This window comes from Anolis carolinensis, unplaced genomic scaffold (genome assembly GCF_035594765.1).
Source record: "Anolis carolinensis isolate JA03-04 unplaced genomic scaffold, rAnoCar3.1.pri scaffold_12, whole genome shotgun sequence".
In the NCBI taxonomy this organism is placed as follows: Eukaryota; Metazoa; Chordata; class Lepidosauria; order Squamata; family Dactyloidae; genus Anolis; species Anolis carolinensis.
Window position 1 is genome coordinate 9,053,485 of NW_026943823.1, and position 72,089 is coordinate 9,125,573.

Consider the following 72,089-nt stretch of genomic DNA (forward strand, 5'->3'; position numbering starts at 1 on the left):
TAAAAAATTATATGCAAACTTCAGAAACAGGACCACATTGGGTTAAAAGCTATATAAAGGTAAATGTTTTCCCTGACATTAAATCCAGTTGAGTCTGATTCTGGGTGTTGGTGCTCATCTCCATTTCTAAGCACAGGAGCTGGTGTTTTCCATAGACACCTTCAAGGTCATGTGGTCGGCATGACTGCATGGAGCACTGTTATCTTCTCGCCAGAGGGGTACCTGTTGATCTACTCACATTTGCATGTTTTCGAACTGCTAGGTTGGCAGAAGCTGGGGCTAACAGCAGGAGCTCACTCTGTGACTTCTTGGCTTTGCAATTTCAGCAGCTCAGCACTTTTACATGCTGTGCCACCGGGGGTTCCAACTTCTAAAACTTTTTTAATGTAATGATAACAAGGACGGGGCCCTCTCTAGGGAGGGAGTTGCAACGTCTGGGAGCAACCACTGAGTAAGTCCTCTCCGTTGTTCCCATCAAACAAGTCTGAGAATGTGGTCCTTCAAACAACCAGGACCCAAGTCATATAAGCTTTATAAGGACGGGGTCATGCTGGCCTCTCTAGGGAGGGAGTGCAAAGTCTGGAAACAACCACTGAGTAAGTCCTCTCCGTTGTTCCCATCAAACAGGTCTGAGAATGTGGTTGGATATTGAGAAGGCCCTCTCTAGATGATCTTAGAGCTCTAATGGGTCCTTCAAACAATCAGGACCCAAGTCATATAAGCGTTATAAGTTAAAACTAGCACTTTGGACTGTGCTGGAAAGACGGCACCAGCCAACAAGAACTGTTGCAACAACGGAATCATGTCCCTGTAACCAGTCCTGGTCAACAATCAAGCTTTAGTTCTTTGGACCAGTTTGAGCAGTTTTCAAAAGGAATCTGGAAGAAAAACCTTTACCCACATCACCATAATATTCTTTGTAGAGCAGAAAAAGAGAAAAGGTTAGGCACAGGACAGTTAAAAAAAAGAATTATGTTATTTTTTCTCGCAAGGTGAGGAGTCCAGTGCCGGATGCCCTCTCCACCCAACCCAGAGGTTGCTTTCCCCTCGCATGCCCATCTGTGTCATTTGGAGCAGGCTGCAGGGTGCACTTAACTAGAGCAGCCTCCAGAAGAACAGCCAGGCAGAAAGAGCTCTCAGAGCCGGGCAACAGCCGGGCAGCCGGTCCGCCCAGAACTTCCCCGGACAGAGAAGAGCCCAAGAGGGAAATGCAGAGCCCGATGCCTGGAGGGGTGGCACTGCCAGGGTCGTGGCTCCTGGGACCCTCGGCATGCATCCTCCTCTCCGTCCAGGCAGCTGCAGGTCTCCAGAAATCTGCAATGTTGGAATCTCTTGAAGACCTGGACTTGGAGCTAAAGGGAAATGAGTCCCAAGCTCACCCAATGTTCTTCTCTTTGGACTACCAGCATGTCCAAGTTCCCTTTGAAATCACCTTGTGGATCATGTTGGCTTCTTTGGCTAAAATAGGTAAGTTGAGTGCTCCCCACCCGCAACCGATAGTGGTTTGCAAGTTGTCCAAGGTCAGAATAGGGCTTCCTAAAAGGACATTGAGAGTACAGTAGAGTCTCACTTATCCAACATAAACGGGCCAGCAGAATGTTGGATAAGCGAATATGTTGGATAATAAGGAGAGATTAAGGAGAAGCCTATTAAACATCAAATTAGGCTATGATTTTAGAAATTAAGCACTAAAACATCATGTTGTACAACAAATTTGACAGAAAAAGTAGTTCAATACACAGTAATGCTATGTAGTAATTACTGTATTTATGAATTTAGCACCAAAATATCACTATGTATTGAAAACATTGACTACAAAAATGTGTTGGATAATCCAGAACGTTGGATAAGCAAGTGTTGGATAAGTGAGACTCTACTGTAATATAAATTTAAAAGACAGGGAAGGAAGGGTAAAGGTTTTTCCCTGATGTTAAGTCCAGTTGTAACCTACTCTGGGGGTTGGTGCTCATCTCAATTTCTAAGCCAAAGAGCCAACGTTGTCCGTAGACATCTCCAAAGTCATGTGGCCAGCATCACTGTGTGGAGCGCCGTTACCTTCCCGTTGGAGTGGTACCTATTGATCTACTCACATTTGCATGTTTTTGAACTGCTAGGTTGGCAGAAGCTGGGGCTAACAGCAGGCGCTCATTCCGCTCCCTGGATTCGAACCTGCGACCTTTTGGTCCACAAGTTCAGCAGCTCAGTGCTTTAACACACTGTACCACCGGGGGCCTCTAATATATATTTATTGGTGATGTATATGACCTATCAGAACTGCTTATCATTGTTGCTCTTGATGATGCTAACTTAACAAAATTAACTTACACTAAACATGTAAGGTAAAGGTAAAGGTAAAGGTTTCCCCTGACGTTAAGTCCAGTCATGTCTGACTCTGGGGTTGGTGCTCATCTCCATTTCTAAGCCGAAGAGCCGGCGATGTCCATAGACATCTCCAGGTCATGTGGCCGGCATGACTGCATGGAATGCCGTTACCTTCCCGCCGGAGCAGTACCTATTGATCTACTCGCATTTGCATGTTTTCGAACTGCTAGGTTGGCAGGAGCTGGAGCTAACAGCAGGCGCTCATTCTGCTCCCAGGATTTGCACCTGGCACCTTTCGGTCCACAAGTTCAGCAGCTCAGCGCTTTAATGCACTGTGCCACCAGGGACTTCAATATTCAGATAGTATAGCTCATTGCCTCTATATGGGTAATGAGGTTGCAAAGTGGTAAGAAGTTGTGTTGTCGAAGGCTTTCATGGTCGGAATCACAGGGCTGTTGTGTGTTTTCTGGGCTGTATGGCCATGTTCCAGAAGCATTATCTCCTGACGTTTCACCCACATCTATGGCAGGTATCCTCAGAGGTGGTGAGGTCTGTTGGAAACTAGGCAAGTGAGGTTGATATATCTGTGGAATAATGTCCTGGGTGGGTGAAAGACTGTTGTCTTTTTGAGGCAAGTGTGAATGTTGCAATTGTCCAGCTTGATTAACATTGAATAGCCTTGCAGCTTCAAAACCTGGCTGCTTCCTACCCGGGGAATTCTCTGTTGGGAGGATTCCCCCAGGCATTCCACCTTACTTGCCTAGTTTCCAACATGCCTCACAACCTCTGAGGATGCCTGCCATAGATGTGGGCAAAACGTCAGGAGAGAATGCTTCTGGAACATGGCCATACATCCCGAAAAACACACAACAACCGTGGCAAGAAGTTAGTGCATAAGACAAACTAAACGGACCGAAGACACACAATCATTGTTTTCTTTAACTGTCTTGAATTCCCTGTTCATGTTGCCTCTTCTCTTGGCAGCCTTCCATCTGTTTGAAAAGCTACCTTCTGTCTTGCCTGAGAGCTGCTTATTGATCTTTGTGGGACTGATCATGGGTGGGATCATTTACGGCCTCAATGACAAATCCCCTCCGGTCATGGACAGCGACATCTTCTTCCTCTACCTCCTTCCACCCATTGTCTTGGACGCCGGATACTTCATGCCCAGCCGCCCCTTCTTCGAGAACATTGGGACCATCCTCTTGTACGCTGTGGTGGGGACGATATGGAACGTCTTTGGGATTGGGTTCTCGCTCTACGGGATTTGCCAAGTGGAGACTTTCCAGCTGAGCGACATCTCTTTGCTCCACAACCTTTTGTTCAGCAGTTTGATTGCGGCCGTGGACCCTGTCGCTGTCTTGTCCGTCTTCGAAGAGATACATGTGAACGAAAAGCTTCACATTTTGGTCTTTGGAGAATCCCTCCTCAACGATGCTGTAACAGTTGTAAGTAGACAGAAAGCAAGGATGGCCATGTTGGCTTATGAGAAAACAATTCACAATATACAGTCACACCATACCTTTATGATACTGTTGAAAGCTCACTTACATACCTTATAGTGGTCATAATAAAAGCAGGGGTCAATCGTGGATTTTGGAGCTATTAGCTCCAAAATTTCACACCACCTTTTTGGTTTAGTCTCCTGTCTGGACCACCTCCAGCTCTACAACTGCAGTCACTCCAGAAGATGAAGGTCAGCTGTTAAATGGGCTTCTCTTTGCCCATCCCTGAGCATATTATTATTATTATTTTATTATGACACAGCAAAAAAGATATGCTGGATTTCATATCACAAAATCACAAGTCGAACACTTCCCACTGTGTCTAGGACTGTGTGATGTATTTTCGGATGATGCGTGCAGATCCCATTAGGGTGGCCTTTTGCAGTTGGCAGATTGTATTATTATTATTATTATTATTATTATTATTATTATTATTATTATTATTTTATGAAACAGCAAACAAGATAGATATGCTGGATTTCATATCACAAAATCACAAGTCGAACACTTCCCAAGTGTCTAGGACTGTGTGATGTATTTTTGGATGATGCGCGCAGATCCCAGTAGGGTGGCCTTTTGCAGTTGGCAGATTGTATTATTATTATTATTATTATTAGTATTATTATTTTATGAAACAGCAAACAAGATAGATATGCTGGATTTCATATCACAAAATCACAAGTCGAACACTTCCCAAGTGTCTAGGACTGTGTGATGTATTTTCGGATTATTATTATTATTATTATTATTTTGCTGTGTCATACAATAAAATAATAATTTCAAAGACTCTGGCAGAAACCAGTACAGGTGGTCCCGGTGGTAATCGGCACATTGGGTGCTATGCCAAAAGATCTCAGCTGGCATTTGGAAACAATAGACATTGACATTACGATCTGTCAACTGCAAAAGGCCACCCTATTGGGATCTGCGCGCATCACACAGTCCTAAACGCTTGGGAAGGGTTCAATTTGTGATTTTGTGATATCTATCTTGTGTGCTGTGTCAGACAATTGTTGTTGTGTCAATAATAATAATAATAATAATAATAATAATAATAATAATAATAATCAGTGCAGGTGGTCCCGGTGGTGATGGGCACACTGGGTGCCGTGCCAAAAGATCTCAGCCGGCATTTGGAAACAATAGACATTGACAAAATTACGGTCTGCCAACCTCAAAAGGCCACCCTACTGGATGACAATCCATGGTGACAGTGCAATATTATATTAGCTTTTATATAAACTCTATTGGATTCATCCCGAATGTCCCTCCAATGGGAAGTGGAGGAGGCTGGGCAGATGAGCCAGGCATATTCTCCAAGACCGACCCACATGTGCATTTGGGTTGGATATCTGGCCACCTCACTTTTAGAAACAGTCTGACCTGATGCGATAAAAGATCAACCAGAAGTCGATTCACTTTATTTTGTTTTAATCCAGCCTTTCAACAAATTAAAACATCCAAGCATATAAATACTTATTAAAGAATATAAATACTGTAAATAAATAAATATTAAAGCAAAAGATTAGATAAAGGTTAAAAAACCCCAAAATGTTAAAAAAAGATTAAAACTCTCCAAAAACTTTACAAAAGGAAGGTAAAAGTCACCGCACTCCATTAAAAGGCTACTCTGTCCCATGAGTTGACTACCTGAAAAAGAGGGTTGAAGAGAACAGAGAAGGAACCTTGTAGTGGGGAGTTCCACAGCTCAAGAGCAGTCACTGAGAAGTCTCCTTCAGATGGTTTCACCAAATGTATCTGGGATGCTGGTGGATCCGCTGCTTCTTAAACTATGGATTCCGAACCCAAATGTATTGTCAGTAAATGTTAGCATTTTATAAGGTACTAGCTGTGCCCGGCCACGCGTTGCTGTGGTGAAGTATTGAGGAACTGGTGGTAAGGTAAAGGGTAAAAGTTTTACCTTACATTAAGTCCATTATAAATGGGTTATATAGCTGTGTGGAAGGGCCTTGAATCTACACTGCCATATAATCCAGTTCAAATCAGATAATCTGTATTTTATAGGCAGTGTGGAAGAGGCCTAACTCTGCCTGTCCCCTGGGCTGAATGGGTTGCTAGGAGACCAAGTGGGCAGAGCTTAGCCTTCTAACTGGCAGCAATTGGATAAAAACAATTATTCCTCTCCCTCTAATTAGGACTTTATTTTTCATTTCTTTTTGTTGTATGAACATAGAGGCATGGATGAGGGGTTGTGCTGCCAAGTTTAGTGTTTCTGGGATGTGTAGTTTTGTTGTTTTGTCCTAGGCTGAAATTTCATTACCCTTTTATATATATAGAAAGGTAAAGGTTTCCCCTGACATTAAGTCCAGTCATGTCTGACTCTGGGAGTTGGTGCTCATCTCCATTTCTAAGCCGAAGAGCCGGTGTTGTCCATAGACACCTCCAAGGTCATGTGGCTGGCATGACTGCATGGAGCGCTGTTACCTTCCCGCCGGAGCGGTGCCTATTTATCTACTCACATTGCCATGTTTTCATACTGCAAGATTGGCAGGAGCTGGAGCTAACAGCGAGAGCTCACTCCGCTCCCAGGATTTGAACCTGGGACCTTTCGGTCTGCAAGTTCAGCAGCTCAGCGCTTTAACGCACTTCACCACCGGGGCTCCTTTGCATTTTATACCTGCATCCATATAAACATTTCTTGGGTGGAGGGGGCAGCGAGTGGAAAAATGTAAGAAGATGTAGAGAACTTAGGTGGAAGCAGTAGTGTTTTATTAAATGTGTCTTGCACCCTAACCGATGTGTGGGGCCTGCTGTATTCCATTCTCTTTCATGGTTTCCTTCTTTCTCAGGTCTTATACAAGCTGTTCAGGTCCTTCTGCGAAATGCCATCGATCAAAACGGCGGATGTGTTTGCAGGAATTGGGAAATTCTTTGTGGTCGGGATCGGCGGGGTCTTGGTTGGCCTCCTGTTTGGCATGATCGCCGCCTTCACCACACGCTTCACCAACAACATCCGCGTCATCGAGCCCCTCTTCGTCTTCCTCTACAGCTACCTGTCTTACCTGACGGCAGAAATGTTCCACCTCTCTGGCATCGTGGCGTAAGTAAATGGAAGCGGAAAGTTTGCGAGAGGATAAATATTGATCCAAACCAAGCCTATGCTGCAAAATGGAGCTGAATGTTTCACGGGACTGTGAGAAGGACGGGCGCATAAAAGCCTCTGGAAAATTGGCATAAGGACAAAGCCACTGTTCTATTTCTATAAAGAGGCAGAAATGAGGATTGTTCAAATGAAGTCAGACTATAATATCAGCATTTGGTGTTTGGAAAGCTTTTTACAAAAGATTTAGAACTATGAGCATCTCCTGAGCTTGCCAGTGTTTTAGTTGCATGCAGCCATAATGGAGAATGTGTTCTGGGGTGCATCTGCCCTGCAAAATTAATGCAGTTTGACACCACTTTCTCTGGCATGGTTAAATGCTATTGAATCCTGGGAATTGTAATAATAATAATAATAATAATAATAATGATAATAATAATAACAACTTTATTTTTATATCCTGCCCCATCTCCCCGAAGGGACTCGGAGCGGCTTACATGGGGCCACGCCAGACAACAATACAATAACAGCAATAAAACGATAAAGCAAGGTCAGCAATAAAACAATGTCATATCAATAAAAACATAATTTTTATTGTAATTTGGTAAGGCACTAGAACTCTTTGGCAGAAAATGCTAATGACATTAGCATAATGCAAAACAACAACTCCCAGCACTCCATAGCATTGCACCGTGGCAATATGGGGCCGTGGTAGTGCAATGAGTTAAAAACCCTTGTGCCAACTGAACTGCTGACCTGAAGGTTGGAGGTTCAAATCCACAAGGCGGGGTGAGCTCTCATCTGTCAGCCCTAGCTTCCCATGTGGGGACATGAGAGAAGCCTCCCAGCAGGATCTGGGCATCCCCTGGGCAACGTCTTTATAGATGGCCAATTCTCTCACACAAGAAGCGAGTCAATTTGCTTTTGACACAATAAAAAAAGCCGTGGCAATTCAAATAGTATCAAACTGCATTCATTCCACAACGGAGACACACCCTTGGTTCCAGGAACTCCTGGAGATTCCTAAATCCATGGATGCTCAAGTCCCATTGTATACAATAGTGTAGTGAAATGGCATGATGAATAACTTGAGACAACCCAGGGACCTGTGGAATAGTGAGAGGCTCGATGCATGGCAAAATCAAGATGTGCTTTTGTGGGTTTATATACATATATACCGCATATACCCGAGTATAAGCCGACCTGAATATAAGCCGAGGCACCTAATTTTACCACAAAAAACCTGGGAAAACATTGACTCCAGTATAAGCCAAGGGTGGTAAATTTCAGAAATAAAAATAGATACCCATAAAATGACATTTATTGAGGCATCTGTAGGTTAAATGTTTTTGAATATTTACATCAAGCTCAAATTTAAGATAAGACTGTCCAGCTCTGATCAAATCATTATTCTCATCTTCTTCAATGTAAATGTTCTTATGTATCCTTTTAATAATAATAGAGTAAAATAATACATGTAATAATAATAATAATAAATACAGGAAAATAATAGAGCAAAATAATAAATGCAATAATACTAATAATATCAGAGTGAAATAATAAATGTATTAATACAGCAGAGTCTCACTTATCCAACACTCGCTTATCCAACGTTCTGGATTATCCAACACATTTTTGTAGTCAATGTTTTCAATACATCGTGATATTTTGGTGCTAAATTCGTAAGTACAGTAATTATTACATAGCATTACTATGTATTGAATTACTTTTTCTGTCAAATTTGTTGTTAAACATGATGTTTTCATGCTTAATTTGTAAAATCTTAACCTAATTTGATGTGTAATAGGCTTCTCCTTAATCTCTCTTATTATCCAACATATTCGCTTATCCAACGTTCTGCTGGCCCGTTTATGTTGGATAAGTGAGACTCTACTGTAATAATAATAATAATAATAATAATAATAATAATAATAATAATAATAGAGTAAAATAAAGGTAATAGTAGCAACAATAATATAGATATACATTTAGGGCCAAACGATGATAAAATCTTTACTTATTTAACGACCGCCGCCAGAATATGCTTTGCAAAAAGATGGAAGCAAAAAGAACTCCCGAACAGGGAGGAATGGCTACAGAAAGTGAGAGAAATAAAAGATATGGACAAATTAACTTTTCTTTTAAAGAGAAATACAGGGTCACCGATAAAATATACAGATTGGAGTAAAGTAGAAGAGTACGAAAGGAAAAATAAATGAAGATTAAATCTGAATGAGCAAAGGAATAACCTCTTTTGGTTTTCTATTTTTCAAAATATTGTTTACCGGAGGCAAAAAATTCTGTGACACAGCCAATAGAAAGGCTATCATCGATTATTTTCAGCAGTATTATTTTTTCTTTTTCTTTTTCTTTTTTCTTTTAGAAGGATGGCCTCTATTACGAAGGAGACGGCGGCTGATCTATAATGGACTTGTATATATAGATCACCCCCCTCCTCAGAAACAGAGATTGGGAAACGCAATGGCAAAGATGGAAGTTCGTTTTTTTTTCTTTTTCTCCTCTTTTAAAGTTTTTAAACTTCTCTACTTTTATAACTTCATTTTCTGCACTTTCTATTCTATAATTGTTCTCACTCTTTTGTTGTAAAAATTTTTTTTCTCAATAAACCAATAAATATATATATATATATAAAATAATATAGAAAAATCATAAATGTATTGTATATTCTCAAGTATAAGCTGACCCAAATATAAGCCCACTAGGACCCTCACCCGAGTATAAGCCAAGGGGGGCTTTTTCAGTCTTAAAAAAAGGTCTGAAAAACTAGGCTTATACTCGAGTATATACAGTAAGCCTTGGTTGGTTGATGGAGAACCTGTAGATACAGAGTGGTGATTGTATGAGGAACGTTTCTGCTTTTGCCTTCAGTTGGAAATAATTTGGATGTTATTATTATTATTATTATTATTATTATTATTATTATGTGCAATACATGGTTATTATGCCATTGTCCCCCCTTCCAGAATCATTGCTTGTGCAATGGGCATGAAACGTTACGTGGAGGCCAACATCTCCCTGAAGTCCCACACAACTATTAAATACTTCATGAAGATGTGGAGCAGCGTCAGCGACACCCTCATTTTCATCTTCCTCGGAGTCTCCACCATCGGTGACAATCACGAATGGAGTTGGTCCTACATTTGCTTCACAGTCATTTTCTGTCTCCTTTGGAGAGCATTAGGTAGGAAGGGGTTTGAAAGGTATATTCGGGAATATAACGGCATACTGGCCTGCGTTCAAGATTGGCCCTCAATTAAAAGGTGTCCCAAGCAAGGTCATTGAATATGTAAATTAAGTATAATATGACACCATATCCTTGGAACAGGTATCTGTCGATTTACTTATCCATGTCCCACATGGTAGCACTTTCCAAACATTTCATGTTGATGACATATTTTTTAGACATGTCTCATTTTATGACACAGTAATTCATTTTCATTAGCAACCTCATGGCTAAACTGCAATGGGTTAACCCCTTGTGTTGGCTGAAGTGCTGACTTGAAGATTTGAAGGTTGGCGGTTTTGAATCAATGAGAAGGGATGAGCTCCCATCTGTCAGCCCCAGCTTCCATCTGTCAGCCTCTCAGCAGGATAGTAACACATCTAGGCATTCCTTGTGCAATGTCTTTGTAGATGGCCAATTCTCTCACACCAGAAGCGACTTGCAGTATATTCTCATTTTGCTCCCGATAAAAAATAACTAGCAAACCGGAGGTTAAACCAACCCCTTATAAGAAATACAGATACATACAGTAGAGTCTCACTTATCCAAAATCAACGGGCCGGCAGAATGTTGGATAAGCGAATATGTTGGATAATAAGGAGGGATTAAGGAAAAGCCTATTAAACATCAAATTAGGTTATGATTTTACAAATTAAGCACCAAAACATCATGTTATACAACAAATTTGACAGAAAAAGTAGTTCAATATGCAGTAATGCTAAATAGTAATTACTTTATTTACGAATTTAGCACCAAAATATCACGATGTATTGAAAACATTGACTACAAAAATGCGTTGGATAATCCAGAACGTTGGATAAGCGAGTGTTGGATAAGTGAGACTCTATTGTACTTAAATTGTAATAACAGAATGTATGAGGATACATCATATCTCATGAAACCCTTCCAAGATTGTTGTCATTTATGAGAAATAATTTGTATGCATATGCAAGTATTTTAAAAAATTATAACACTAATAAAAAACTACTTACTGTTTTAATGAGATGTATGAGGTTGATGGGATCAACATAGCTTTTGAATATTATATGGAATATTAGGCTGGATCTACACTAACATAAGTTGTACTTGCATAAGTTGTATTGTAACCTAGACTTATGCATTTGTAATTTTTCAATATTCATATTTAACATAAATGAATAATTTTAATAACAATGATGATGATGATGATGATGATGATGATGATGATGATGATGATAAACCAGTGCAGGTGGTCCCGGTGGTGATTGGCACACGGGGTGCCGTGCCAAAAGATCTCAGCTGGTATTTGGAAACAACAGACATTGACAAAATTACAGTCTGTCAACTGCAAAAGGCCACCCTACTGGGATCTGCACGAATCATCCTAAAATACATCACACAGTCCTAGACACTTGGGAAGTGTTCGACATGTGATTTTGTGATATGAAATCCAGCATATCTATCTTGTTTGCTGTGTCATACAATAAAATAATAATAATATATTTTGCCATCCTATTTCCTTTCTTTCAGGAGTTCTTGTCCTGACTTTCATCATAAACAGATTACATGTGAATACTGTGACATCCAAGGACCAGTTCATTATCGCTTATGGTGGCCTCCGAGGAGCCATCTGTTTTTCTTTGGTTTTCTTGCTCCCCGACTTTCCGAGAAAGAAGCTCTTTATCGCTGCAACAACCGTTGTTATCCTTTTCACTGTTTTTGTACAGGTAAGTCCTGGTTGTTTTGTTTTGTTCCTTCTGTTTGACCATTATAGCCCATATTATCCTGTAGCTACAGAAAGAGGCAAGGGCATGCCATTGCTTCTTTCTTCCCTAACCATAAATTGCCCTGCAAGCATGGAGGACAGGCAGCTCTCAATGTAGTGACTACAAATACCCAAAACTGAAAAAAGGAAGCTTAATAGTTTCAAGATCTAGAGGAGGAGGATTAAAAACAGCCAGAATTGAGGTTACTGGAACAGAGTGATCATTTACGAGACTGCATCTCAGAAGTGAACTCCCTTCCTGGCCTTTGCTCCAAGTCATAAGACATTCTCACATACAGACTCTAGGACAGGGCTCCCCAAACTACGGCCCGGGAGCCACATGCGGCCCATCGGAACCATTTATCCGGCCCAAGGAGTCTCTTCCAACCCTCTTTTTTATTATTTTTATTTTATTATGTCACAGCAAAAAAGATAGATATGCTGGATTTCGTATCACAAAATCACAAGTCGAACACTTCCCAAGTGTCTAGGACTGTGTGATGTATTTTCGGATGATGTGCGCAGATCCCAGTAGGGTGGCCTTTTGCAGTTGGCAGATCGTAATTTTGTCAATGTCTATTGTTTCCAAATGCCGGCTGAGATCTTTTGGCACGGCACCCAGTGTGCCCATCACCACTGGGACCACCTGCACTGGTTTCTGCCAGAGTCTTTGAAGTTCAATCTTGAGGTCCTGATAGCGGCTGAGTTTTTCCTGTTGTTTTTCGTCAATGCGACTGTCACCTGGGATGGCGACATCAATGATCCAAACCTTTTTCCTTTCCACACCTGTGATGTCTGGTGTGTTGTGTTCCAGAACTTTGTCAGTCTGGATTCGGAAGTCCCACAGTATCTTTGCATGCTCGTTCTCCAATACTTTTGCAGGTTTGTGATCCCACCAGTTCTTTGCTGCTGGGAGGTGGTACTTGAGGCATAAGTTCCAATGAATCATTTGGGCCACATAGTTGTGTCTCTGTTTGTAGTCTGTCTGTGCGATTTTCTTACAGCAGCTGAGGATATGATCAATGGTTTCGTTGGTTCCTTGCAGAGTCTGCATTTTGGGTCATCAGCTGATTTTCGATCTTGGCCTGAATTGCCTTTGTTCTGATGTCTTGCTCCTGGGCTGCAAGGATCAGGCCTTCTGTCTCCTTCTTCAGGGTCCCATTTGTGAGCTAGAGCCAGGTCTTCTCCTTATCAACTTTTCCTTCAATTTTGTCAAGGAACTTTCCATGCAATGTTTTGTTGAGCCAGCTGTCAGCTCTAGTTTGTAGTGTGGTTTTCTTGTACTGGTTTTTTGTCTGCTGTGCTTTGAGGAGTTTCTGATTTTTGACTTTAATCAAAGCAGGTTCTTCACTTTGCTTTACATATTCTGCCAGGGCATGTTCTTCTTCTTTGACTGCTTGTTTTACTTGTAAGAGTCCTCTGCCCCCTGATCTTCTAGGCAGATTTTTTATTATTATTATTATTATTATTATTATTATTATTATTATTGACACAACGATGTTGTATGACACAGCAAACAAGATAGACATGCTGGATTTTGTTTCACAAAACCACAAGTCAAACACTTCCCAAGTGTCTAGGACTGTGTGATGTATTTTCGGATGATGCGTGCAGATCCCAGCAGGGTGGCCTTTTGCAGATCGTAATTTTGTCAATGTCTATTGTTTCCAAATGCCGGCTGAGATCTTTTGGCACGGCACCCAATGTGCCCATCACCACTGGGACCACCTGCACTGGTTTCTGCCAGAGTCGTTGAAGTTCAATCTTGAGGTCCTGATAGCGGCTGAGTTTTTCCTGTTGTTTTTCATCAATGCGACTGTCACCTGGGATGGCGACATCAATTATTATTATTATTATTATTATTGACACAACGACGTTGTATGACACAGCAAACAAGATAGATATGCTGGATTTCGTTTCACAAAATCACAAGTCGAACACTTCCCAAGTGTCTAGGACTGTGTGATGTATTTTCGGATGATGCGTGCAGATCCCAGTAAGGTGGCCTTTTGCAGTTGGCAGATCGTAATTTTGTCAATGTCTATTGTTTCCAAATGCCGGCTGAGATCTTTTGGCACGGCACCCAGTGTGCCCATCACCACTGGGACCACCTGCACTGGTTTCTGCCAGAGTCTTTGAAGTTCAATCCTGAGGTCCTGATAGCGGCTGAGTTTTTCCTGTTGTTTTTCGTCAATGCGACTGTCACCTGGGATGGCAACATCAATGATCCAAACCTTGTTCTTTTCCACAACTGTGATGTCTGGTGTGTTGTGTTCCAGAACTTTGTCAGTCTGGATTCGGAAGTCCCACAGTATCTTTGCGTGTTCATTTTCCACAACCTTTGCAGGTTTGTGATCCCACCAATTCTTAACTGCAGGGAGGTGATACTTGAGGCATAGGTTCCAATGAATCATTTGGGCCACATAGTTGTGCCTCTGTTTGTAGTTTGTTTATTATTATTATTATTATTATTATTATTTCCCCCTCGATGGATTGTCACCTTGCCGTGGTGAGGGGGCTTGCGTGTTCCGATGAACCTGTGGGCACTGGAGTGATGCACTCCCAGGAGTGGCCGCAGGGGAGGTTCCAGACCAAGCACAATCCGAAGACCCAAAGACCTCAACGGCGGAGCAGGCGGAGGATAACATGGTACATGTTACAACGGCTGTGAAGGCGGAAGAAGGCTGCAACAGACTGAGAAGCCACTGTCGTTGTGTTAACCACACCACTGCTGGAACCTCACTCTGTGAAGACTGTGTGTTGACCGGCCGTGCACCGACCTCCACACATTAAAAAAAATCACGCACAGGCGTCCTCCAACAAAAATAAAAACAAACCTACAAAAGTCCCATGGCGATCAGCGAGTGGCGACGGGGGCAGGACTGTGAAATCTGGAAGCCCCTAGTCACAGACTGGCACATGGGCGGTGGATATGGACTCAGTCGTTCTACCTCAAGGACCGAGGCAGTTGAGTAGTCCGGCAGCTGTATCCATGACTGAGCAGCCCTTTTTAGGATCCGCTCTGCTCACCCCACACGGGGAAGGGGCTAGAAAAGGTGCCCTAAACATAGTCTGCCTCTCCTACCCTGACTGGACTGCCGCGTCCAGAGGGGTCACCACTCTGCGGCCAAAAAAGAAAAATGAACTTTGGAACATGGAACGTACGGACATTGTTAGATAACACTGACAGCGAGCGCCCCGAACGCAGGACTGCTCTCATTGCAAGAGAGCTGGGACGCTTCAAGATCGACATAGCAGCCCTTCAGGAGACCCGGAGAGCAGGAGAGGGGCAGCTGAAGGAAGAAAAGGGAGGCTACACCTTCTTCTGGAAGGGACTACCTGAAGAAGAGCGAAGAAGAATACACGGAGTTGGCTTTGCTATCAGAAACGACCTGGTGAAGCACCTGACTGAAGCACCCACTGGCATCAACGAACGACTTTCAACCCTCCGAATTAACCTTGCCAAAAACCAACAGGCAACCATCATATGCGCCTATGCACCAACTCTAGATGCTGACGAAGACATCAAGGAAAAATTTTACTGTCAGCTGGATACCATCCTATCGGAGATACCTAAGGAGGACAAAATCATCCTCCTGGGGGACTTTAACGCAAGAGTCGGAAGGGACTCTGACCTGTGGCCAGGGATCATAGGAAAAGACGGGGTCGGAAACAGCAACTCGAATGGCATCTTGCTTCTCACCAAATGCGGAGAGCACAACCTTGTCATCACCAACACGCTCTTCCGCCAGAAAAACAAGCTCAAGACATCATGGAAGCACCCTCGGTCAAAGCATTGGCACCTCCTGGACTATGTTATCACACGTGCCAGAGACCGCCGCGATGTGCTTCTCACAAGAGCCATGACAGGTACTGATGACTGCTGGACAGACCACAGGCTAATCCGATCCACGATGGCTATCAAGATCGTCCCCAAACGCAGACTCCAAGGAAGGAAAACAAGGCGAAAAATGAACACCCAAGCCCTTCAGGTGCCCTCCAAACGAGCCCTTCTCCAAACAACACTCAAAGATCATCTACCCACAGAACACCCCGAAAATGTTGAGGAACATTGGAACAAACTGAAGACCTCCATCATCACAGCCTGCGAAGAAAGCATTGGATACCTAACTAAGAAACATCAAGACTGGTTTGATGATAACGACAAAGAGATCCAACAGCTGATTGATAACAAAAGGAAAGCCTTCCAAACATGGCAGAGAGACACCAACTGTGCTGCCAAGAAAAAGATCTATGCCAGTGCAAAAGCCGAGGTCCAAAGAAGGACCAGAGAACTCAAGAACATCTGGTGGACAAAGAAGGCTGAAGAAATCCAACACCTTGCAGATACCCATGACGCTCAGGGATTTTTCAAAGCCACAAAGATCATTTATGGACCAAGAAACCATGGCATACAGCCCCTACGCTCATCAGATGGAACCAAAATTCTGAAGGACAAAACATCAATTGCACTACGTTGGAAAGAGCACTACCAGAACCTGCTGAATCGCAGCTCCAATGTGGCCGAAGAGACCCTCTCACAAATCCCGCAACAACAAACCAGGGATGAGCTTGCAGCACTGCCTAGTTTGGAAGAAGTCAGCAATGCCATCAGCCAACAAAAAAACAACAAAGCTAGCGGACCTGATGGGATTCCCGCTGAAATCTTCAAAGAGGGTGGACCTGAGCTGATGCAACAACTCCACCAGCTTATTGAAAAGGTGTGGATGACCGAGAAAATCCCAGCAGACTTCAAGGATGCCACCATCATCACCCTTTTCAAGAAAGGGGACAGAACAGACTGCGGGAACTATCGTGGTATCTCCCTTCTAACCTCCGCCGGGAAAATCCTCGCAAGAATCCTTGCAAACCGCCTTCTCCCTGTCTCAGAAGACACCCTCCCAGAATCCCAGAATGGCTTCCGCCCCTCCAGAGGAACAGTGGACATGATCTTCACTGCTCGACAGCTCCAAGAAAAATGCAGGGAACAAAACCAACCTCTGTACATGGCATTCATTGACCTTGCAAAGGCATTCGACACAGTGAATCGCAGCGCTCTCTGGACCATCCTCCAAAAAATCGGGTGCCCTGACAAATTTGTGAACATCCTGCGGCTCCTCCATGATGACATGATGGCAACAGTCTTGGACAGCAACGGCTCCCAAAGTGACCCATTTAAGGTTGAATCAGGTGTCAAGCAGGGATGTGTTATTGCCCCCACCTTATTTTCCATCTTCATCGCTATGATACTTCACCTTGTTGATGGGAAGCTTCCCACCGGAGTGGAAATCATCTATCGGACAGATGGCAAGCTATTTAACCTCAGCAGACTGAGAGCCAAAACCAAGGTCACCACAACATCTGTTATAGAACTCCAATATGCTGATGACAACGTAGTCTGTGCGCGTTCAGAAGAAGACCTACAAGCCACTCTAAACACCTTCGCAGAAGCATACGAGAAGCTCGGCCTCTCACTGAACATCGAGAAAACCAAAGTGCTCTTCCAACAGGCACCAGCTAATCCCTCTGCAAAGCCAGGAATACAGCTTAACGGTGCAACATTAGAAAATGTTGACCATTTCCGCTACCTTGGTAGCCACCTCTCCACAAAAGTCAACATCGACACTGAAATACAACACCGCCTGAGCTCTGCGAGTGCAGCATTTTTCCGTATGAAGCAGAGAGTGTTCGATGACCGGGACATCCGTAGAGAGACCAAGGTGCTTGTTTATAAAGCCATTGTCCTCCCAACCCTGCTCTATGCCTGCGAAACGTGGACTGTGTACAGACGTCCAAACTCCTGGAGCGTTTCCATCAGCGTTGTCTCAGGAAAATCCTGCAAATCTCTTGGGAAGACAGGCGGACAAATGTCAGCGTGCTTGAGGAAGCAAAGACCACCAGCATTGAAGCGATGCTCTTACGCCATCAACTCCGTTGGACTGGCCACGTTGTCCGAATGCCCGATCACCGTCTCCCAAAGCAGCTCCTCTACTCTGAACTCAAGAATGGGAAACGGAATGTTGGAGGGCAGGAAAAGAGATTTAAAGATGGGCTCAAAGCCAACCTTAAAAACTGTGGCATAGACACTGAGAACTGGGAAGCCCTGGCCCTTGAGCGCTCTAATTGGAGGTCAGCTGTGACCAGCAGTGCTGCGGAGTTTGAAGAGGCACGAACGGAGGGCTTAAGGGAGAAACGTGCCAAGAGGAAGGAGCGTCAAGCTAACCCCGACCGGGACCGCCTTCCACCTGGAAACCGATGTCCTCACTGCGGGAGAATATGCGGGTCAAGAATCGGTCTCTTCAGTCACCTAAGAACACACGCCCAAGATACCAAGGTTGGAAGACCATCGTCCTCGAACGTCGAGGGATCGCCTAAGTAAGTAAGTAAAGTATTATTATTATTATTATTATTATTATTATTATTATTATACATTGAGGCTTGGTGGCCATCTATCAGGGGTACTTTGCTTGTGTTTTTGGTGCACAAAGGCAGAAGGGGGTTGGACTAAATGGCCCAAGGGGTCTCTTCCAACCCTCTTTTTTATCATCATCATCATCATCATCATCATCATCATTAACATTGAGGCTTGGAGGCTTTGTCAGGAGTGCTTTGCTTGTGTTGTTGGTGCGAAAAAACAGAAAGGAGTTGGACTAAATGGCCCAAAGGGTCTCTTTCAACCTTCTTTTATCATCATCATCATCATCATCATCATCAACATTGAGTCTTGGTGGCCATCTGTCAGGAGTGCTTTGCTTGTGTTTTTGGTGCGAAAAGGAAGAAGGGAGTTGGACTAAATGGCCCAAGGGGTCTCTTCCAACCCTTTATTATTATTATTATTATTATTATTATTATTATTATTATTATTATTATTATTATTATTATTAAGGCTGTATTTGTTCCTGTTTGGTTTTTTAACTTCAAAATAAGTTATGTGCAGTGTGCACATAACAAAAACTATTTGTTCATAGTTTTTTTTAAAACTATAGTCCGGCCTTCCATGGTCTGAGGGATCGTGAACTGGCCCCCTGTTTAAAAAGTTTGGGGACCCCTGGTCTAGGACTTGTTAGGCTACGAAGGTATTAGCAACAAGCAATGGGCAGAAAATATAAATGCAAAGTGTGTGGACTTCGAGTGCCATCTTGTGGTTAAATTAAGTCTTTGATTCTAACTGGGCCTTCTATTCTTAATTGTATGGGGTTAGTTTTGTTGTGGGTGCCATCATGTCTTTCTGACCTATGTTGATGCTGTTGGACATAACCGGAGTTGCTGGATGAGAGTTCATCAGGCGCATCTTTTTGAAATGTGAAAGCATGGGTAGTATCCAAGCGCCACCTTCTGAAATTCTGCCTGCCATGAAGTTACTTTTTTGTGTGTCAGGACTGACTTGAGAAACTACAAGTCGCTTCTGGAGTGAGAGAATTGGCTGTCTGCAAGGACGTTGCCCAGGGGATGCCCAGATGTTTTGATGTTTTTACCATCCTTGTGGGAGGCTTCTCTCATGTCCCCGCATGGAGCTGGAGCTGATAGAGGGAGCTCATCCGCGCTCTCCCCGGGTTGGATTTGAACCTGACAGCCTTCAGGTCAGCAACCCAACCTTCAAGTCACAAGGCTTTAACCCACTGCACCACTGGGGCTCCGTCATGTAGTTACTCAAATCATTACTTCTGCAGTTTCTCAAGTCGCTCCTGACACGAAAAAAAAAACCAAACTCAAGTCATGTCAATCATGTCTCGAAAAATAGAAGACTACTACTACTAGTTAGTCCATCTGAGCAAGCCTTCCTCCCCATCTTGCAATCATATAAGCTGAATTTTCAACAATGCAAGACCATTCCTTTACTGTCTTAGATTATTGGTCCAGCTAGCATGCATTGTTTGCTCTGATTTGAGCCATTGTCCCATTTAGTTTAGTCTGGAACTCCTGGTGGCGCAGTGGGTTAAACTACTAAGCTGCTGAACTTGCTGACTGAAACGTCAGCAGTTCGAATCCGGGGAGTGGTGTGAGCTCCTGCTGTTAGCCCCAGCTTCTGCCAACCTAGCAGTTAGAAAACATGCAAATGTGAGTTGATCAATAGGTACCACTTCGGTGGGAAGGTAACGGTGCTCCATGCAGTTATGCCGGCAACATGACCTTGGAGGCGTCTATGAACAATGCTGTCTCTTCTGCTTAGAAACGAAGATGAGCACCAACCCCCAGAGTTGGACACAACTAGACTTCATGTCAGTGGAAAACCTTTACCTTTTAGCTTTTACTCCATTTAGTTTTGTACTGTTTCCGGTTTATAGGCCGTAGGCTTTCCGAGTTCATCCTTGGTGATGTCATAGATGAAGTGAAAAACATAGGAATAGAGGAAGACACGTAATCAGTCTTTTTAACTTTGTGAGGAAGCTAGAGATGGGTTCAGAAGTTGAGCCAAAATATTAATGGAAGATCCTTCTAAAAGACAGGGTATAAATAAATAAATACAGTCCATTTCAGCACGGTTCTCAAAACAAAAGGCATTCCCGACCTGTGAAGGCCTAATCTAACCTTTTCTACAATCCCATCGTCTCCAGATACTGTATGTTGGGTAATTCTATGTTGGTTGAGTAAGAGTTAGGGGCCCCTGGTGGCACAGTGTGTTAAAGCGCTGAGCTGCTGAACTTGCAGACCAAAAGGTCCCAGGTTCAAATCCCGGGAGCAGAATGAGTGCCCGCTGTTAGCCCCAGCTCCTGCCAACCTAGCAGTTTGAAAACATGCCAATGTGAGTAGATCAATAGGTACTGCTCCGGCAGGAAGGTAGGGGTGCTCCATGAAGTCGTGCCAGTGGCCACATGACCTTGGAGATGTCTATGGACAATGCTGGCTCTTCGGCTTAGAAATGGAGATGAGCACCAACCCCCAGAGTCAGTCACGACTGGACTTAATGTCAGGGGAAACCTTTACCTTTACCTTAAGTAATAGTTGCTCCTCACATCTCAACTTTAGACCCAAAGTGATTAGTAGATATTAAATGGGTATATTTTCTTCCTGCTGTGCCTCTATTTTGTTCTACAGGGTATGACCATTCGCCCCCTTGTTGACTTGCTGGATGTCACCAGAGAACAAGAAAGTGCTCCCACCGTAGGAGAACAAATTCACATCCGGGTAAGTCTCCATTCACTGGAATGGGAAATAGTGGGGGGCTAAGGAGATGCATTAGCTCCCTGAAGATCTTGGAGGGAATAACTGTTCCTATAACTTAACAACAACAACAACAAGAGCTGTGGTGGCGCAAATGTGCCGCAGTGGTGCAATGGGTTAAACCCTTGTGCTGGCTGGACTGCTGACCTGAAGGTTGGGTTCCCGACCTGAAGGTTGCCAGTTTGAATCGGCGAGATGGGGTGAGCTCCGGTCTGTCAGCTCTAGCTTGTGGGGACATGAGAGAAGCCTCTCAGCAGGATAGTAACACATTCGGGTGTCCCTTGAGCAATGTCTCTGTAGACAGCCAATTCTCTCACACCAGAAGCAACTTGCAGTATGTTCTCAAGTCGCTTCTGACATGATAAAAAAAAGCAACAACAACAATAATATGTTTGCCGCAATGCTGTGGATTACCCTATGTTATATAGGTTTGGGAGCCCACAGAATATGATGGAAATACACCCCACGCCCCAGTTTTAATCCCTTATGAAATGGTAACTCTTTGGATTTCATGAGATGTAGCCATGACTGTTAAAGTAGATTGTCACTATAATTGTGTAATGTGAATGGGCACCTGGAACCTGCTTTGAAAAAGAAAATGTAATAGCATATGTGGTAGTTTGTCGAAGATTAAAAGCAATTATGAAAGTAGCTTCCATTACCTTTTATTGGAGTAATATGCTCCATGACAAAAAATGTGCCATTGTTTTGTCTGTGGGATGCCCATGCTATCTCCTTTATGTTGTTGTAGATGAAGGGAGAGATAACACAAGAGAGATCCTTCTGAGAGGCCAAAAAGTCTGGTTTATTATTTCAGCTGAGTCCCTGGAAGTGGAATCTCTTCCAAAAAGCAAACCAGAGAGACGATTAAGGCGTTGACTTGCCTTTTATACATTTTCAGACAAAGAAAATGCTTCTACATACATCTCGTCATTAGTACGTCACTTCACGTACATGGACATAAATATGTACAATCAGCATTTTCCTATCTTAAGTATTCTTAAAAGCATGTAGCAAGTCACAGACACCAAAAGAGAGATCCATCAAGAGGCCACTCTTGACCTGTCAGGCTGTACTAGGAACCAATTCTCACTGGAATGTATAAAAAACTGGCCCCCCTTCTCCCAGCTTGTCCTGTCAGCTTGTGCATCCCTAAAATTTAACACAGAGAGAGCCTGGTTTTTCTACATTTCACTGCTTCTAATGTGCATACAATATATGTCTAAAAATCCATATTTTTCAGTTCCTCATCAATGTAACAGCAACAATGCCACCGTGCATAGTAAATCCTTCTCTCTCTCTCTATTTTTTCTTCTGTTTAGTTCTTGGATCATTTGTTGGCTGGCATAGAAGATATATCGGGTCACTGGGGACAGTATTATTGGAAAGACAAGTAAGGAGGTGCTAAAAATACAAGTCTCTACATGTGCAAAGCGGAGAGACAAAACAACTACTTGCAAGTTTGATTTCTGTTTGCATAAAGTTCCCACGAGGGATGAAGCTCAGCACCGTTCAGCCTCATGTCACAAAGCAGATAATCGTTGCCTAACAAAAAGAGACATTTATCCCCCTCTTTTGCTTTCTTTAACTAAAAAGGTGGGATAAAAATATAGCCATCTTTCCATAGTTTGATGGAGTTAGGGGCATAGAAACACTACAAAAATGGAAAAGAACACTGAAAGCCAGTTGACATTGACCATAGGATTGTATTGGGGGACTCAACAAATGTCTAGGGAATGTTATGCCAAAAAATCTCTAGTTCAACTCTGTGGTCAACTTTGGTTGGAAGTTGACAATACAATCAAATATGTCAATAATAAATTTTGCAAGAGTTCTACTAGCAAATGTGGAGGGCTAAGTGTATTTGATTCCCATAGCCACATCCTGGAAGTGCCTTTCTTGTTTCCTTAAGGCCCAGATCATCCTGTTCATGAATCCTTTCTCTGTAGGGGGTAAACAAAAACCTAAATAAGAGAGACCCTTGCTATGTTTACCAAAGGTCTCATTCTCTCTTTTTCTTTCTTGGACAGGTTGGAATACTTCAACAGCAAATACCTACAGAAGTTTTTGCTCCGGGAATATGTGCAACCTAAGTCAAGCATTGTGCTGCTCTATGAGAAACTGGAGCGGAAGCATGCCATTGAGCTTGCAGAAGCAGGACAACTCATCTACGGGCCAGCCCATACTTCACTGCTGTATGTGCCTTTAGCTGTTTCTTTATTGAATACCACCACCAACTCCTCGACATTTATTGCTATGCTTTAGTTCAGGGGCAGAGCATATGTTTTGCTTACTGAAAGTACTGGGTTTAGTGAATCACATTACCATTTGAAATGATCCTATAGTGGATAATTGATATGGGTTTCGCTTGGGAGGCTCACAGAACTGGTGTCACCTTGAGATGCGAATATGCTTCATAGACACTTATTCTGATCTGGTTTATGTCAGTCTTCCATGTAATATTGAAAAAATTCATATAAACAGCAACATCTATTTATTCAGAAATTACTAAACTCTCTTTGTCAGTATAGCAATGTGTTATCATCATGATAATAATAATAATAATAATAATAATAATAATAATAATAATAATAATAATAAGGTTTGTCTCCTTGCCCCATAAGTACCATTACCCTTTCCCATAACTTGTATCTTTCCCTCTTTCACAGCAACAGTGACAAACCTGCCTCCACAGTCAATGACTCGGAGAGCCTCACCATAGATATGGTGGATGACATCCAAAAGATATTGGAGAGGAACCTGTACAAAACAAGGAGAACGGTATGTGGGTGTTTCTTTCCCAGCAGATAATGCAAACCATTACAATCAACTACCTGGGCAGGAGCCATCCTTCTGTTTTTCTATGATGCCCAAAGACAATGCTGTGTTCAAGGGCATTCTGGAAAATTCAAACGGCAGCTTTGACCCAGTCATTCAAGTTGGAGGGGACAAAGGCAGGTTACAGTCTCATCTAAAATGGTGAGAAGTACGAAGACTAATCATGGAAGACTAATAGATGACAGAGAGATTATTTTAATCTGGCCTCATGTCACTATGGGCATCATGCTCTTAAATGTGCCCTGGTAGACGTCATGGATGGCAAGACCAATGAACCCAGAAATTGATTTGATGTCTAGGATGTCTAGGATACCTTGACAGTGTAGCTTTTGGCATAATAAGTTCCTCTGGAGACTTGAGACTATAGTGTCCACAATCCCTTACCATTGGTGGCTCCTCCACCTCCTTCCTCTTCTACTCAAAAGGTAACATTGAAATGGAATTAGAGCCTTCCATCATGTTGTTCTTGGTGAAGAGGCTATTCAAGTCACAAAGGAGCAAATGATGTGGCTTGTGTGTCTTTAGTAGGAAAGGCATTTCTTCTCCACCGAGACCAGGCCATCACTTCTTCATTGCTTGAAATGCCTTCCTACTCCATCTCCTCTATCCCTGGGAACAGTAGTATTGGATAGATCAATGATGGGCAACCTTTTGCACTTGGTGTGTCAAAATTCCCCAAAAAACCTAGCATGACTTGTGTGGTGTGTCACTTTGAGAGAAAAAAAACCCATAATTTCGCAATATGTATAGTTTAAATAACAAAAATGTATAATTGTAATATATAATTGTATTTAATAAATCAAAAACTATTTACTACCATTATTTCCATGTACAACAATCTATGGTACCTCTTGCAGTTTCCACGCTGATTTCTCTCTATTCTAGTTTCAATGTAGTCATGAATAATGAATAATATAATAATAATATATTATTGGTAATAATATGATAATATACTACAATAATAATAGAATAATAATAGAATGATAATAGAATGATATATATAAATGTAATGTGCATAATTCCCATGGAGTAAACAACAAAACCACTGGACCAAATCTGTGATGCCTCTAAGCTGCGTGAGCACTGGAAACCAACACGGAGGCCAATAAACAATCTAATATCTTTATTAAAGCAATAAAAGAATTCAACAAAAATAAGCAGAGTATATAGTCCAGCAATAGTACTTTTAGGAAAGGTCAAATATAGTCCGGTAATATAAAGTTAAATGTCCAGTATTAGAGATCAAGTTTTTCAATCCAATAACCAAAACACACTCAAACTTCCAAGCAGTTTGAGTGGGGAATAAAGCAAGGTCTTTCAAGAAAGTTTTAGGTTCAATGTCAAAGGCAGGGAAAAACAAGGCAAGGCAAGGAAGCAAGGCAAGGCAAAGTTGGTCGTGGTGGAACTGAAGTGCAGTCCAGTCTTGACAGGGAGACGAGCCGCAACACCCGGTCTACTCAAGAGTAGCGCGCCATCAGGCCGCTGAAGAACGCAGGAACAAGAGTCGATGTTAACTTTCCAACTGACACGTTGACACCGCGATGGCTAGCCTGTGCCCAGAACTTTTATGGGACTTCAAAATCTTCCCCAAACCAGGTGCCTGAGTTCACCTGAGTTCTTTGCCAGATGGAAGCCTCCCTGAAAACTCCCAAGGGAATCGGTTTAATTAGGATCCTCTCTCTCAGCTAATCTCGCGCTTCGTCTCCGAATCTCCTTCTCAGAGTGGTGTGTTTTGAGAAACGACTTTCTATCAAACACAACACTTTCCAAGGAACCAGGCTCTGTTTCAAAGGCTTTTGTAATTAGCTTTGGACCCAAACTGTCAACAGGGAACATCTGGAAGGGAACGGAATCTTGGTGAGTTGGAAAAAACCCCATATCCTCTTCAGTCTGACCTTTAATGGCTGCGGGGTCATGACTCGAGGGTCTCTGAGACATCACAAAATCACACCAAATTTGGCCACAAAAGACATAGTCATCCAATCAATCTGCATGCAGCAACGTGTCAGCAAAAATGGCTAGGCGTGTCAGTGCTGACACGCATGTCATAGGTTGGCCATCACTGGGACAGATTGTCAGCTTTTGTAGGTGTGTGGCGGGAGTTGGATGATATGCAGAAGGATGCAGAAGAGTTCCCTTTGCCTCACCCAAAAAAGAGAAATATGTGTATGCAATCTACACTGAGATATTTGTAAGTCATGGGTAGGATGTCACCAATTGTCCACAGCACATACATACCCAAGTTGTAGTGATTGTGTACAGAAAATCAATGACCAGCCATTGTGCTATCTTGCTTGGTTTGCACATCACCAGGTGCCGGCATATAACAGGCATACTCTTCCTGGAGAAACGGAACCGGTGGAACAAGCAAAGCAGATTCTGATCCTCAGACAGAAGAGCTGGCAGGTCCATATGAACAGCAGTGACTCTGATCACTTGAGCAAAGAGGTATGAGGAGGGATTGGGGGGGGGGGGAAGCTGACCAAAATACCGCTTCTGCCGTTGTCGTCTTAACATTGTATCCTATAGAGTGGTGGATGGTGGTTCTTATGTTAGTAGAGCAATGGAACTGCTCTGGGTTTTGATTTTTTGATGGAGCTCTCCAAGGTGCTGAAATTTGAACAGCTCCTTTAAAGTATGGACTAAAGCAGGGGTCCCCAAACTTTTTAAACAGGGGGCCAGTTCACGATCTCTCAGACCGTTGGAGGGCCGGACTATAGTTTTAAAAAAACAAACTATGAACAAATTCCTATGAACACTGCACATAACTTATTTTGAAGTTTTAAAAAAACCAAACAGGAACAAATACAGCCTCAATGTTAATAATAATAACAATAATAATAATAATAATAATAATAATAATAATAATAATAATAATAATAATGGGTTGGAAGAGACCCCTTGGGCCATTTAGTCCAACTCCCTTCTGCTTTTTTGCACCAAAAACACAAGCAAAGGACCCCTGACAGATGGCCAGCAAGCCTCAATGTTAATGATGATGATGATGATGATAATAATAATAATAATAATAATAATAATTAAAAAAGAAGGTTGGAAGAAACCCCTTGGGCCATTTAGTCCAACTCCCTTCTGTCTTTTCACACCAAAAACACAAGCAAAGCACTCCTGACAAATGGCCACCAAGCCTCAATGTTGTTGTTGATGATGATGATGATAAAAAAGAGGGTTGGAAGAGACCCCTTGGGACATTTAGTCCAACCCCCTTCTGCCTTTGTTCACCAAAAACACAAGCAAAGTACCCCTGACAGATGGCCACCAAGCCTCAATGAATAATAATAATAATAATAATAATAATAATAATAATAATAATATAATTTTTATTTATTTATTTATTACATGCATTTATACCCCGCCCTTCTCCCCGAGGGGACTCAGAGCGGCTTACATTCTGCCACGAGGGCCAGCAACAAATATACTATAAAAACAAAACAATTAAAACATGATAAAAACATGATAAAACATGATAAAAAGTATACAAAAATTAAAACGCTGCAAAGCAGCGATATTGCACCATCCTCAGTCATTCACTACTGCTACAATTACAGATTTGCGACCCTATTACAACAGCCAATGAGCTTATTCGCTGAATGCCTGGGCGCAGAGCCAAGTTTTTAGTTTTCTTCTAAATCCCAGGAGGGAAGGGGTTTGCCGGATATCGCTGGGGAGGGAGTTCCACAGCCGAGGAGCCACCACCGAGAAGGCCCTGTCCCTTGTCCCCACCAGCCACGCCTGCAAGGCAGGTGGGATCGAGAGCAGGGCCTCCCCGGAAGATCTTAAGGTTCTAACGGGCTCATAGGAGGAGATACGTTCGGATAGATAGGCAGGACCAGAACCGTTTAGGGCTTTGTAGGTCAAAACCAGCACTTTGAATTGGGCTCGGTAGCATATCGGCAGCCAGTGGAGCTGGCTTAGCAGGGGGGTTGTACGCTCCCTGTAAGCCGCTCCCGTTATTAACCTGGGTGCCGCCCGCTGCACCAGCTGGAGCTTCAGGGCCATCTTCAAAGGCAGCCCCACGTAGAGTGCGTTGCAGTAATCCAGCCGGGATGTGACCAGAGCGTGGACCACCGTGGCCAAGTCAGACTTCCCAAGGAACGGGCGCAGCTGGCGCACGAGGCGGAGTTGTGCGAAGGCTCTCCCGGCCACCGCTGAAACCTGAGGCTCCAGGCTCAGCGATGAGTCCGGGATCACCCCCAGACTGCGAACCTGCGTCTTTAGGGGGAGTGCGACCCCGTCCAACACAGGCTGTAACCCTATTCCCTGTTCAGCCTTGCGACTAACCAGGAGGACCTCTGTCTTGTCTGGATTCAATTTCAATTTATTGGCCCTCATCCAGTCCGAGACAGCGGCCAGACACCGGTTCAGGACCTGAACAGCCTCCTTAGTGACAGGTGGGAAGGAGTGACAGAGCTGGACATCATCTGCGGGGTACATCTTACCCCGAAACTCCGGATGATCTCTCCCAGTGGCTTCATGTAGATGTTAAACAACATGGGGGACAATATCGACCCCTGCGGGACCCCACAGGACAATGGCTGTGGAGCCGAGCAGGTGTCCCCCAGTGACACCATCTGGGATCGTCCCTCCAGGAATGAGTGGAGCCACTGCAGAACAGTGCCTCCAATGCCCAACCAGGCGAGTCGTCCCAGAAGGATACCGTGGTCAACGGTATCGAAGGCTGATGAGAGGTCCAGCAGAACCAGCAAGGACACACTCCCCTTGTCCAGAGGGTTTATTATAATAAAGAGGGTTGGAAGAAACTCCTTGGGCTGGATAAATGGCTCCGATGGGCCGCATGTGGCTCCCGGGCCGTAGTTTGGGGACCCCTGGACTAAAGCATTGGTTCTCAACCTGGGATCCCCAGATGTTTTTGGCCTTCAACTCCCAGAAATCCTAACAGCTGGTAAATTGACTGGGATTTCTGGGAGTTGTAGGCCAAAAACATCTGGGGATCCCAGGTTGAGAACCACGTGACTAAAGCCTGCAGTCAATCCCCTACCAGCAGCTGCCACAGTTGTCAAGATTCTTAGGTTCTTGTGGTCAACAACATTAACCCCATTCTTCCACCTGAGAATCTGTGTAGTCAATCAATATTATACATTTATTTCAAGGAAAATATCTTTATTCTGTCTATTTCTCACATAACTTCCCTGTGTGATCTTTACCAGTGCTTCTATGGTCTGGGGGACTGGCAGTTATTTTTCCATAACATGTCAAGGACTGGCACCATATTTCTGCCTACTGGTTATAGTACTTTCTTTTTTTCTGGACTCAATGGCTTGGGAACCGGCACAAGTCCAAGGGTAGAATTGTATGCTGTATGTATTATTTTGTTTTAAATAGCAGGAATGAGAAATGGAATAATGTCACGGAGAAGCAAAATATAATGTGGTGGCTCAAGAAGTTGAGCCAATTGTTTACCATCCTCACATATTGGCCCACACATGAGAATAACAAACAGAAATGAATTTAAGTGGGTTTGAAAGTTTTGTTGAAATGGCCCAATTTTCATTGCAAGAACCAAGTGTACCTCACATTCCAAATCCACACAATTGACTCACATTCCTAAACTGCACACATATATATTCAGAATATAGCACACAGATTTTGAAAATTCAAGTGGATAAAGTGTATTCAACTGAAAAAAATAAGCCATACAAACAATTCAATCGCCGATTTGGTACAGTCCAGATTACTCCCCGCAAACACATCAGAATGTCATTTTTTGTAATTCCTGAGGCCTTGTGCTAAGCAAAAATGTATTCTTCATTTGACCACAAGGTGAAGCTGTTGCAACTATATTTGCAAGATCAAAAGAAATGGAAAAAATAATGAAAACAAATATGGGAAAATAATGTAAACCATGATGTAGCAAACTGATGCAATGGAAAGGAGGAACGCCTAACACAGTAACAGTGAGATATAAGAATGTATTTGATTTGCATTTGCATTTGCATTTGCTACTGTGTTTCCCCGAAAATAAGACAGTGTCTTATATTAATTTTTGCTCCCAAAGATTCACTAGGTCTTATTTTCAGGGGATGTCTTATTTTTCCATGAAGAAAAATTCACATTTATTGTTGAACAAAAAAATTGAACATTTATTATATACATACAGTAGTTGTCATCACAAACCAGCATAACCAGACAAACTGTGAATCCTTTCAAGAATTTCTTGTTACTACCATTATTTCCATGTACAACAATCTATGGTATGTACATTTACCGATCCTGCATGCTCTGGTGTTCTGTTCAACGGGCATGCTTCCAAACAAAAACTTTACTAGGTCTTACTTTCGGGGGAGGCCTTATATTTAGCAATTCAGCCAAACCTCTACTAGGTCTTATTTTCTGGGGATGTCTTATTTTAGGGGAAACAGGGTATGTGCTTTCAAGTCATTTCTGACTTAAGGGCTTCCCAGTGGCACAATGGGTCAAACCCTTGTGCTGGCAGGACTGCTGACTGAAAGGTCAGTGGTTTGAATCTGGAGAGCGCCTGTCAGCTCTAGCTTCCCATGTGGGGACATGATGGTAAAACATCGGGGCATCCCCTGGGCAACGTCCCTGCAGATGGCCAATTCTCTCACACCAGAAGCGACTTGCAGTTTCTCACGTCGCTCCTGACATGAAAAAAACAAAAACAAAAAAAACCCCATACTTGAGCCACTTTAAACCCACTTTAAATGCTGTGACTGCCTCCTGCAGAATTCTGGAGTTTGTAGTTTAGGGAGGCCCTGGGCTTCTCTGGATGAGCAGTTTAAAGACCCTTCCCTAAACTACAAACTCCAAAATTCTGCAGGAAACAGTGACAGCGTTTAAAGTTTATTAAAGCGGATACATGCTTGAGTGTGATGAGGCCCTTGGGTAAGCTCTTATCATGGAGTTTTCTTGGCAAGATTTGATGTGAGGGGATTTGCTTTTGCCTTCCTCTGAGGCTGAGAGAGTGTGACTTGCCCAAAGTCACCCAGTGTGTCACCATGGCTGAGCACTGGATGTGTGAATAGCCTGCTTTCCCCAAAGGAAGATGTTTTGGTTTGAGGAATCCTTGCTCTTGATGATCAGGGAGAGGTGAGTGATAGTTCTTGCTGTCTCAGGATTCAGAGGGGTTTTGCTTTAGACTGGCTTGTTATCCCTCTATGGCACAAAATGGGACTAGAGCTGAAATCTACTGGCTGCTTTGGGATGTTTTGATATAAATCATCATGATGGGAATGAACTTAGCTTCCCATGGGCTCATGCACCATGCCCTCACCCTCCGGAACAGAAGCGAGATCCAATTACGGATAGTCTGTGTCATATGGCTTTTGGCTCTACCTTTAAGAAGATAATATTGCTCTTCCACTGGGAATGCTTTCATTCCAGGGCAAAAGAAAGAGAGGAAAAGAAAAAGAAAGAAAAGCATTTTGTCAATTGAAGAAAGAGAGTTCTCATAACTGAGCATTTCACTATTATACCGAGATAGGTGGAGATCTCCAATGAAGGCATGAACACTTTAAAAATAAAACGAGAGAGCAATTGTTCCTAAATGTGGGTCTTCCAGGTATTTTGAACTTCAGCTCCTCAAAGTCTTGTCCACCTAGGCTGGAGTCCAAAACTGTTGAAGGACCAACATTTGGGAACCATTGGTGTATCAAATCAAATTCAAAGCTTCAGGTTTGTATTTGGCTGGAATGCTATTTTTCCACATTGAGCATCTAATGGGATTGATGACAGAACCCACGTTAGAAAATCTCAATAAGATTGAGAGAGAATGAGAAGATAATATAAAAATAATATAAACATATTTAAAATAATATAAAAATATCAATACAAAATACAGTAGAGTCTCACTTATCCAACACTCGCTTATCCAATGTTCTGGATTATTCAATGCATTTTTATAGTCAATGTTTTCAATACATTGTGATATTTTGGTGCTAAATTCATAAATACAGTAATTACTACATAGCATTACTGTGTATTGAACTACTTTTTCTGTCAAATTTGTTGTATAACATGATGTTTTGGTGCTTAATTTGTAAAATCATAACCTAATTTGATGTTTAATAGGCTCGTCTTATTATCCAACATATTCGCTTATCCAACATTCTGCCGGCCCTTTTATGTTGGATAAGTGAGACTCTACTGTAATATGAAAATGTTGAAAATAATATAAAAATATCAATATAAACATAATATAAAATAATATGAAAATATTTAAAATAATATAAAATATTTAAAATAATATAAAAATATCAGGAACAGCTAACACCTCCAAACAAAGGATTCTCCCAGACAGGAAGAAGCCAGGCCTTGAGGCCACAGGGCCATCAAAAGATAGTCAAGGTGATTAATTACAACATCCACACCTGCCTCCAACAGACAAGAGTTCTTTCTCCCACCCTGGACATTCCACAGATATATAAACCCCACTTGCCTAATTCCCAACATGCCTCATAACCTCTGATGATGCCTGCCATAGATGTGGGCAAAACGTCAGGAGAGAATGCTTCTGGAACATGGCCATACAGACTGAAGGACACACAGCAACCCAGTGATTCCGGCCATGAAAGCCTCCGACAATACAATGTAAAAAACTATTTTTTTGCTCAGAAACAATAGTCAAAATAACAATCTGGAAGGTTCTACCTTCTGTTTTTCACCCTTGTATTTCTCTAGAGTCCTTTAGAGCATGTTTGTTGGATAACCTTCTCAGGAACTATTCAACTGCTGTACAACTTGTTGTCGCTGCAATTGCAGAGAGGTTGGAAAACAATGGACAAAGAGCACCAGGTCCCTTGTTCCCAGGGAAAAGAGACAAAGCTACCTGGAAAACCGAATTGGGAGCTCTCCAGTGTTAGTTGGCAGGCTAAGCTTTGGGGCCCAGTTGCCAGGTCGCACCTCCGTCAGAGGCTGGCTCTTTGCTTTAGAAGCCCAGCAGACACATTCAGGCTTTCTGTCTGTGAGCAGGAGTTCTTGAGGAGTGGAGATTAGCGTTTCGGCAAAAAGGACGGCGCTCTCATTTGCACAAATCTCTTCTTAGCAAACCCTCCAACAGCTACTTGTCTCTGAGCCAAGACACCCCTGTGTATAAACGGGCCAAATTTAGTTCTGTTTTGCTCAGTTGGCAGGTAGGCTGCTTTCCAGATTACGTTGGGTAAATGTGCCTAAGATGGATTCAACTTTTTACATCAATGGAAGGAAACAAAATTGTCTGTAAACATAGCTCCCCTTGTCCTCTTGTGGTGGTGTGTGGGTTTTGTGTATATCTACGACTTCTTCCTTATCTTGGGAAAAATGGAAACAAATGGAAACAGTCTGGTTGGGAGAAGTTCAGATGGAGGTTTATACAAGCAGTATTCAGGAATGAGAAGATTAGAATTGGAAGGAACTTCATGGGCAACCAAATTCAACCCTCTTTTGGAATCAAAAGTCTTTCTAGGTAAAGGTAAAGGTTTCTCCTGGTGGTGGTGCAGTGTGTTAAAGCGCTGAGCTGCTGAACTTGCAGACCGAAAGGTCCCAGGTTCAAATCCCGGGAGTGGAATGAGCGCCCGCTGTTAGCCCCAGCTCCTGCCAACCAAGCAGTTCGAAAACATGCAAATGTGAGTAGATCAATAGGTACCGCTCCGGTGGGAAGGTAACAGCGCTCTATGCAGTCATGCCGGCCACATGATCTTGGAGGTGTCTACGGACAACGCCGGCTCTTCAGCTTAGAAATGGAGATGAGCACCAACCCCCAGAGTCGGTCACAACTGGACTTAACGTCAGGGGAAAACTTTACCTTTACCTTTTCCCCTGACATTAAATCCAGTTGTGTCTGACTCTGGGGGTTGGTGCTCATCTCCATTTCTAAGCTGAAGAGCCGGCGTTGTCCGTAGACACCTCCAAGGTCATGTGGCCAGCATGACAGCATGGAGCACCATTACCTTCCTGTCGGAGCGGTACCTATTGATTTACTCACATTGGCATGTTTTCAAACTGGAAACTTGGCAGAAGCTGGAGCTAACAGCGGGCGCTCACTCCGCTCTCCGGATTTGAACCTGGGACCTTTCGGTCTGCAAGTTCAGCAGCTCAGTGCTTTATTTATTTATTTATTAGACTTGTATACCGCTACTCCCAATTTGGCTCGGAGCGGTTTACAGAAATAGATTAAAACAATACAATTAGCTTTAAAATAACAATAAGAACACACTTTAACACACTGAGCCACCGGAGGCTCCATAAAGTGTTGTCATAGGCTTTCATGGCCTTGATCACAGGGTTGTTGTATGTTTTCTGGGCTGTATGGCCATGTTCTAGAAGTATTCTCTCCTTCTAGAATAGAATACTTCTAGAACATGGCCATACAGCCCGGAAAACATACAACCCTGCTCCATAAAGTCTTTCTATCTTGCCCATTTTATTGCCTCTTCTAGCCATGGCTGCATATCTAAAAATGATCTGCTGAAATCCTTGATTGGTTAAGGTGATGGAACCAAGTCATGTCTCTTGTCCTGACCCTCCCCAGCCCAACTTGAGAGCCAGCTGCTGGAGGTTCATTCAACTTCTAAGCGGGGTATAAAGAGGGTGATGTTTTCTCCTCTCTCCTGTCAGTGAGCAAGGATGCAATAAAAACTTACTAGGATCCTGGTTCTAATTGTCACAGCCATACAGGCGAAGTGTAAATGTCCACTTCCTTGCCCCCTGATTGGACGCTAAACTTCCTTTTGCCCATTCAGGCAGCTGGCTCTTAAGACAGACACGGTGGCATTTATAATAATATTTTATTTGTATTCCGCCTTGTCTTCCCGAGAGGACTCAGGGCAGATTCCAGAATAAAAAACACAAGGCAAACATTCAATGTCCAGAAACACAGATATGGTAAAGGTTTCCCCTTCTTGAGGGGTGGTGCTCATCTTCGGCTCTGTGGGGTGGTGCTCTCCATTTCTAAGCTGGAGAGCCTCCTGGGTCATGTGGCCGGCATGATTGCATGAAGCCCCGTTTACCTTCCCGTCAAGGCAGTATCTATTGATCTACTCACATTTGCATGTTTTCGAATTGCTAGGTTGGCAGAAGCATTGAGAACTCATCCCATCTCGCGGATTCAAACTGCCAACCTTCGGGTTAGCAAGTTCAGCAGCTCAGCGGTTTAACCCATTGCGCCATCATGGCCTCATATATACATAGGTTTCCAGTAAGAAAAATCAATGCAGACAAGTTATGGATCTACATCTCTAGCTCAGGGGTTCTCAAATTGTGGATCCCCAGATGTTTTGGCCTTCAACTCCCAGAAATCCTAACAGCTGGTAAACTGGCTAGGATTTCTGGGAATTGTAAGCCAAAACACCTGGGGATCCACAGGTTGAGAACCATCTGCTGTAGGTTATATACCCATAGCTCCAATACAGAATACCAACCATATTTATTTATTTATTTGAGTCATCTATATTTCAACTCAAGACTTGAGTAATAACTTAGCTGCAAGAGTTCTAACTGTATTGGTGGCAACTACCATGCCTACAAATACTAGGGAATGAACCCATAAGATCAATCGTTGAATGGTATGTCCACATTTCTATAACTTAACTATCATTGATTCAATGGATTTGCTCTACTTGAGGAAAACAGTTAGTCAGCAATCATAGACACTCATCTTTGAAGTGCTGCTCTTCCCAATGGCCAGTCTAAATGATTTTGGCTCCCAGATCATTATTTATATAATAATTATTATTATTATCTTTCTTTCCCCTCACAGAAGGATGGATCCTATTCATTGGATGGTGGGACTAGCCCCAAACTCAAGTTGTGCAGGTCCCTAACTGGTAAGTTGCATTATTAGTTAGATAAATCAAGTTATCAGTGAATTGGCAGACAATTTTAGATATAACAACAACAACAACAACAACAACAACACACTTTATTTATATTCCGCCCTTCTCCCCAAGGGAACTCAGAGCAGATTACAGTATTTACACAGGCAAACATTCAATGCCTTTACAGTCAAATACAAGGAGACATACAAACACAAACAAGGCAAAGGCTTCTCCTTTCATTTCCGGCTTAAGTGGCTGAGGGGGAAAATGAAGGGGCCTGAGGCTGTTAGGAATTGTGGGAGTTGAAGTCCAAAACACATGGACGATCAGAGTTTGCCCATGTCTGATCTACACTGTAGAATTAATACAGTTTGACATCACTTAAGCTGCCAAGGCTGAATGTTGTGGAATCATGAGTTTTATAGTTTTACAAAGTTTTTAGCCTCCTCTACCAAAGAGTGCTGGTGCCTTCCCAAACTATAACTCCTATTATTCCATTGCCTTGAGCCATAGTAGTTCAAGTGGTGTCAAAGTGTGTTCATTCTTCAGTGTGAATGCATCCCTTGATGCAGAATATCCTATTTATTTATTTATTTATTTATTTATTTACAGCATTTATATTCCTCCCTTCTCACCCCGAAGGGGACTCAGGGCGGATCACATTACACATATAGGCAAACATTCAATGCCTTTTAACATAGAACAAAGACAAGACAAACATAGGCTCCGAGCGGGCCTCGAACTCATGACCTCCTGGTCAGAGTGATTCATTGCAGCTGGTTTCAGCTGGCTTGCTCTCCAGCCTGCGCCTAGCTACCATGCTAAAATTAAAGAAGGGATCTTGTTGAAATTTCATTTGGATCCCTGTTCCTTCCCTTGACTAACAACAAGTGCCATTTTTTCTTCCTTCTGCAGCCAAACATTCCAGGAAAGCCCCAAATGTAAAATCCAACCGGTCAAGATCAGTGGGTTTTATCATACCTCTGCAGCGAGATTCTTCCCAGCGGATTAATGATGACGAAACAGCCAAAAGCCCTATTTCAGAGGAAAAGTGACATTGTACCACTATTGGCTTTTCTTTTCTTCCCATTTTGCTTGTATTTATATCTATATATTTCTTTCTTGAATTTGTAGACATCATAGAAACAGTACAGTACAATACCTGTACATATGGAGGATATCTTCCTGAACTTACCATAGAAACAGGAAAATGACTTCTGGACATTAGGAATAAGAATCCTGTGGCCTCACAGATATTGTTGACCAATATCAACAATGTTGAAGGAGTGGTAGTTTAATACCACATTAACTGCTATGGCTCAATGCTACAAAAGCCTGGGAATTGTGGTTCAGTGAGTTGCCAAAAAGTGCTGGTGTCACAACAGATCTCAGCATTCCCTAGGATGGAGCCAGGGCAGTGAAAGTGGCATCAAACTGCTATAACTCTGCAGTGTGGATGTTCACTAAGAGATGCAGTGAGTGGATCTGTAGGAAGATTTTGGTTTCATTTCGTCTTCCCTCACCATCTGTCAAACATCATGAACAGAGCAGTGTTGCATAATGGTTACAGTGTGAGACCAGAATTGGTCAGGGATTTCATATGGGACAGTCATGTTTTCTTGTAAGTGTTAAGATGTGCTTTCTTCTATGCACAGTATGTATATCTGTAAATAAACTAAAAAATACCAAAATACCATAAGTCTCCAATATCTTCTAAAGTGATCGAAACTCATGGATGGGTTGACGAGGTTTCAGCAAAACTATGTCACAGGTATAGAGGGTCCCAAATAGGATTCCTCTTCTTTCAGCCTCAGACTCTGTTTGCCATCAAGAAAAGTTCATAGCTTACGATTATCCCAGGTCCTGAGGTTTCTGGGTCAAAACCTGAGACTCAAGCATAACCCCTGATGATAACATTAAGCACTGAGCATTAAGTGCCAACCAAACCTGCTTATAGTTGGTTAAGCATGTAGGAGGTTCAATTAATGGATAGTTTTAGCCTCCTTGGTGTATTGATATACACCAAGGAGGCTAAAACTATATATATATATATGTATGTGCCAGGTTTACCCAAATGTTTTTGTGGTTATGCACAGGGATATTTTTATTTTAAATGCCACTGCTTTGCACCTCCGAATGAGCACTTGTCACTTGTTTTGACATTCAGTTGTGCAGTGCCGCAAGTCATTAATGCACTAGCATCCGTGCATATAAAGTTTTACTCCATCTTCTTGTTGGAGAATCCCGCCTGGTTTCTTGCTACACTTGGTTCCCGACATTTCAATTCAGGTTTGATTCCTGTAGATTCAATTACTTGTAGATTTGTATATTTATTTATTAATTATTAGACTTGTATACTGCTACTCCCAATTTGGCTCGGAGAGGTTTACAGAAATAGATTAAAACAATACAATTAGCTTTAAAATAACAATAAGAACAGACATAGCCCCGAGTTTTTCACCCATCGAAAGCATGTCGGAAGAGAAAGGTTTTGCAGGCTTTCCGAAAGGCAAGTAGGTCTCGGATAGTTCGAGTTTCAACTGGCAAGGCATTCCATAAATAAGGGGCTACAATCGAGAAGGCTCTCTGCCTAGTAGAAGACAAATGATAAGTCCATATGTTAGGGATTTGTATATAAGATAAAGGTTTTCCCCTGACATTAAGTCTAGTCACAGCCGACTCTGGGGGTTGGTGCTCAATGTTCATCTCCATTTCTAAGCTGAAGAGCCGGCGTTGTCCGTAGACACTTCAAGGTCATGTGGCCATAGGCATGATTGCACTGAGCACCGTTACCTTCCCGCAGAAGCAGTACCTTCGGTAGCATATCGGTCTGCCGATATGCTACCGAGCCCAATTCAAAGTGCTGGTTTTGACCTACAAAGCCCTAAACGGCTCCGGTCCAATTTACCTATCCGGACGTATCTCCTCCTATGAGCCCACGAGAACCTTAAGATCATCCAGGGAGGCCCTACTCTCGATCCCACCTGCCTCACAAGTGCGGCTGGTGGGAACGAGGGACAGGGCCTTCTCGGTGGTGGCTCCTCGGCTGTGTAACTCCCTCCCCAGTGACATCCGGCAGGCTCCTTCCCTTCTAGGGTTCAGAAAAAAACTAAAGACATGGCTATGTGCTCAAGCGTTCAATGAATAAACCTTCGAGCTTGGCACGGTCGGTTTTTAAGACTCTGGATTAACAAGGTCTAGTGAATGAAAGGACATTACCTCGGTGCATGGTAATGTTTATTATTGTATATTGGTTTTTATGATGTTTTAAATGTTTTTAGTTTTTAATGCCTATTGTATTGTTGATGTGATGGCACTGTGTTGCCAACTTGTAAGCCGCCCTGAGTCCCCTAGGGGAGAAGGGCGGGGTAGAAACACCAGAAATAAATAAATAAATAAATACCTATTGATCTACTCACATTTGCATGTTTCAAACTGCTAGATTGGCAGAAGCTGGGGCTAAGAGCAGGAGCTCACTCCGCTCCCTGGTTTCGAACTACCAACCTTTTGGTCAGCAAGTTCAGCAGCTCAGTGGTTTAACTCTCTGCATGACTGAGGGCAATATTTGGAATATGTAGTCTCTCTAAATCTCTCGGTCTTCCAGTGTGACTTTTTATGCTCAACTTTTCTAGAGATTCCTGGAGATTTTTTCCCCAGGTAAAATATAACATTTTCTTATTTGTGATTTTCCCCACTTTCACATGGCTCCTGTGCCCAGTGAACTCTTACTGTACTTATAGGGCACACGTTTTGGATTGTCTCAATGCAGAATGTCAGGGCTGTGTACAGCCGACAGCCCTGCCTTAATGCCTCAGCTGTTTGGCAGCCCCAAGTCATCTGCTTTTCATAGCCCTCTCCTTCGTGCCCCATGAAATGCACACCAGTCGCGAAACGATGCCAACCTAGTGTCTTAAAATAGAGACCTGCTTTTTCATGTTCCCCTCCTCTGTCTGTCTATCTTTCTGCAATACTCAAGAGCTTTCCCATCTTGGCTCCTTTGCTTCCTTTTGTGCCCCCTTCCTGCTCCTCGACTTTCTACCATGAAGATCAAAATAGCTGCCTTTTTAGCAGGGATTCTCGGAGTCCTCGGCGTCTTCCTTTTCCTTGTAGCCTTTGGGACGGACTACTGGCTTCTCGCCACAGAGACGTGTGGAGGATTTGAACCCGAGAACAGGACTCTTCACGCCAAGGAGGTAAAAAACACACTACACACACATCTAGAAATAGTTTTAAAATAGCCACTTGTAGCTTTAGAAAATTCCCATTAGTTGGAAATGAGAGTGTCAGAAATTTGAAAAAGGAAGCAATTGTGCATGTTTCCGTGCTATCCAATTTCAACAAATTCTTAAATGTTCAGAGGCTGCCCTCTAAAATCACTTGGCAAATTGATTGCTTGATTAATTAAATCAACCAACATAAACTCAAATGATTAATCAACTTACATTTTTATAGTTGAGTGATGTTCTTATTCAATGCAAGAGTCTGAGCAGGATGTTCCTCCCTTGTGCATGGCTTTCAATATTTCAGTTCTGGGCCCTTCCACACAGCCATATAACTCAGAATATCAAGGCAGAATATCCCACAATATCTGTTTTGAACTGGGTTATCTGAGTCCACACTGCCATATGTTCCAGTTCAAAGCAGAAAATGTGGGATTTTATTCAGCTGTGTGGAGGGGACCTAAGGTTTCAATGTTGTCTGTGTTTTATCTATCAGGAAATTAATTTCGTAACCAGAAATTAGGTGATTTTTATAGAGTTCATTCTGGATATATTTTTATAGAATGACTTTAGAGTATAGCCATACACCGCAGATTAACAAAAGCCTTTTATTATTGTTGTTAATTTACTCTTGTCTTTGTTTTGTTTGTTTTCTAAGTGTTGGTTGTATAGCATTGAAATCCTTAATTTCCATCCCAAATATGAAATATTTGTACATACAAAACAAAATCAATGCTGCTTATTCAGCCAGAGTAAATTATCTGAATCTCCTTGGCACAGTTGTAATTTTTCCAGATATGCTTTTTCAAGTACAGTAGAGTCTCACTTATCCAACATAAACAGGCCGGCAGAACGTTGGATAAGTGAATACGTTGGATAATAAGGAGGAATTAAGGAAAAGCCTGTTAAACATCAAATTAGGTTATGATTTTACAAATGAAGCACCAAAACATCATGTTATACAACAAATTTGACAGAAAAAGTAGTTCAGTAGGCAGTAATGCTATGTTTTAATTACTGTATTTACGAATTTAGCACCAAAATATCACGATGTTTTGAAAACATTGACTACAAAAATGTGTTGGATAATCCAGAACGTTGGATAAGTGAGTGTTGGATAAGTGAGACTCTACTGTATTTCAGTTATCCGACCTACCGTATTATCTGACGTGCTTGCCAGAAGGATGAGACTCTTCCCTTTGGCAAGCACCCGGCTTGCTGGGAGGGATAATAGGGCCTCCCTATTATCCGAAAGTTTCGGTTATCCGACATTCCTCCCGCCCGTTTATGTCGGATAACCAGAACTCTACTGTAAGTTTCATTGCATACACTGGGCTTGACTTCCAAAGTCAACCCCTTTCCACAAATGGGCAAATGTTTGGGCTGAGTCACAATTCAAGGCATATCTGAAAGAATTTGCCATATGTCTCCAGTGTCATTCAGTGTGTCTTTGTCATGTTTTTGACTTTCCCAGCTTGAGAAAAAGAAAGGGAGAATTTGCAAAACATGCTTCTGCTCAACATCCTTGTGTTTTGGAATGAGTTGATTAGCTCTTATAATAATAATAATAATAATAATAATAATAATAATAATAATAATAATACTTTATTTATACCCCGCCACCATCTCCCCAACAGGGACTTGGGGCGGCTTACATGGGGCCATGCCCAGAGCAATACAATATAACAAAATATAAAAGAACAACACATCATAACACATTAAACAATACAATAGATAATAATATACATTACAACTCTTATGGGGAACATTGGCTATGCATTGTCAACAAAGAGTGGTCAGATCACCACAAATGGGGAATAAAGAGGATTAGGTCATGGCAAAAGTTTCCCCCTAATGTTAAGTCTAGTTGAATCCGACTCTGGGGGTTGGTGCTCATCTCCATTTCTAAGCCGAAGAGCCGGCGTTGTCCATAGACACTTCCAAGGTCCTGTGACCACTGGCATGACTGTATGGAGCGCTGTTACCTTCTCACTGGAGCGGTACCTATTGATCTACTCACATTTACATGTTTTCGAATTGCGAGATTGGCAGAAGCTGGAGCTGACAGCGGGAGCTCACTCCACTCCTCACATTCAAACCGTTGACCTTTCGGTCAGCATATGCAGCAGCTCAGTGGTTTAAACCACTGCACCACCGGAGATAAAGGGCAAAATCAATTTGAAAGTATAGAAGTAATATATCTGATTATAGTGAGAATGAATTATTAGCTTACCTGCTCAGTCTGCTCTCCAGGTGTTGCTTAGCCTCTTCCTTCTTATTTTCCAAACTCCTTTTCTCATTCCTACATTATGGCACTTCAGGCAGCTCTGAAACTTGCTCAAAAGGAATGCAAATTTTTCCATAGTTGTGTTTCTAGAAGCTTTGAAGATCGCTGGAGGTAGAAGTGGGATTCCATGCTAGATTTCAGCTCATATTTTTAAATAATACACTTTTGTGCTAAACTAAATGAGAATGAAACAGAATGGTTTTCCATAACACATCTATATACATATGTGTGTGTTGTGTTTCAAAGGTTGGGAGAGAAGCTTGGAAGGAGCAGAACGGGATCCTCACCTTTCACCATGAAGGTTTCTTTTGGCGGTGCTGGTTCTTTGGTGAAGATTACAAGGAGACGATATGGAACTTCTGGTTCAGTGAGTACAACAAAATGAGGCGTCGTAACAACAACACTATATTTATATTCCACCCTTCTTCTTGAGGGGACTCAGAGCAGATTACATCATATAAACAGATACAGGCAAATAGTCAATGCCTTATTACAATAAAAGACAATGAAACACAAATACAAAGGCAAAGGCTTCTCCTTTCATTTCTGGCTTCTGGGGGTGATGCTCATCTCCATTTCCAAACCAAGGAGCCTGCGCTGTCCGTAGACACCTCTTGGTTGTGTGGCTGGCATGATGGCATGGAGTGTCTTTTTGCCTTATTGATCGACTCATTTGCATGTTTTCAAATGCTAGGTTGGCAGGAGCTACAGCTAACAGTGGGAGCTCACCTCATCCTGTGGATTCGAACTGCCAGCCTTCAGCAGGGCCATAGCCAGAAAAATATGTGGGGCTCTACGATCAACTCCTGGTGGAAATTAACCAAATAATTTGGGCTCGGGCTGTGGCGCAGGCTGGAGAGCAGCTGCAATTAATCACTGCAATGAATCACTCTGACCAGGAGGTCATGAGTTCGAGGCTTGCTCGGAGCCTATGTTTGTTTGTCTTTGTTCTATGTTAAAAGGCATTGAATGTTTGCCTATATGTGTAATGTGATCCGCCCTGAGTCCCCTTCGGGGTGAGAAGGGCAGAATATAAATGCTGTAAATAAATCAATAAATTAATATATTGTTTAATTTGAACCCATCCCTGCTACCCTCCACAAAGTCATATTCCTCCAAAGTAAAAATCTCATATCCACAGGGAATATGTTCCAAGAACCCCTGTTGATACCAGAAACTATGGATGATAGCGAACCCTATATTTTGATTATACTTGGGTCAGAAGCATCCCATTGACTTTCACTGGAAGCCATAGAGAAGCCCACAAACATTTTCAGGGAGAATATTTTTGGAGAGTGGTTGTGAAACCAATGCTATCAAATCAGTGGATAAGGAGGTTCTACTATATATATGTACTGCCGGGATCAGTACAGCAGGCTAACCACCATGCTGCAGAAAAATCCTGCAGATCAAAAGGTCAGCAGTTCGAGCCCAGGTCAGAGTTGAGCACCTGCAATTAGCTCCAGCTCAACTACCCATGTAGCAAGTCGAAAGCACAAATGCGAGTAGATAAATAGGTAATGCTTTAGCGGGAAGGTGTGTGTTCTGTGAGAAGGGTGGGGTATACATACTGTAAATAAATAAACAAACAAACTGAGAGTGTATATCTACGCCATTGTACATAAAGAGATAAGTATCCACAGATTTTGGTATCTAGAAGGGTTGGGTTGGGCCTGGAACCACAATACAATGAAACCAAGAACTCATTGTATTCTGATTCCATTCTTATTATTGATCAAAGTCATAATTCTTAGAGGTACCTTTCACTTCTTCCCGTGGGAGATACGCAAAGTATCTGCGCATAGAATTATAGCCCAAACCCTTCTAATGGCTTCTCTTATCTTGTATTTCCAATACCAGCTCACAAAGTGCAGATATAATTCTGGATTGCAGCACTAATGTAATAACGGAGGCTATCCAGCCCTAATTATTCTAATACGTTGTATAACGGGATATTACCTTAAGTCAAATGATCAAATTAAGCATCGCTCAAAACCCATTCCCACAGCACAAGATAGACTTGATAACCAGCAGATCTTTTATTACTTTTGGTGTCTGCATTAATGAGACCGATCACAGCAAATTCATTTTGCTGCTATTTTTTTTAAAAAAATAGATGCAATAATTAATGCAGAAGAAATTTCATTACTCACTTAGTACGGACGAATGTCCATTTATTATAAAGAGCCCCTGTTCCGTGGGAAGTATTTTAAAGCAAATGGATAATCATTAATTAATTTGTTTAACATTCATCCTATTACCATTCAACATGATGAGCCTCAGTGGCATTAATATTGATGGCGCACCTTTCTAGTGATGGTCCCTCGACTTTCTAGGAAGTATGTTGCTGGAAACACTAAAGCATACACACACACACACACACACTAGGGTCTCACTTATCCAACATTCACTTATCCAACATTCTGTATTATCCAACTCAGTTTGCCTTTTAGTAGTCAACTAGCTGTGCCCGGCCACGCGTTGCTGTGGCGAAGTATGGTGGTATGGGAAATAAAGTATTGAGGAATTGGTGGTAGTTAAGGTCAAGGGTAAAGGTTTTCCCCTGACATTAAGTCCATTATAAATGGGTAATATAGCCTTGAGTCTACACTGCCATATAATCCAGTTAAAATCAGATAATCTGTATTTTATAGGCAGTGTGGAAGAGGCCTAAGTGAGGCCTAACTCTGCCTGTCCCCTGGGCTGAGTGGGTTGCTAGGAGACCAAGTGGGCGGAGCTTAGCCTTCTAACTGGCAGCAACTGGATAAAAACAATTATTCCTCTCCCTCTAATTAGGACTTTATTTATCTTTTTGTTGTATGAATGTAGAGGCATGGATGAGGGGTTGTGCTGCCAAGTTTAGTGTTTCTGGGATGTGTAATTTTGTTGTTTTGTCCTTTTATACCCTTTTATATATATAGATGTTTTTGTAGTCAATTTTTCAATATATTGTGAAGTTTTGGTGGTAAATTCCTAAATACAGTAATTACTAGTAATTACTGTGTATTGAACTGTTTTTTCTGTCAATTTGTTGTGCTTAATTTATAAAATCATAATGTAATTTGATGCTTAGTAGGCTTATCCTTAATCCCTCCTTATTATCCAATATTTTCACTTATCCAATGTAATGCCGGCCCGTTTATGTTGGATAAGTAAGACTCTACTGCATATACACACACACACACACACACAGTAGAGTCTCACTTATCCAACACTCGCTTATCCAACGTTCTGGATTATCCAACGCATTTTTGTAGTCAATGTTTTCAATAAATCGTGATATTTTGGTGCTAAATTTGTAAATACAGTAATTACTACATAGCATTATTTCATATTGAACTACTTTTTCTGTGAAATTTGTTGTATAACATGATTTTTTGGTGCTTAATTTGTAAAGTCAGACCTTAATTTGATGTTTAATAGTCTTTTCCTTAATCCCTCCTTATTATCCAACATATTTGCTTATCCAACGTTCTGCCGGCCCTTTTATGTTGGATAAGTGAGACTCTACTGTATATATATATGTATATATATATATATATATATATATACACACACATGCACACAGGAACCCCAGGTGGCGTAGTGGATTAAACCATTTGCTGTCTGATAGGTCAGTAGTTCGAATCTGGGGAGCTGGGTGAGCTCCTGCTGTTAGCCCCAGCTTCTGCCAACCTAGCAGTTCGAAAACATGCAAATGTGAGTAGATCAATAGGTACCACTCTGGCGGGAAGGTAATGGTGCTCTATATAGTCATGCCAGCCATGTGACCTTGGAGGTGTCTGCGGACAACGCCAGCTCTTTGGCTTAGAAATGGAGATGAGCACCAACCCCCAGAGTCGGACACGACTATATTTAGCATCAGGGGGAAACCTTTACCTTTACTATATATACACACACCCAAAAACGAGGAGGCAACTAGAGGTCCTGGGAGGGTGCATTAAGTAAGTTGTTGAAAAGTGTCCAGTATCCCTGATCACCGATCACTGTCTCTTGCATCCTATGCATCTAAGACCAAGCAAAGTTCTGGTGCCAGAAGCACCTGGAAATTAAATTGCCCTCAAAGAGGAAAACACAATGGACACAGAGCGCGAGAAGAAAGCTTGCTTAAGCACTTCAGTCACATAGGTTTCCCAGCAATCAATGAGAGTTTCATCAAGAGTAAGGGAACTTTGTAGTTCTTCAAAGCTTTGTAGTTTCCCCCCATTTTCACAACAAAGTGAGTTTCAGAAAGAGTTTGGCTTTCAAGAAGTTCTGTGCATGCCCTTTACAAAGCCAGTGGCTTTTGGCTTCTCATCTACCCACGGTGCATGCACAGAATCACACCTGACAGGCCAAGTTGCCTTGGAAGAAGAGCATTTATCTGATCATCCAGCCATGTGTTAATAGTGGGGCAAAGTTGCACCCTGAAGCAGGCAGTTGTCTCTTACATTATGTGAGTTCATCCAAAGACGCAACTCAGCTAGACACTCTAGTGCAGGGGTCCCCAAACTAAGGCCCGGGGGCCGGATGCGCCCCTCTGAGGTCATTTACCTGGCCCCCGCCCTCAGTTTTATAATATAATACATTGTATATACATATAATATTGATAATAATATTATAATGTAATACAATATAACACTAATAATAATACCATATAATAATATTAATTAAATATTCTATATTACATATAATATTACTAATAATATTACAGTATAGTGGTATAGTTCAATATAATAATATATAATGCTAATATTGTGCTATGCTAATAATATAATATATTGTATGTACATATAATTTGTAAGCCACTCTGAGTCCCCTTTGGGGTGAGAAGGGTGTGATACAAATGTAGTAAATAAATGCAGTAAATAAATAAATCATAAATAAATACATTTTAGACTTAGGCTCGCCCAAAGTCTGAAATGACTTGAAGGCACACAACAACAACAACAACAACAACAACAACAACAACAACAACCCTAATTAACTTGACTATCTCATTGGTCAGAAGCAGGAGCACACTTCCCATTGAAATCCTGATAAATGTATGTTGGGTAAAATTATTTTTATTTTTAAATATTGTATTGTTCTTTCATTGTTGTTGTTGTTGTTGTTGTTTTTGCACTACAAATAAGACATGTGCAGTGTGCATCAGAATTTGTTTGTATTTTTTTTTCAAATGATAATCCGGCCCCTCAACAGTCTGAAGGATTGTGGACTGGCTCTCGGCTTAAAAAGTTTGGGGACCCCTGCTCTAGTGCTTCACTAAACTACAGTTCCCAGGATCATAAAGCTTCAGCAATTACAGTGGTCTCAGTCTTATATTTGTATAGTGTCAAAGGAACCCCTGATGTCTTATTTACTAATCTTTGGCACACAGTAATGAAGTTCCTGCTACAAGTTATGGAAAATTAAGGGTTTTTTCACATTACATAATTATAACACTATTATTCCAATTGAACTAAAATTTCAAGGATTCCATAGTATAGAGCCATGACAGTTAAAATGATATCAAAATGATGTGATTGCGTAGTATCAAAAAGATCTTAGGTACGCTATGAATTGAAAGGTGGATTTATATATGATTAAATTGTGTTCTTTCCAGATGTTATGTAGGTTTATCATGACAATTTATATTTTCCTTATATAAGAAAAGCCTTATATAGTTATCCCCACCCTGAAATCTTTTGATTTAGGGTAGGCTAATACATATTTAAATAGCATATTAGGTTAATTAATAATATTTGCATGGAGTCCCAGAGAATCACAGGCTCAAAATGTGTGCCACCAATTCTCTTCAGGTGATCCAAAAATCTATCTCCTTGTCGTGCCATCTTTATAAAGTTCTGGAGATAGTTATTTTTCATAGAATTACAGAACAAAATAGAGTAGAGTAAACAAAGTAAACCTCTCTCTCTTCTTTTTCCCCAGCTAGCCAAGCACACCCTAAACACTGTATGCATGGCTACTTATTTCCTATGCCAATTGCTCTTGGACCGTATCCGCATCCATCCTATGATGCAACTGCAGGTAAGTTCTGTTCACATGCATATTTTTAACTAGGGGCAGTCTATTGTGTTTTTTTTAATTGTGAGATCATACCGCAAGTCGCTTCTGGTGTGAGAGAATTGGCTGTCTACAGAGATGTTGCGCAGGAGACGCCTGGATGTGTTGCTGGAAGGCTTCTCTCATGTCCCCACAAGCTAGAGCTTGATTCGAACTTGCAGCCTTCAGGTCAGCAGTTCAGCCGGCACAAGGGTTTTAACTCCTTCGTGTTTGTGTGGGTGGAAGAAATGGAATAACAGCCAATTACTTGACTTAGATCATGCTGTTGCTTCAATATTGAACCCAAAGCAGTTTAGAATAAAAAACAAAGGAGCTAGAACAATACATGGTGCAAAAGTTTCAACAAGTAGGCATCCTCAGAGCACATCCATTGTATTTCTTTTTAACAATGCCACTATCTGAAAATCTATATTTTTTAGTTGAAAGGCTGGCACTGTAGAAATAGCCTCTGCAGCATTTTCGCAATTGTTGGGCACATCAAGACCCCCTAACAATTTGAAGTTGCACAACAACAACAGTCCCAATTAACTATCTCATTGGGCAAAAGCAAGCCCGCACTTCCCATTGGAAAACTGGTATGTTTATGTAAGCTGCCCCACGTCCCCTTGGGGAGATGGGGCGGGGTATAAAAATAAAGTTGTTATTATTATTATTATTATTATTATTATTATTATTATTATTATTATTATTATTATATTATGATACAGCAAACAAGATAGACATGCTGGATTTCGTATCACAAAATCACAAGTCGAATACTTCCCAAGTGTCTAGGACTGTGTGATGTATTTTCAGATGATGTGCGCAGATCCCAGTAGGATGGCCTTTTGCAGCTGGCAGATCGTGATTTTGTCAATGTCTATTGTTTCCAAATGCCAGCTGAGATCTTTTGGCACAGCACCTCGTGTGCCGATCACCACTGGGACCACCTGCACTGGTTTCTGCCAGAGTCTTTGAAGTTCAATCTTGAGGTCCTGATAGTGGCTGAGTTTTTCCTGTTGTTTTTCGTCAATGCGACTGTCACCTGGGATGGCAACATCAATGATCCAAACCTTTTTCTTTTCCACAACTGTGATGTCTGGTGTGTTGTGTTCCAGAACTTTGTCAGTCTGAATTCGGAAGTCCCACAGTATCTTTGCGTGCTCATTTTCCAATAGTTTTGTAGGTTTGTGATCCCACCAGTTCTTTACTGCTGGAAGGTGGTACAGTAGAGTCTCACTTATCCAAGCCTCGCTTATCCAAGCCTCTGGATTATCCAAGCCATTTTTGTAGTCAATGTTTTCAATATATCGTGATATTTTGGTGCTAAATTCGTAAATACAGTAATTACAACATAACATTACTGCGTATCAAACTACTTTTTCTGTAAAATTTGTTGTATAACATGATGTTTTGGTGCTTAATTTGTAAAATCATAACCTAATTTGATGTTTAATAGGTTTTTCCTTAATCCCTCCTTATTATCCAAGATATTCGCTTATCCAAGCTTCTGCCGGCCCGTTTAGCTTGGATAAGTGAGACTCTACTGTACTTGAGGCATAAGTTCCAATGAATCATTTGGGCCACATAGTTGTGCCTCTGTTTGTAGTCTATCTGTGCGATTTTCTTACAGCAGCTGAGGATATGATCCATGGTTTCGTCGGTTTCCTTGCACAGTCTGCTCATTTTCCAATAGTTTTGCAGGTTTGTGATCCCACCAGTTCTTTGCTGCTGGAAGGTAGTACTTGAGGCATAAGTCAGAACCACCCAATATTTAAAATGAAGAACAATTTTAACTAACATTATTATTATTATTATTATTATTATTATTATTATTATTATTATTATTATTATGTTGGTTAAAATTGTTCTTCATTTTAAATATTGGGTGGTTCTGACTTTTTTTGCACTACAAATAAGATATTCATAGTATGCTTAAAAAGTCGTTCATGGTGTTTTCAAACAGTCTGAGGGATCGTGAACCAGTCTTCGGCTTAACAAGTTTGAAGACCTCTGGTCAAGATGAATAGGGTTGTCACACATGATTCAGATAGCAGTTCTGCTTATTGGTGGATATCCCTCAATGTTTTCCTTTCCATTTGTGCATGCAGTGTACCGGGGCTTCTGGACCGCGCTCATTGTGCTGGGGGTCACGGCGAGCCTCGTGGGAGGGTTTCTGCTGGTGTGCGGCGTGCCCTTTGTCAACGCAAGATTCTACAAAGCGGGCGGCGGATTCCTCCTCACGGCTGGTAAGATGCCAACTCACAATAAGTGGTTGTGTTGGTGCACAAAGATGCAAATATGTTGACTATGCTCTAATAGTAGTTGGCCACCATGTTTGGGTTTTCATCTGGAAAATGTTGGCATGTATCTATTCTTCATTTGTTGGAGTTTTTATTTGCAAGATATCAAAACTTCAACCTAGCAATATGTTTACATGAGAGTAAGAAGTTCTGAGGGGTCCCCGATGGCACAGTGTGTTAAAACGCTGAGCTGCTGAACTTGCAGACCGAAAGGTCACAGGTTCGAATCTGGGGAGTAGAATGAGTGCCCACTGTTAGCCCCAGCTTCTGCCAACTTAGCAGTTCAAAAACATGCCAATGTGAGTAGATCAATAGGTACCACTCCGGCGGGAAGGTAACAGTGCTCCATGCAGTCATGCCTATGGCCACATGACCTTGGAGGTGTCTACGGACAACGCCGGCTCTTCGGCTTAGAAATGGAGATGAGCACCAACCCCCAGAGTCGGACACGACTGGTCTTAACGTCAGGGGAAAACTTTTACCTTTACCTTTAAGAAGTTCTGAAAATAATTTGAGATACAGTAGAGTCTTGCTTATCCAACGTAAACAGGCCGGCAGAACGTTGGATAAGCGAATGTGTTGGATAATAAGGAGAGATGAAGGAAAAGCCTATTAAACATCAAATTAGGTTATGATTTTACAAATTAAGCACCAAAACATAATGTTATACAACAAATTTTACAGAAAAAGTTCAATACACAGTAATGCTATATAATAATTACTGTATTTACGAATTTAGCACCAAAATATCACGATGTATTGAAAACATTGACTACAAAAAATGCGTTGGATAATCCAGAATGTTGGATAAGTGAGACTCTACTGTAATTTACAATTTAATTAGGAAGGACTGCTTCCACTATAGCTCCGGAATTTTTGTTTTTTTTGGGTTGCTGTGAGTTTTTCGGCCTGTCTGACCACGTTCCAGAAGCATTATCTCCTGACATTTCACCCACATCTATGGCAGGCATCCTAAGAGGTTGTAAGGTCTGTTGGAAACTAGGCAAGTGGGTTCATATATATCTGTGGAACAATGTCCTTATTCCACAAGAACTCTGGACTCTTTGAGGCAAATGTGAATGTTACAACTGGCCACCTTGATTAGCATTGACTGGCCTTGCAGCTTCAAAGCCTGGTTGCTTCTTACCTGGGGGAATCCTTTGTTGGAAGGTGTTAGCTGACTTTGATTGTTTCCTGTCACCAATTCCCCTGTTTTCTGATTATTGTTCTTTATTTACTGTCCTGATTTAAGAGTTTTTTTTAATATTGGTAGCCAGATTGTGCTCATTTTCATGGTTTCCTATCATTTTCTTTGCTCATTTACTGAATTACATTTTTAAAGAATTCAGTTAATGTTACAACCATCTCATTGCATTCTGCAGTTTCTGTATCGCCCAACGATATTTCCCACTCATGTCATGCAACCCAATTACGGCCCACCTAGAACTATTGAAACTAGGCTCCGGGCTGTGGCACAGGCTGGAGAGCAAGCCAGCTGCAACCAGCTGCAATGAATCACTCTGACCAGGAGGTCATGGGTTCGAGGCCCGCTCGGAGCCTATGTTTGTCTCTATCTTTGTTCTATGTTAAAAGGCATTGAATGTTTGCCTATATGTGTAATGTGATCCGCCCTGAGTCCCCTTCGCAGTGAGAAGGGCGGAATATAAATGCTGTAAATAAATAAAATAAATAATAACTATTGCAATTTTAATTAGTAGCTTCCTTTTTCCCACTTTGGCTTCTCTTATTTTTTTTCCTGTTCAGTGTTGCTGCATTATTGATGAGCAGCAAAAAACTGATGAAAAGTTTCCCCAGTTACTGCTCTTTTGACATTTTTACTTAGCTAAGAAGCTTATAGTAATGTGTCCGCTTTATGGCACAACTACTTTGTCTTCTGCCTTTGGACAAAAGCAGCGTAGAAATGGTTTTTCAATATTTCTCACTCTATTTCTAAGTCAGGGAAATTAGAGGAATGGGGCAGACATTTCACTGAATTTCTCCATGTAGAAATCGTACCAATAACACTTACCACTATTTATTGCATTTTGCTGTACTTCCGAACTCTGCTGGCAGCCGCTTTGTGCACCATTTTCTCTTCGGCGATGCTTTAGACAAATGGGGAGAAAATGACATGCCTTCCTTAAAATACTATGAGAAAATTCCACAAATTGGTCTTTTCTCCCAATTCTTTGGGGGGTAGGAAGAGGGTAAAAAAAAAAGAAAAAGAAAATACGAAGTAATTTTCTTGGATGAATGTCTTCTAAGAAACGTCTCAGCTCTACTTTCAGACCATTCTCTGGACATCAATTCGCATGAGCTTAGATTCCGAGCAACTAGATCTAAGTGTTTCTAAGGCCTAATTATGAGAATTTAGCTCAGTGGTGCGTCTGACGTAATTGTACGATGATAGATTTTGATTATCTTTCACAGTTTGGAGAGGAAATGGGCTGTGATTTGGAGTGCTTTAGAACTCAGGGAATAAGGATATATTAGAAATTGGTTTTGAGTATTGTTTTGTTAAAGAAACCCACAATTCCATGCCTCCCGGGTTGAAAAGGAATGAGACAATTTTTGGTCATCAATCTGAATATAGGGTGCATCCGGACTTAATGAAAAGTCATAGATTTCCCCCCATTCTTACCAATTTTTTGAGCCCCAAGTGGCGCAGTGGGTTAAACCACTGAGCTGCTGAATTTGCTGACCAAAAGGTCAGAGATTCGAATCCGAGGAGTGGAGTGAGCTCCCTTTGCCAACCTAGCAGTTCGAAAACATGAATATGTGAGTAGATCAATAGGTACAGTATTTATATTCTGCCCTTCTCACCACGAAGGGGAATCAGGGTGGATCACAATGTACATATGTATGGCAAATATTCAATGCCATTAGGCATACAACATACAGACAGAGACAGAGACACAGAGGCTGTTTAACATTTTCCAGGGTATGCTCGATTCAGGCCACAGGGGCGCTGCTGCTTCATCATTCACTATGACACCGAGTCCTTGATGGAGTACTTCCTCATTCTTCCGCACGCTGCTGGACGTTTTTATGGTGTTGTAAATTAGTTAAATTAGTTAAAAACCTTTACCTTTATAAGTAAACTAGCTTTGCCCGGCCACGCGTTGCTGTGGCTTATGCTTTCAGAGTGTTGTTCTTTATTTACTGTCCTGATTTTAGAGATTATATTATTCTGTATTATTATATCACAGTAATTATTACATATTATATTTATAATCTTATATTATCTGCTTAGAACTGGATTATATGAGGCCCCTTCTTCACAGCTGTATAAAATGCACAGTGAAGTGGATTATATGGCAGTGTGGAGTCAAGATAACCCAGTGCAAAGCAGATAATATAAGATTATAAATGGGTTATATAGCTGTGTGGAAGGGCCTTGAGTCTACACTGCCATATAATCCAGTTCAAATCTGATAATCTGTATTTCATAGGCAGTGGGGAAGAGGCCCAAGTGAGGCCTAACTCTGCCTGTCCCCTGGGCTGAGTGGGTTGCTGAGTGGGCAGAGATTAGCCTTCTAACTGGCAGCAATTGGATAAAAACAATTATTCCTCTCCCTCTAATTAGGACTTTATTTTTCTTTTCTTTTTGTTGTATGAATATAGAGGCAGGGATGAGGGGTTGTGCTGCCAAGTTTAGTGCTTCTGTGGTGTGTAGTTTTGTTCTTTTGTCCTAGGCCAAAATTTCATTACCCTTTTATATATATAGACTGATTGATACCAAGAGCTGGTAAAAATATTCTGAGAAGAACAAAATGTGTATGGACCTCCAAAATAAAATTCCACAGGTTCCTGGCACTGACTGGTGGTTTATTCCAGAGCATTGGGAATGACAGCAAATTCCTGCATTTGGTAGACTTTTTCTTATGTGATAACAAGGACTTGGCTTTCTGTTCTTAATGGTGTTAACACTGCCTTTTAACGGGAAAACAGAGAGTGTTAACACACCATTTATATTCACAATTGTTCTCAGAGTGTTAAGAGTTCCCTACTACAACGGCTCGTACATCATATGTATTTGCACTTAGGAAACGCCATGAAGGATCTTGGTGTCTCATTATATTTTATTAGCATCTCGAAGTTTCTGCAAGGCAAGAAGGTGAGAGGAAAGGGGATGGCGTGATCGCTTTCCACTCTAATTAGCAAATTACAGACAAGCTCTGTAACTTCTAAAGAGAGCCTAGAGTTCATCCACTTGTCTCTACAAGGAGCCAATGACGTTGCGCAAGGCTATAATGTGAGAAAGGAAGGGCCAATCGGTCCTGGAGATCAGTCGTTTTTGAACCAGTATTTAGTGAACAATGCACTCAGAATTAAGGTGCAACCTTTCTTTGCATGAGAAATTGGAAGTCAAGAGATCTTTGATATCAGCTGCATGAGAATATGAAGGCAAAAGTATCATCACCCAGCTCAATTTTCAGGAAATTGGCCTCTCCCCAGAAGCAACACTGAGACTGAAATGCAGAGAAGGGTTTAACCCTTAATGAAGAATAATGGAAGCAAGCAAGCCATGGATCAGCCGGGCTCATGACTTTAAGCAAAACTTGATGAGGACTTTCTCACAGCACTCTGTTGTGTCACAGCAATCATATCTGGGTTGCTGTGAGTTTTCCAGGCTGTATGGCCATGTTCCAGTAGCATTCTCTCCTGACGTTTCGCCCTCATCTATGGCAGGCATCCTCAGAGGTTGTGAGTTCTGTTGGAAACTAGGCAAGTGGGATTTATATATCTGTAGAATAATATCCAGAGTGGGAGAAAGAACTCTTGCCTGTTTGAAGCAAGTGTGAATGTTGCAATTGGCTAGCTTGATTAGTATGGGGCCGGGCTGTGGCGCAGGCTGGTGAGCAGCCTGCTGCAATAAATCACTCTGACCATGAGGTCATGAGTTCGAGGCCAGCCCGTGGCGGGGTGAGCACCCGTCAATTAAAAAAATTAAAAATAGCCCCTGCTCGTTATAATATAATAATAATAATAATAATTTTATTCTTATACCCCGCCCCATCTCCCCGAAGGGACTTGGGGCGGCTTACATGGGGCCAAGCCTGAACAGAACAATATAAAAACAAAACAATAAAACCAATCAATCAGACAATAAAAGCAAGTCATAAAAAACCACATACAAGATAAAGTGTTAAAATCATGGATTGGGTTCAAAGAATCTAGGTCAAAGTGCTAAAAGTGCAAATATATCATGTCATCAGGGGAGGATGGCTGACCTAGCAACCCAAAAGATAGTTGCATCTATCAAATAGGAAATAAGGTACCACCTATAAAGTGGGGAGGCATATTTAACTAATTTACGACGTTGGAATGAGGAAGTGCCGTCAGAGTGGATGATGAAGCAGCTGCTCCCCCCTGTGGCCAGAATCGAACATCCCCTCAGGAGAAGGTTAAATTGCCTCTGCGTCTGTCTGTCTGTCTCTGTCTCGGTTCTATGTGTATATGGGCATTGAATGTTTGCCCTATATGTATATAATGTGATCCGCCCTGAGTCCCCTTCGGGGTGAGAAGGGCGGAATGTAAATACTGTAAATAAATAAATAAATAAATAAATAAATATTTAATGGCCTTGCAGCTTCAAAGCCTGGCTGATTCCTACCTGAGGGAATCCTTTGTTGGGAGGTGCTAATCAAGCCTGTATTGTTCTGTTTGCCAGCGGGCAAATTGGGATCATCATTGTCGCTATTATGTACCTTTAAGTCAACTTTGACTTGCAGCAGCCTTATTGGAGGATTTTCTTGGCAGGATTTATCCAAAGGAGATTTCGTAATGCCTTTCTCTGAAGATAGCCTACAGCAACTGGTATCCCTTACTGATTTCCCTTCCAAGTCCTAACTCGGCTTGACCCTACTTTGTGGTATTTTGACAGACTTTTGAGGTGTTTGCACTCACTTCATTTCAGGAGAATAGATGTAGAGTTCATTGGAGGCATGGAAAAGCTTTATAATGTCTCTGATGTTGTGCACATTATCTCTAAAATTCTTTTTTTAAAATAATTTTTATTGGAGTTTCAAGTGAGGTGTACAGCGAAAGTGTGAGAATAATTTATCTATAGGATAGGGGTGTGAAAAGATAGAATAAGAGTACGAAGTAAGTGAAAATAGTTAAAATACTACTACCGGAAAAATAAAAAAATAAATATAAATATAAAAATGAAAAGATTGGTTGACTTCCATTCTTCTTCCTTTTGCCCTTTTTGGGAACTCTGGGTAAAGACCCATGTTCCTATCAGTCTCAAAAAATAAAAAATCCCAGTTTTTTCCTCCATTTTTAAAATCTTATTATCCTCATATCCTTTATTTGTTCTTATTTATATAGTCCTCAAAAGTTGTCCAGTCTGTCATTTTCATACCTTTTCCATTACTCTGTTTTAACAGAAAGGTCAGTTTGTTCATATGTTTTTTTATTTCCCTTATTTTATCTAACCATTGTGTTTTTGTAGGGATTAAGTCTTGTTTCAAAAATTTTGCGAAGACCATTCTAGCCACCATTATGAAAAAAGTAAACAATTTATCTCTAAAATTCTACACTTATTTAAAACCAAATGCAAACTTTCCAAAACCTTGTAGAATATTCTGAAAGTCCCAAGACTCCATTATTAGTGTTATCAGGCTATTTAATGAAATAATAGTCTTCAGACAAACAATTTCATCAAATCCAAATTCAGTTTTTTGTAAGTTGGCTTCATTAGGGAATTGAACTTCTTTTTTCATAGGGTTGTTGTATGTCTTTTGGGCTGTATGGCCATGTTCCAGAAGTATTCTCTCCTGACGTTTCACCCACATCTATGGCAGGCATCCTCAGAGGTTGTGAGGTATGGATAAACTAGGCAAGGAAGGTAAATATATATCTGTGGAGAGTCCAGGGTGTGACAAGAGTCCTTTGTCAGTTGGAAGCCAGCCTTAATGTTTCAGTTAATCATCCTAATTAGCATTGGAAAGGTTTGTCTCGTGCCTGGGGGGCATCCTTTGTTCAGAGTCATTAGCTATCCTTGGGGCTCCTCTGCCCTCAGAGTGTTGCTTCCCATCTACTGTTCTGATTTTTGAGTTTTTAAATACTGGTAGCCAGATTTTGTTCATTTTCATGGTTTCCTCCTTTCTGTTGAAGTTGTCCACATGCTTGTGGATTTCAATGGCTTCTCTGTGTAGTCTGACATGATAGTTGTTGGCGTGGTCAAGCATTTCTGTGCTCTCAAATAATATACTGTGTCCAGGCATCAAGTGCTCTGCTATGGCTGATTTCTCTGTTTGAGTGAGTCTGCCGTGTTTTATTGCATTGGGATCACATCTATTCTTTCCTTTTCTTTTAAACAGGAGGTCTGTTTGCCCTGCTTATATTCCTGTTTGTGATGTGGAAGGAATTTGCAGCCGATCTCCCTAAATATATACTTCTGGAACGAAATGAAAGATGCTTGGACGGCATTCCCGTCCATGTTTATTATGGGTGGTCCTTCATGTTCGCTGCCGCTGGAGTTCCCTTGGTGTTGCTTTCTGGACTTCTCTTCTACCTCGTTGGCCACAGCATCCTGAAGGAGCTGGCATAGAAGAACTGGATCCCAGCAAAACCCATCTGAAGTGGGATGTTTTGGTAATACGGACACTGTTTATAGAACCCTTGGTGTGGTTGAGGTGCTATCAAATAATGCTGGAGAGTTGCCTTAGTGGAAAATACAATATTAGTTATATAACTGTGCAATTTTCATAATTTTTTTTTTCGTGTCAGGAGCAACCGGAGTTGCTTCTGGAGTGAGAGAATTGGCCGTCTGCAAGGACGTTGCCCAGGGGACGCCCAGATGTTTTGATGTTTTACCATCCTTGTGGGAGGCTTCTCTCATGTCCCCGCATGGAGCTGGAGCTGATAGAGGGAGCTCATCCGCGCTCTCCCCGGGTGGGATTCGAACCTGGCAGCCTTCAGGTCAGCAACCCAACCTTCAAGTCACAAGGCTTTTATCCTCTAGGCCACCAGAGGCTCCACATTTTCATAATTAATTTTTTTTTAATTTTCATAATTAAAAAATAGCAAATCTTCCTAGAAAAGGAGCCTTGACAAATCCAGACAGGGAACCCAGGCCCTTCCACGCAGCTGAATAAAATCCCACATTATTGCTTTGAACTGGAATATCGGGCAGTGTGGACTCAGATAACCAGTTCAAAGCAGATATTGTGGGATTTTCTGCCTTGATATTCTGGGTTATATGGCTGTCTGGAAGGGCATCAGTGAAGACACTGGGGATTTCTACCCAATGTTGTTTGTGACAGTCTGTAGGTCTTAAATTGACCTGAAACTTTTCATATTGTCCCAACTTCTCCTTTTCCTGAAAAATCTGTAATTTTTTGTGAAGGTATTGAGTACCTTCACAGAACATTTTGCTTGCCTGAAACCTGTATTTGAATCTACCTGAAACTGGCTTAAATATGTAGTATAGATACATTGTGGATGCAGTTCTACAAGATTCTCACATACTCTCCATCGGTCCCAATTTGGTACAGATCATCCCATTTTTTTTTCATGACTTGAGAAACTGCATGTCACTTTTGGTGTGAGAGAATTGACTGTCTGCAAGGACGTAGCCCAGGATATGCCTGGATGTTTTGATATTTTCCATCCTTGTGGGAGGCTTCTTTCATGTCCCTGCATGGAGCTGGAGCTGATAGAGGGAGCTCATTCGCACTCTCCCCGGGTTGGATTCAAACCGGCAACCTTCAGCTCAGCAACCCAACCTTCAAGTCATCAGTCCTGAGGGCACAAGGGTTTAACCCACTGCGCCACTGGGGGCTCCTACCATCCCAATTGATTTCCTATATTTCCCTTTTTTTCCAGCTGCCTTTAAAATGTCCCAGTTTGTCTTGCCTTCTCCCATTTTCTTCCTTCCAACTGCTGCAAATTCAAAGCACGAATGTAAGTTTATGTCCAATTAATTCATCAGGAAGCAGAGGAGAGGAGCAGCGGGATCTTTCCATTCCAAGGAGGCTCAGACAAACCCAATTCAAAGGATGAAGATATAGCTGGACTTGGGTCAAAGGGGAAGTGAAAGGATTTGGCAGAATTGTATTGGCCCTGTTAGCTGCAGGGTGACAGATCTTTTGAGCACCCTAGAAAGAAAACTGCATTCACTCTCTCCTCCACTATGTTAAGGCCAATTCTGGATTTTATTTTATTTATTTATTTAGTTCATTTATATCCCGCCTCCATCTCGGGGCGGCTCACAGAAATATCAAATAAAAACAATAACAGTATACAGTACATCAATGGACAAAAACATGCACCAGTTATACAATCTGAACATTAGCCTATGATATAAAAACACGCTTAATAAAACATAGAATTAAAACCAGTGAGGTTACAGTAATAGATAAACTAAAATGCACCTTATAAGTTATGAATTCAAGATAATAGATAAAGTGTAACAAATTCATCTGGATTCCCAACTTTTGTGTGTGTGTCAGGAGCGACTTGAGAATCTGTAAGTCACTTCTGGTGTGAAAAGAATTGGCCATCTGCAAGGACATTGCCCAAGGGACTCCCGGATGTTTTACCATCCTGTGTAAGGTTTCTCTTGAAATGGCAGACAAAGGTTTGAGGAAATGAGACAAAGAGAGTTCCGGTGGCTGTAGAAAAAATGACATTTATTCCTAGTGGCCGGTGAGAATATAGCAATAAGAAAAAGACCTTCTCCTGTAATCAGGAAAGCGAAGGTACCGGAACAAAGAATCACAGGTTTTTATATACCCTTTTCCCTCCATCTACTACGTCATCTAGGCATTATCCATCACCAATTAGTGTCAAAAAAGTCTTACTTTGCACTTACTAAAAAGCTATTTTGCATTTTCCTAAAATATAGACTACTTTCAAGACCTCTGACCCTCCATTAGCCTTATCTCTGGAATTCTCATCTCATCCATTAGAGCTCCCCCTCGTCCTCCATTAATTAAGGAATTTCCTCCCTACCTTAGCTTGTCAGAGAGAGTAATTAGTATTCCCCCCCTGGTGTCAGGTCTTATCTTGACATCCCAAAAAGCCTTAATTTGTCTCTTGTCCGTTAGCTTATCTACTCTTGTTGACACTTAACATATGTCCCTGGCACTCAGGGTGAACTTTGGTCTTGCTTTTGCTGGGCAGAGTGTATTTTTGGGCTATAGGAATACAATTCTGCTTGTAATTACATTTTTCCTATTTCTATTTCTTAACATGATTACATTCAATATATAGTTTCCAATACAAGTATTATATTTTCCCAATACACCTTCATCACTCTCATGTCCCTGCATGGGAAGTTGGAGCTGCCAGATGGGAGCTCACCCACTCCCCAGATTCGAATCACAGACCTTTCGGTCAGCAGTCCTCCTGGCACAAGGGTTTAACCCATTGTGACACCATGTGCTCCAGCTACCCAACTGAGATGAAGTCTAACTACAATGGAAACCAAATGAATAAACTAAGGACCCTTCCATACAGCCCTATATTATAGAATATCGAGGCAGAAAATCCCACAATATCTGCTTTGAACTGGGTTATCTGTGGGATTTTATTCAGCTGCGTGGAAGTCACAGCACATCCATCTCTGGCCCTGGCCCTCCAGGTATATTGGACTACAACCCCAGTGAACCTTAACCAACATGGCTAGGGATGAGAGGATTTGTAGTCCAAAGCACCCAGGAGATGTTAGGCTGTGGAAGGCTGCCACAAATCCATGCTCACAACGTTTGGCTCCATGTGTATACCACAATGAAGTGGGGGCGGATGTGCAATTGAATTCAGTGGGACACCACTACTATCTCAAGATACAGCTTGGTGTGAAAAAGCTGGTTGTGTTTTCAATATTTATATGAAAACATACGTTATAAATATGCAGCATTAACTCCCAGTTGACCTCGCTTCTCTTTGGAGGCAATGCGGTCTGGTTGAAACGATGTATACTATTAGTTTTGTTTGTAAATGTTAATTAAAGACTGTTTTTGTAAAAAAAAAGTTACTGTAACTAGCATAAGAAGGCAACTGCTAACATGTCTTTTAAATATTTTACGCGGAATGTTATATTGGGAGGGCAGAAGAGAGGAACATGAGTTTGATTTGTCTCTATGGTTTTTTTTTGGCAAAAGAGTGCTTTATAATTCTCCTTCAAATCCAGAGGCCAATATTGAATACTTTAAATCAGGGGTCCCCAAACTAAGACCCCGGGGGCCGGATGCGGCCCTCCAAGGTCATTTACCTGGCCCGCGCTCTGTTTTATAATATAATATTTTTATATCAGTTTGAATAATATATTATATATACATATAATATTGATAAAAATATTATAATGTTATACTATATATATAATACTAATAATAATACCATATAATAATATTAAATTATATGTTATATATTACATATAATATTACAGTATAGTGGTATAGTTCAATGTATAGTAATATATAATAGTAATATTGTGCTATGCTAATAATATAATATATTGTATGTACATACAGCTGCTCTGAGTCCCCTTCGGGGTGAGAAGGGTGGGATATAAATGTAGTAAATAAATGTAGTAAATAAATAAATGAATAATTTTAGACTTAGGCTCACCCAAAGTCTGACTTGAAGGCACACAACAACAACAGCAACAACAACAACAACCCTAATTAACTTGATTATCTCATTGGTCCACACTTCCCATTGAAATCCGGATAGATTTATGTTGGTTAAAATTGTTTTCATTTTTAAATATTGTATTTTTCTTTCATTGTTGTTGTTGTTTTGCACTACAAATAAGACATGTGCAGTGTGTGTAGGAATTTGTTCGTATTATTTTTCAAATGATAATTCGGCCTCTCGACAGTCTGAAGGATTGTGGACTGGCCCTCTGCTTTAAAAGTTTGAGGACCCCTGCTTTAAATGACCCATTGACTTCAGATGAAAGGAAATAAGAAGGTTTAATTGTTTGGTGTAATGAAGGTGTCCAGAAATTAGAATCAATGTATTGATGATTAATTACTTGGAAGTAATTTATTTATTTATCATGTCAGAAGTGAATTGAGAATATAGTTATATAGAAAAGCCACAAAGTTAAAAACTTGGCATTATACTAGATTCTTTGACAAGAATCTGGCCACTTGGAGTTCCTCTGGTGTCGCTGTGAGAAGGTCCTCCATTGTGCATGTGGCAGGGCTCAGGCCGCATTGTAGTCAGTGGTCTGTGGTTTACGCTTCTCCACACTCACATGTTGTGGACTCCACTTTGTAGCCTCATTTCTGAAGATTAGCTCTGCATCTCGTGGTGAAAGAGCTGAGTTTGTTCAGCACCTTCCAAGTCACCCAGCTTTCTGTGTGCCCAGGAGGGAGTTTCTCATCTGGTCTCAGCCACTGATTGAGGTTCCAGGTTTTAACCTGCCACTTTTGGACTCTAGTTTGCTGAGGTGTTCTTGCTCGAGATGCTTGTCTGCTCTTAAGATGAAAAGCACACGTCTTGTTTTAGATGAATTAGGAATCAGCTGGTTTTCCCTGTTGTCGCACCTCAGGCTAAGTTCACCTTGCTATAGATACCCAGTCAGACACACAGGTAGTCTTTTAAGGTTTTTATTAAACAAAGCAGAATATAAATCAAGCAATCAATCAAAAGGTAGTTCAAAGTTGTAGTGAAAGAGTCAGTAAGTCCAATAAGATCACAAGGTAAAGAAATGTCTAATAATCCAAAATGCAAGGTCCATAGGTTCAAAGAGCATGGCATGAACAATAATCCACAGGACAAGGTAATAGTCTATAGAATCCAAAGACCAAGGCCCAAGAATCCAAGAACACTGACGAGGGAAACATCCACCTAGATGAAGCGAGGAATTGCTTTGACAAAGAGTGATCTGCAAAAGCACACTTTAATAACAACTCAGAAAGGCGTTCCTTTTCCCACAGCTAGTCTCCCTTTTCCGCGCCAAATGCTCACTTCTACGAAACTGGGAACCCATCCAAGACAAACGGTCCTCTCTGGATAACTCATTGCTTGTGCTACCGTTATCTTGCACCTGGCCTGGAGCTAAACCATCTCCCTCATTATTTCTCAAAGCTGAAGTTTCTCCCTCATCATTTCTCAAGGGAATGTCAGCTTGACCATTATCTATCCCTCCTGGGGTCAGCAGTTCATCTTGCTCAAACTGAAACTGCATCTCTGAGCTGGCTTCAGCCTCAGACAGCTCTTGAATCCCAAAACCAGAATCCCCTTCATCTTCATCTTGAATCTGGCCAGCCTGTGGCTGGGTCACAACACCTGTAGTAGGGAAACCCTGCTGGGTTGGCAGGAGCTGGAGCTAACAACGGGCGCTCAAACCGCTCCCGGGATTTGAACCTGGGACCTTTCGGTCTGCAAGTTCAGAAGTTCAGCGCTTTAACGCACTTCGCCACCGGGGCTCCTGCGTAGTAGGTAATAAGAGCACCAAAAGCTTAAGAGAGTTTGTGTTCAACCATTTCAAAGCTCCCTGTTTTTTTAAAAAATATATTTTTATTGAAGTTTTACCTTATAAGATAGAGTAAATTAACATCAAAAGAGTGAGAACATTTGATTGTATAGAAAGTAGGAAAACTGCGATTAAAAAAGGATCAAAAAGGGAGAGAGAGAGAAAAAACCCTAAAAACCAAAAACAAAGCTAAAGTGTCCATATCTATATATATAAAAGAGTGATGGAATCCCGGCGACCGACAAAACAACAAAACTACAGGCCCCCCAACCTCGAAATTTGACAACACAACCCATCATCCACGCCTCTAGGTTGATACAACAAAATGAAAAGAAAAATAAAGTCCTAATTAGAGGGAGAGGAATAATTGTTTTTATCCAATTGCTGCCAGTTAGAAGGCTAAGCTCCGCCCACTTGGTCTCCTAGCAACCCACTCAGCCCAGGGGACAGGCAGAGTTAGGCCTCACTTAGGCAGCTTCTGCCAACCCTAAAGTTCAAAAACATGCAAATGAGAGTACATGAATAGGTACTGCTCCGGCGGGAAGGTAACGGCTCTCCATGCAGTCATGCCGGCCACATGACCTTGGAGGAGTCTATGGACAACGCCAGCTCTTCAGCTTAGAAATGGAGACCCCCAAAGTCAGACACAACTGAACTTAATGTCAGGGGAAAACCTTTACCCTTTACCTTAACTACCACCAATTCCTCAATACTATATTTCCCATACCACCATACTTCGCCACAGCAACGCGTGGCTGGGCACAGCTAGTTTATATATATATAAAAAGAAACCCTATGAAGTGCATGGGCTGCCATACATGAACAGGCAACTTGAAGGCACATACAAGGAGGTGGAGTCTCGCTCTTCCTTGTAGACTCAGGCAAAAGCGAACTGGCGAAGACTTTCCTGATGTATACGTTCTCCAGTAACAACGTTTGCCATCTTGACTCCACTCTGATGTTGCTTCTCCACATGTGTCCTGTTTTTCATCTGCGAAATGAGGCTCTGCTTTTAATGGTTGGCCTCACTTGCAGAGTGTTAAGTTAATAAAGAAGTAATGAGAAGATTTAAAAAAAAGCTCCCTGTTTGATCGGTGATGACACTCTATTCTGCTTTGGTCAGACTACACCTGGAATCACACTGTGTCCAATTCTGGGCACCGCGATTTAAGGGAGATGTTGACTCTAAGCTGGAATGTGTCCAGAAGAGGGCGACTAAAATGATCAAGGCTCTGGAGAACAAACCCTATGAGGAGTGACTTAAAGATCTGGGCATGTTTAATCTGCAAAAGAGAAGGCTGAGAGGAGACATGTTGAGGGCCATGTATCAAAGTCATAGGGAGGAGGGATCAAGCTTGTTTTCTGCTGTCCTGGAGACTAGGAAGCAGAACAATGGCTTTAAACTACAGGAAAGGAGATTCCACCTGAACATTAGGAAGAACTTCCTGTGAGAGCTGTTCAGCAGTGGAACTCTCTGTTCCAGAGTGTGGTGAAGACTCTTTCTTTGGAGGCTTTTAAGCAGAGGCTGGATGGCCATCTGTCAGGGCTGCTTTGAATGCAATTTTCCTGCTTCTTGGAAGAATGGGGTTCGACTGGATGGCTCATGAGGTTTCGTCCAACTCTCGGATTCTATGAAATCAAATTAAGGACTTGGAAGAGCAGCTATGCCGTCATATTCACCATTTCTATACATTATTATGAAAGCTGAACAGTGAAGAATGCTGATAAGAAGAACAGCAACTCATTGGAGATATGATGTTGGAGAAGAATTATGTGGATAACTGAAATTGCTAAAGAGACAAAAATAAGTTCAGGAGCAAATCAAGCCTGAGCTCTTCCTAGAGACCAAGATGACTGAACTGAGATACTTTGGATATTATGAGAAAACATGATCAGAAAAGTGGGCAACTACATTTCAGATGGATGGACTCAATGGTCTTTCATTCAAGGGTCACTATAAGTTGAAGCCGACTTGACAGCTGTTTTCAATATTCCCAGGCTGAGTTGTTGAAGACTGTACAAATATAATAACCCAACATTTTGAGCCTGGCTTAGAAACATAGCCAGCAGAGATGATGAAGCGTAGGCATAATATCATGATAACCTTTGGGATGATGTTGGGGCTTCCTCAAATCCTTGAGTGATAATATTGCTTTATAAATTCTCTCTTTGGATAAATTCTGACATTTCATAATCTCTTTGATGTCAAGATATATGCTTATGGGTTGGAATAAAAGATGGGAATCCAGCAAGAGTGCAAGATTTATGGTCCTTTGCCTTTTACCGATCCCATAAAACAACCCAAGCGTATACAAATGATGATCTTGTAAGAAGTGCGCTCTCAAGAGAAGCCGTGAGAACGGAACATGAAACCCATCCACCTTATTGATCCCTACAAAACCAAGAGATCCTTAAAGATGTGAATTGGGAAGTGAATTTTACATGAGGAAATGAAATATTTATTAACTTTCTCCATCTGTTCTTTTAAAAGATTAGTTTCGTGACATCTCGTCATTTCTGGAATACATTTAATTTAATCATGCATTCATGCCTTGGGGAAAAGCCATTCCTTGGTGACTTCCTGGGTCTCTTCTAGAATGAGTTCGTAGTGGTATGAAATTGCAGTTTTTTTTTAAATGTGTCTAGCATTGCGCCATGCCTGCATGATGTGCAATGGCAGCAAGTAAGGGAAAAAAGCATTTCTGGGTTTGGATTGATCCACAATCAATAGATATTTGTGGCCATCATCCCAGATTGTGTGGACACTCTACACCAGCTCCTTTAAATCAGTGGTTCCCAATCTGTGATCTGTGGACCACCAATGGTCCACAAAAACTAAAATATGGTCTGGGCTTCACAGATAACGGCTTCCAACCTGGATGCCTGTGGAAACTCATTGTGCATTGTGGCAGTGCAATGTGTCTCTTGGCCACCAATGTCCTAACATTTTGATAGATTTACGGGCACTGAAACAATGTTACACAAGTAAAAGAAGGACTTTCACAGAAGAATACCCCATTGAACAGGAAATAACAATTTAAAAGCAGGAATAGATTTTTTCAATTTTTAAATAAAGATTTTTTATATAAACTATGAAATTGCGCAATAAATCTGAGGAAAGGGCAAACACTCTGCAGTTTGGTGAGCAAGCAGGGTGGATTGTGTTCTACCACTGTACCAAATTTGATCAGAATAGCTCAAAAAATGAGTGCAGGAGAGCCCCGTAAAAGCCCCCCCCCGGGCTGTTTTGGAACACCGCGCATGCGCGTCCGCCATTAACGAATTACTTTTGAAACTAATGAATTTTTGTTACATTTCAAAAATTTTGAAGACTAAATTCGGAAATGACATCAGAAACGAAATGCTGGCGCCCCCTACTTTGGAAGCGATTGCCCTGCCTCATGAATAGAGGAAGCACTGTTTAATGCTACAGACAATGTGGTCACTGTTGCCTGTTTTTGGTCTAAAATTATTTAGCTGCTTGTGCTCCCTTTATTTTATCAGTTTTATACTTATTTATTTATGCAGTGCTTTTGACACGAAATAAATAAATGGTGTTACTTCTGCTGTAAGCATCCATGTACGTGCTCTTCTGGATTAAGGTAAAGGTAAAGGTTTCTCCTGACGCTAAGTCTAGTTGTGTCCGACTCCGAGGGATGGTTCTTATCTCCATTTCTAAGCTGAAGAGCCGTCATTGTCCATAAACACCTCCAAGATCATATGGCTGGCATGACTGCATGGAGTGCTGTTACCTTCCTGCCAGAGCGGTACCAATTGATCTACTCACATTTGCATGTTTTCAAACTACTAGGTTGGCAGAAGCTGGGGCCAACAGCGGGAGCTCACCCTGGTTCCCGGATTTGAACCACCAACCTTTCAGTCAGCAAGTTCAGCAGCTCAGTGGTGTAACCTGCTGTGCCATCTTCTGATTAAACAACAGTAAAAATCTACCTATGCAGTACAATTCCATTTTCCACAGATTCGCTATCTATAGTTTCACTTGCACTTACTACAAAACGTATTTCCCCTGGAAGTGTTTGTGGGCCTCACTAGGTCTTCTATGATATACTTCCAGCCCAAGTAGAGTCAAAATTTTTGGTCAATGGTTATCCACAGGGAGTCTGGGAACATATCTCACACAGATATAGGTTTTTTTTATCCTACTTCTCTTTTGTCATTTCCCTTTTCGCTATAAGGCTCCAGGCACACTTTTGCAGATTCGCTTCAGATTCAAAGAAATAAACTAGCCGCATTTGCCAGGATCCAACCACTCTGCTTCTTTTGCTGAATGGGATAGATTTGGTTCCCCTCCTCCGCCCCTTAAATAGGACGACTTTCATTCCAGGACTATCTCAAAGCACTTTTTTCCCCAATGAAAAGAGACAGATAGAGAAGAGAGCCGATAGGAAGAAAAAGGCTGGGTAGTTCAGTAACTCTGCAAGCCAACAGCTCATCCATTATATGCCGAACAATGGCCCACACACGCAGCCTGGGCCTTGCTTCCCCGCAAGAGAAAATGTCAAACTAAGTTCGGGTTAGTGCCTGTGGATTTCAAACGGTGCCATTTCAACTTCTGCTGCTTCTTAGACTCAGACCTTCACCTCACGGTCTTTCCTCCTCCCTTGTAATAGAGCGTACCTGTCAATTAAAGCGTGTGCGTACCAAAGGATGGTTGGAAATGGAAACCAGAGACACAGCCAGAAGTGGGGAACAATAAAATTTATTTTATTTCTTCCAACAAAGATTGGGGTGTGAAGTTTCCCTCCCTCTCTCTGTAACTGATACTACGAATGTCCTGTGAAACTCAATGGCAGGTGATTCAGGACAGACAAAAGGAAGCACTTGTTCATGTACTCCATCATTAAATGATGGGGAGGAATCTTAGCTCCGCAACAAAGGGTTTGCTTTGTATGTAGAAGGTTGACCATAGTGGCAAAGTGGAGCCAAGGCTTCCAGGGTCAGGGTGCAAGGACTTCTCTGACTTCCCGACCCATAGGTATCTATGATTTCTATTCAACTCATAGGTGCCTATGGCTCTTATGCCAGTCATAGCCCATCTCTTATGGCTCATATTCCAGTCATTGGCATCCATGGCTTCTATGCAAGCCATAGACACTTATGACCCTAACCCATTGGCACATTGGTGGTACATGCAGGCTTCTCTGCTCTTCAGAGTTTTGTGGGACTGTATAATCAGATTGCAATGCCAAAAAGCAGAACCTGAGAAAGAATGCATCATCAAGAAATACAAGTGAGTCTGGATAGTAGGCATGTCCGATCGATGAAAAAAATGTTTCAATTCTCACTTCTAAAGTAGGGGGCGCTGGCGCTTCGATATAGAAAGTATTTCTGATTTTTTCACCCAAAGATTTAGGATATTTCCGAAAATTTGTAATGATTCTAAATGTTTCTAAAATGGCGGACGCGCATGCGCAATTGCAAAAAAAAAAGAAACCCCGGGGGGGGGGGGGGACGGGACTTTTACAGGGCTCTCCCGCCCTCATTTCTTGAGCTATCCTCATCAAATTTGCAATGCCCTTACAAGTTGTGCAAAGATACTTTGAAAAATAGAAATTCCCTTGCTATATTTGTAAGCAAGAAGGACACTGGAAATCAATGGTGTCTCTGGCTATGTAATCCCACAAGCCTCAACCCAATGCCTTCCATTAGAAATGGACCAGTGACCACCACGCCAAGCAATGCCCTGGCAAGGAGTGCAAAGATACTTTGAAAACTAGAAATTCCCTTGCTAAGAGAAAGAACCATGTTAGGCTGAGCTAAGCTCCCATTCAAGGTAGGTTGCAGAAACAAAAAATTTAAAAAAAACATTTTTAAAAACACGTTAAAAAATTGGGGGGGGGGGGAATAACAAAACATTAAGAGACAATTAGAGAATGGGCCAACAATGGTTTGAATTACATTGCTGGTTACGCTGTGAGACAATGTCTCGGAATGCATACCAAAAAGCAAGAACAATCCGAAATAATTCCGATATACAATTCAAAACGATTTTTTGGACATGTCTACTGGATAGTGTTGATGTTCAAGCATGCAGTGGTTCCATATTGGACCAAAGGTCTTTTACTCTCTGTTGCTGAATTCCTCCCCTTCATTTCTTTATGTCAAGAAGCTGGATTTCTATTGATCTCTCACACATATATACATTCCCAATAAAGAAGATGTTGTGCCCTCTTGTCAAGCACTGTGCCAGAAAAAAAAACATTGTTTCTATTCAACCCACGGAGTAGAGTTTGTGGATGTATTCCAATGGATATTCGATTCCAAAGTCACAAGGTTGTAAACCTAGAAATATTGTAACTTCCTAACACAATGTTGGACTACATTTCTGGCAATTTGCTTCCCTTATATGTCAGCTAAATCTGTTGCAGGTCCCCCAAAACCTTCTGCTTGGGCCAGCCCTGAATGCCCATACAGCAAAGGACCTGATGAGAGATGATATTGCATTCTGGACCCATGAATGTTTTGGAAACATGGTTTTTTTGTGTTAGGAGTGACTTGCAAAACTGCAAGTTGCTTCTGGTGTGAGACAATTGACTGTCTGCAAGGATGTTGCTCAGGGAACGCCCGAATGTTTTGATATTTTTCCATCCTAGTGTGAGGCTTTTCTCATGTCCCCGCATGGGAAGCTGGAGCTGACAGATGGGAGCTCACTCCACTCGCCAGATCTGAACCAATGACTTTCGGTCAGCAGTCCTGCTGGCATAAGGGTTTAACCCGTTGCACTACGGGGGGCTCCTACTTTCGTATGGCATTGTTATATAGTTAACCCTTCACATTCATTGGGTTAACAGCACCGGACGGAGCTGGAGCTATCAGCTGGAGCTGATAGAGGGAGCTCATCCGCGCTCTCCCTACGTTGGATTTGAACTGGCAACCTTACAGGTCAGCAACCCAACCTTCAAGTCAGCAGTCCTGCCGGCACAAGGGTTTAACCCACTGCTCCACCGGGGGCTCCATGAAGATATGGCTGGAGCAATCCTATAGCAAATCCCTCTCCATTGTAGTGTAATCACTGTGTCATCCTGCTCTGTTTTATTTACAGTTGTCCCACCCTTGGCACGATTACATACATAAATAAAGCTCACCACAAAGGCTGACTCATGCCTTTCCCCTTTTCATGCTGCAAACACAACATGCCAGGGACTGTTGAGAGATGGCGCGTTTCCTAATTATGGATAATACAGCTAATCAGGAGCAATCAACACTTTATGATCTTGACTTAATATTTTAGCATAATGTTAATTATAATTGCCTTTGCCACCGGTTGTGCCGAATGCTGGGTATCATCTTTGGGCTTTCAATGCTCTTCAAGTTGCATGGTTTCAGAATTTTTATTTAAAAAAGCATCTTTGGATATACATGTTAGGTGTGGTGGAGGAAAATACAACCTCCATAAAGGTTACCTGCAAGACACCTGGTTCTCGCAGCAGGGGGCACTCTGACTGTAGGTTCCTTCTCAGGAGAGACCTTTCGGGTGTTTTTGCTTAGATTCATTTCATATTTTCTATTTCGTCTTGTGCTGTTACTTAAGGACAGGAACAGAGAAAGAGCAAGGAGGGGGGAAGGCAGGGGTGTTGGTTTGCCTGAATATTATTAAAACGGAGAGTTAATGTACACAAATACCTTCCAGCTATAAACATGGAGGGATGTTTGTTTAATTAAAAACATTTGGAGATGAAGAAGAATGCAATACTGTGAATTTGAAGTGGGTCTAATTCTTCCAAAAGCATAACAAGAACCTCCAGGCTTTAGAGGAGGAAAATAGGCTAGGAGTATTTCAGTTTGTGGGAGACGTGCTTCTTAGTAGGGTTCTCTGTGATCCATCAGGGCACAGCTTGCTCATCTAGGAGCTTCACACTCAAATGTGGAGGAGTTTGAGGCACATCTGGACTGAAACTAGGGTTGGGATGTGTGCTGGTACAGCTGTACCAGAAGCTCTGACTTTATTTTCTTGCTGCAAATGTTTGCAATCATAGGACAGGCCGCCTGTCAATCATCATTAAGTTTGGTTCCGTCCCTTGTTCAGGGCTCTGGGAGGGAAGGAGCCATTTTTAAGTCAGTCTCACTTAGGAAGCTAAGCTATAGGGCGTAGACCAGCTTGTCCCATAGAAAAGCTTCATATCTCAAG

The 72,089-nt window shown here is 41.8% G+C and overlaps 2 protein-coding genes across 2 annotated transcripts; both read left to right on the plus strand.

Annotated features, from left to right (window-relative positions):
- Nucleotides 1–3,195: 3,195 nt before the first annotated feature.
- Nucleotides 3,196–37,351, plus strand: LOC100565322 (sodium/hydrogen exchanger 2-like). Its single transcript, XM_062963893.1, has 11 exons — nucleotides 3,196–3,770; nucleotides 6,638–6,888; nucleotides 9,873–10,090; nucleotides 11,642–11,838; nucleotides 20,913–21,002; nucleotides 22,361–22,431; nucleotides 23,069–23,233; nucleotides 23,708–23,819; nucleotides 26,190–26,324; nucleotides 35,608–35,674; nucleotides 36,581–37,351. Exons 1-11 carry the CDS (start codon nucleotides 3,285–3,287, stop codon nucleotides 36,718–36,720), a joined length of 1,932 nt encoding a protein of 643 aa, XP_062819963.1. The 5' UTR covers nucleotides 3,196–3,284; the 3' UTR covers nucleotides 36,721–37,351.
- A 2,185-nt stretch (nucleotides 37,352–39,536) lies between these two features.
- On the plus strand, nucleotides 39,537–58,204 carry LOC100565518 (transmembrane protein 182). Its single transcript, XM_008114634.3, has 5 exons — nucleotides 39,537–39,858; nucleotides 42,419–42,539; nucleotides 48,083–48,181; nucleotides 50,308–50,445; nucleotides 57,831–58,204. Exons 1-5 carry the CDS (start codon nucleotides 39,706–39,708, stop codon nucleotides 58,058–58,060), a joined length of 741 nt encoding a protein of 246 aa, XP_008112841.1. The 5' UTR covers nucleotides 39,537–39,705; the 3' UTR covers nucleotides 58,061–58,204.
- The last annotated feature ends 13,885 nt before the right edge of the window (nucleotides 58,205–72,089 follow it).

Bases quoted from the DNA above. Each gene is read 5' to 3' on its own strand.
- LOC100565518 (XM_008114634.3), top strand. From the start codon at position 39,706: ATGAAGATCAAAATAGCTGCCTTTTTAGCAGGGATTCTCGGAGTCCTC. The intron at 42,540-48,082 runs GTGAGTACAACA...CTTTTTCCCCAG, and splicing joins GATATGGAACTTCTGGTTCA to CTAGCCAAGCACACCCTAAA. The intron at 48,182-50,307 runs GTAAGTTCTGTT...TTGTGCATGCAG, and splicing joins ATCCTATGATGCAACTGCAG to TGTACCGGGGCTTCTGGACC.
- LOC100565322 (XM_062963893.1), top strand. From the start codon at position 3,285: ATGTTGCCTCTTCTCTTGGCAGCCTTCCATCTGTTTGAAAAGCTACCT. The intron at 11,839-20,912 runs GTAAGTCCTGGT...TTTGTTCTACAG, and splicing joins TTTTCACTGTTTTTGTACAG to GGTATGACCATTCGCCCCCT. The intron at 35,675-36,580 runs GTAAGTTGCATT...TTCCTTCTGCAG, and splicing joins GTTGTGCAGGTCCCTAACTG to CCAAACATTCCAGGAAAGCC.